Source organism: Saccostrea cucullata, unplaced genomic scaffold (genome assembly GCF_032062105.1).
Source record: "Saccostrea cucullata isolate Sc308-1 unplaced genomic scaffold, CSIRO_AGI_Scuc_v1 ctg674, whole genome shotgun sequence".
Taxonomy (NCBI): Eukaryota; Metazoa; Mollusca; class Bivalvia; order Ostreida; family Ostreidae; genus Saccostrea; species Saccostrea cuccullata.
This window is the reverse complement of record NW_026918952.1, coordinates 60,348-132,436: the sequence shown is the minus strand read 5'-3', so window position 1 is coordinate 132,436 and position 72,089 is coordinate 60,348. Positions and strand designations below refer to the sequence as shown.

General features: G+C 33.9%; 2 protein-coding genes and 1 pseudogene across 2 annotated transcripts in view; 2 read left to right on the top strand and 1 right to left on the bottom strand.

Moving 5' to 3' along the window:
* The window catches only part of LOC134276410 (uncharacterized protein DDB_G0290685-like), a 16,077-nt gene extending 596 nt beyond the window's left edge, over positions 1 to 15,481 (bottom strand). The window contains exons 1-5 of the mRNA XM_062758669.1: positions 15,477 to 15,481; positions 792 to 2,401; positions 437 to 649; positions 168 to 380; positions 1 to 51 (exon numbers count right to left, since the gene is read on the bottom strand). The exon at positions 1 to 51 is cut by the window's left edge and continues 596 nt beyond it. Coding sequence (XP_062614653.1) covers positions 1 to 51; positions 168 to 380; positions 437 to 649; positions 792 to 2,401; positions 15,477 to 15,481 — 2,092 coding nt within the window. The remainder of the gene's footprint in view (positions 52 to 167; positions 381 to 436; positions 650 to 791; positions 2,402 to 15,476) is intronic.
* A 25,413-nt stretch (positions 15,482 to 40,894) lies between these two features.
* On the top strand, positions 40,895 to 42,802 carry LOC134276398 (uncharacterized). Its single transcript, XM_062758660.1, has 3 exons — positions 40,895 to 41,138; positions 41,370 to 41,865; positions 41,954 to 42,802. Exons 1-3 carry the CDS (start codon positions 40,895 to 40,897, stop codon positions 42,792 to 42,794), a joined length of 1,581 nt encoding a protein of 526 aa, XP_062614644.1. The 3' UTR covers positions 42,795 to 42,802.
* A 4,286-nt stretch (positions 42,803 to 47,088) lies between these two features.
* Positions 47,089 to 54,259, top strand: LOC134276388 (uncharacterized; annotated as a pseudogene).
* Positions 54,260 to 72,089: the final 17,830 nt, after the last annotated feature.

The window sequence follows — 72,089 nt, the reverse complement described above, 5'->3', positions numbered from 1 at the left end:
CATCTTCTTTACAAGTCTTGTCATCGGACACTCTCTGTTCACCACCATATCCTCTACAAGACACACTGTCCGTTTACCCCCATCTTCTATACGAATCTTGTCACTGGACATTGTCTGTTTACTACCATCTTCTCTACAAGTCTTGTCACTGGACACTGTCCGTTAACCACCATCTTCTTCACGAGTTTTGTCACTGAAGAATGTCCCTTTACCACCACCTTCTTTACGAGTTTTGTAACTGAAGAATGTCCCTTTACCACCATCTTCTTTCAGAATCTTGTCACCGGACACTGTCCCTTTACCACCACCTTCTTTACAAGTTTTGTCACTGAAGAATGTCCCTTTACCACCATCTTCTTTCAGAATCTTGTCACCGGACACTGTCCGTTTACTACCATCTTCTCTACAACTCTGTCACTGGACACTGTCCGTTTACCACCATCTTCTTTACAAGTCTTGTCACCAGACACTCTCTGTTCACCACCATCTTCTCTACAAGTCTTGTCAACGGACACTGTGCGTATATCACCATCTTCTCTACAAGTCTTTTCACCGGACACTGTCCGTTTACCACCATCTTCTATACCAATCTTGTCACCGGACACCGTCTGTTTACCACCATCTTCTATACGAATCTTGTCACCGGACCCTGTCCGTTAACCATCTTCCTTACAAGTTTTGTCACTGAAGAATGTCCCTTTACCACCATCTTCTTTCAGAATCTTGTCACCGGACACTGTCTGTTTACCCCCATCTTCTATACAAATCTTGTTACCGGACCGTCTGTTTACCCACATCTTCTATACCAATCTTGTCACCGGACGCTGTCCGTTTACCACCATCTTCTCTACAAGTCTTGTCACCGGACACTGTCTGTTTACCATCATCTTCTTTACAAGTCTTGTCATCGGACACTTTCTGTTCACCACCATCTTCTCTACAAGTCTTGTCACCGGACACTGTGCGTTTACCACCATCTTCTCTACAAGTCTTGTCACCGGACACTGTCCGTTTACCACCATCTTCTATACGAATCTTGTCACCGGACACTGTCTGTTTACCCCCATCTTCTATACGAATCTTGTCACCGGACACTGTCCGTTTACTACCATCTTCTCTACAAGTCTTGTCACCGGACACTGTCCGTTTACCACCATCTTCTTTACAAGTCTTGTCACCGGACACTCTCTGCTCACCATCATCTTCTCTACAATTCTTGTCACCGGACACTGTCCGTTTACTACCATCTTCTCTACAAGTGTTGTCACCGGACAGTGTCCGTTTACCACCATCTTCTCTACACGTCTTTTCACCGGACACTGTCCGTTTACCACCACCTTCTATACGAATCTTGTCACCGGACACCGTCTGTTTACCCCCATCTTCTATACGAATCTTGTCACCGGACACTGTCCGTTTACCACCATCTTCTATACGAATCTTGTCACCGGACACTGTCCGTTTACAACCATCTTCTCTACAAGTGTTGTCACCGGACAGTGTCCGTTTACCACCATCTTCTCTACACGTCTTTTCACCGGACACTGTCCGTTTACCACCACCTTCTATACGAATCTTGTCACCGGACACTGTCTGTTTACCCCCATCTTCTATACGAATCTTGTCACCGGACACTGTCCCTTTACCACCATCTTCTTTACGAGTTTTGTCACTGAAGAATGTCCCTTTACCACCATCTTCTTTCAGAATCTTGTCACCGGACACTGTCCGTTTACTACCATCTTCTCTACATGTCTTGTCACCGGACACTGTCTGTTTACCATCATCTTCTTTACAAGTCTTGTCATCGGACACTCTCTGTTCACCACCATCTTCTCTACAAGTCTTGTCACTGGACACTGTGCGTTTACCACCATCTTCTCTACAAGTCTTTTCAGCGGACACTGTCCGTTTACCACCATCTTCTCTACATGTCTTAACACCGGACACTGTCTGTTTACCCCCATCTTCTATACGAATCTTGTCACCGGACACTGTCCGTTTACTACCATCTTCTCTACATGTCTTGTCACCGGACACTGTCCGTTCACCACCATCTTCTATACAAGTCTTGTCACCGGACACTGTCCGTTTACCACCATCTTCTTTCTGAATCTTGTCACCGGACACTCTCTGTTCACCACCATCTTCTATACGAATCTTGTCACCGGACATTGTCGGTTTACCACCATCTTCTCTACAAGTCTTGTCACCGGACACTGTCCGTTTACCACCATCTTCTTTACAAGTCTTGTCACCGGACACTGTCTGCTCACCACCATTTTCTCTACACGTCTTGTCACCGGACACTGTCGGTTTACCACCATCTTCTCTACAAGTCTTTTCACCGGACACTGTCTGTTTATCCCCATAGTTGTAAATGGTTGAGATAAAATCTTTGCTTTAGTAATGCATTACAAAATATTAACTGATTAAGAGTTATCGATTGAAGAATTTTTGGCCCCTTATTTGAGTACCCAGCCCCTTTTTCTTGATTTCATCTAAAAGCTCTTATGATTTTGAACACTTTTTGTTCAACAACTATTCAGAGATTCTTTTTCGTTTTCGAGTTATTTGCAAAAGAAATATTTAGGGGCCAACCCTTCAACTCCTTAATGGGGACGTTTAGCGAAAAATGAAAGGTTGCATATCGTTCAGAACATTATTTTGAACATCTTTTGTTCAATATTACTCATCAAAATATTTCCCACTCTCGAGATATAAAGCGTCGAAGATTTAGCATTCTGGCCCCGTGTGGCCCCTAATTATGTAGCATATGACATAAAAATCAATATATATAGTTGGAGATTGTTGAGATAAACATTTTTGCTTCAGTTATGTATAACAAAATATTGACTGCTAAAAAATTATTGAATAAAGACTTTTGGCCCCTTTCAGCCCTAAATGTGATGAATCAGCACTTTTTTCTTAATCTGAAAGATCTTGTAGTTCTGCACAAATATTGCTCAGTATGTTTTAACAAAATAATTATACTTTAAAAGATACAATGCAAAATGATTCATAAAATTAGTCATGACTCGTGTCCTAATTTTTGACCCCTACTGAGCTTCCATACTAGGCACTGCCGGAAAATATCCTGACCCAGGCGCAACATGGCAACATGTCTTCTATCATCCCTGAAAAAATCAGTTTTCTAGCTTTAACCGTTTTTGAGTAACATGACAGACAAATAGGTCCTCTCAATTTCGATCAAAGGGCGATAACTTCCGACCGGAAGTGAATTTTCAAAAATTTAATCACCGGTATAAACTCCAGATAGAAACACATAAACTCTTAAAATTGAATGAAATCGATCGAGCCATCTCTGAAAAATCTTCTGCACAAAGAATGACTGCACTTAAGGACGTCATTTGGAACATTTTCGGCAACCCATTTAAGCTTAACATTACAATATATTGCTAAATTAATCTACGATTAATGTGCAAGCATATGCTTTTGACATTTATTTCAATAATTTTTCGTCATACATATTTCAATAATTACATAAAACGCTATTGAAAAGAACATGTTTAACTCATAAATTCCGGAAAATTGAACTGGACCGCTTTCGATTTTAAGGTCGCAGCAAAGGGGCGGAGACATTTAAATCGCATGGAAATGGATCATAAGCGCATGGTTTTCCGTATTTGATTTATATTATATATATATATATATATATATATATATATATATATATATATATATATATATATATATATATATATATATATAAGACCGAGAACAGGGTTTTGTGTTCATTTTGTACAAAAAATAAATGATTTATAACCATGCATATAATTTCATTAATTTGTATCCACGTAAGTAAGTAGAGTAAGTAAGTAAAGAGCAGAAACAAAAAAATTCATAAAAATAAACACAATTGTGATTAATATATGTATGTATTTTGTACGCTTAGGTTGGTAGTGCCTGTTTTGAGAATTATTGGTAGATGAAAATGACACTGAAATACATTTTATTTTCTAAACATAATGGGCTGTTTTCGCATAAATGAAAAATAATTTGCAACCTGTCTATAGGATAATCTGAAATAAGTACAATCAGTAAATCCATATATATGACCTTGCCATTTGATTATTGGCAGAGTTAATTTTCAAAAAAAGTTTTGATCGGTATTCAGAGTACAAAGGACAATGCATTAAAAAAATGAATTTCGGCTTCTACATTATCAAGCACTGCATATTTTTCTCTATCTAACGTTCTTATAAAATTGGAATGCTTAAAATTTCACTGCTCATGTATTTTTTGCTGTCAAGCAGCGAATTAACTAAATCTTAAAATTATTAAGTGTTCGTACCTACAGTGTATTTAAAAAAAATGACATTTTCACTTTATCTTAATCGTATTGAATAATAATTGTGGACTTATTAGTAACGTAAAAATAAAATAAAAAAATAGTTTTTTTAATGATGACTGTGGGCTTCTACCCTGACCTAAAACTGGTTGGGCTCCCGTTTTCAAATTTCTGGATCCGCCACTGCTATATGTACAGCATGGTAATCAGCAAAATAATACCCTTTTCCTTTAAAATACCCCGAACAAAAACACTATAGTAAAAGAAATCAACGTAAACTTTAAAACGCTAATAAAATGTACGCAAAGATCTTCAATATTTTGAAGATGGAAGTACATGTAGATATGAAAAGAATTTTCCAACGACTGACACAATGAAAGCGTGTCGAACACTTGAATGTCACGTGAGAAAAAGTGATTATAATATCAAAGGGGTCACATGGGCTGAAACTCGTAACCTGCTAATTTAGTAGCTATCTCGAGCGAAGTTTGGTTACATTTTTTTAAAAATTAGATATGAGCCGCAACTTGACCAACATTGTCCTTCGGATATGTATAAGTTTTAGTTAAAATACACATTCTGTGCAAATGAGAAAAATGGTCAAGTTGCAGCTCGATGTAAACAATGTCGTTGAAAACTGGTATGCATATGAATAACAATAGAAATGAGACTAAACTGTTAGACCCCTGTTTCAAAAGCTAGTGTCGCTCGGCATTATTTAATACTTTCATGAAATATAATAAACCAAAACCTGTTCTTAAGATATTGTTTAATACCTATAAAACATAAATTTAATGAATTTTGGAATTTTATTTTGCGCAAATCATTGGGATCCAACTCTCATAGCTTAAGTGCAGTCATTCTTTTGTAAAGAAAAAAAAGAATAAATAATAACTAGACCTTATTTTTGTCGTTCAACAAAAACGGAGGGCTTTTCGACCCCTTAAAATAAGTAATCTTAAAAGAAAAATCAATATTTTACAATAAAAAAATCTTACAATACATTCTGGCAAAAGTTCTTTTGAGATCAATATTTGATTGGAAACACAACAATTCTATTTGTACATCAGTGTCTACTCAAAGAGACATAACTCTTTCGTGGTTATTAAACAGATTGGAAAATGTACTGTTTTTCAATCCACAAAAAACTCCTATAAAGGGTCAAAAAGTGACCCCACGGACATTAATTTTTAAGGTGTACTCCTTATGCTTGATGTTATTTCAAAATGAGTTTGAAGTTTGGTTGAGTATTAAACATGTTATGGAGAAAAGGTTGTTTTCTGTAATGATCCCTAAAATCCTTTGTATTTTAGGGATTCTTATTTTCATGACCTTTGCATCTTGAGACAATGCTAGAGTCAGTATTCATATGAAATTTCACAAGAATTGCTTGCCTATCTTTTGAGATAATGGAACAATCATGATTTCAAATTTAACATAAAAATCTCCATAGACAAATTAAAAGTACTTATAAAACCGGAAGTACACCTGATATGCATACAAAAATTTAAATATGGAGAGGATATAAGACTCCAAACAGGTTGACAAAGGTAGATAACTCTTGCACAATTATTTTTGAAAATACTTGAAAATACAATATTTTAGGTCTTTAAAAGTCCTTTAAAGGGTCAAATAGTGACCCCACGGACCATAGGTTTTAAATTACCCTTTTTATGTTTAACTCAAAACATAAATCAGTTTGAAGATCTATGGACAAATAAAAAAGTAATATACAAAAAACTAATTTCTCTACTGACCCCTAAAATCCCTTTTATTTTAGGAAATTTCATTTTCATGACCTAAGCACCGAAAGACAATGCTTAAGTAGTTTTTTATGTGAAATATTATGAGACTTGCTTGCTTCCCTTTGAAAATAATGGACATCGTATGATTTCAAATTTAACATAGTAATCTCCATAGGCAATTTTAAGGTTCTTATAAAACCGGAAGTACTCTACATATCAATACCAAAATTGAAACATAGAGAGCATATTAGACTCCAAATAGTTTAATAAAGGGAGATAACTCTTGCGCAATTATTTTTGAAAATACTTTAAAATACAAAATTTCAGGTCTCTAAAAGTCCTTTAAGGGGTCAAAAAGTGACCCCACGGACCATAATTTTTAAATTGTCCTTCTTATGCTGAACCCAAAACTGAAATCAGTTCGAAGATTGGTTGACAAATAAAAAAGTTACAGGCCAAAAACTGTTTTAAGGATTGACCCCTAAAACTCCCTAATTTTTAGAGATTTGATTTTCAAAAAATTTTCACCTGAAGAAAATTATAAATCAATTATTTCCTGTAATTATTACAATTATTGCTTGCTCCCCTTTTGAGATAATGGAACACAATTGAATTTTTTTCACTATAGAAACTCCCATAGACAATTTTCAAAGACTTATGGAACCGGAAGTTCTGCTTTGATGGACATGAAACTTACATTTCTGCCTTTAATTACTTCAGTTAACAATATAAAATCTTCAAAATAAATTTCCTACATTGTTTTCAAAATTTTAAATTTCAATCCCCCCTTTTCTTAACTTTGGAGCCTAATATTACAAAAATGAACCATAGGTGGAAAACACTAACTTTTTTGTAGATATAACTTTGAGGAATATACTCCTTAATTTTGAACGAAATTGCATGTAAAATAAGGAAAGTATTAGGGTTTAAAGAAATTTTAGTTTCTGACTGATAAATACCGGAAGTGACGTTTACGGAAGTACAAAACCTTACTTACGCGAGACTTTCCGATATGCTGTCTAATGGTAATGTTAAAAATTACATATCTCTAATGATGTTCTTTAAATCCTTGACATAAAAGTGTTAGGTATAATAATAATAAAACAACACGAAAACAATAGGGCTTTTCGCCTGAAAGCGAAAAGCCCTAATAATAAAGGTAAAAAAGAAACCGAAGAATAATAGAAGGGTCTTCCGCTGAAGACGGAAGACCCTAATGAAAATTTACACTGTATTGGATTTTATATTGTTTAACGCTGAGTCGGCATCCATACTACAGGACTTTGAGTCCTTACACCACATTAACAAGAGGCCCATGGGCCACATCGCTCACCTGAGCATTGTGGCTAGGAAAAGTAGAAAATGGTTTGATATTGAAAAGTTTCAATCAAAAAGTAGTCCCATGACCAATCATGGATTTGCTATTCGTGAGAAGATGATCTTTGAAGAATTTTCCTATATATTTCTATGGAAAACTTTGGTCGGCCATTTTGGCCCTGTCCTACCCCCAGGGGTCATGATTTGAACAAACTTGATTCTACATTACCTGAGGATGCTTCCATATAAACATGATGAATTATGGCTTTGTCATTCTTGAGAAGATTTTTAAAGAATTTTCCTATATATTTCTATGTTAAACTTTGGTCGGCCATTTTGGCCCCGCCATACCCATGGGGGTCATGATTTGAACAAATTTGAATCTACATTACCTGGGGATGCTTCTATAAATATGATGAAATATGGCTTGATTTGTCATTCTTGAGAAGAAGATTTTTTAAGAATTTTCCTATTTATTTCTATGTAAAATTTTGGTCGGCCCTTCTGGCCCCGCTGTTATATACATGCGTATAAATTCATATTTTTGATAAAGACAATTTGTTAGTTTCTTAGGTGTACGTATGATTTAGGTATTGTTTAAATATTATAATTGATGTACTGGGAATTTGTAATTGAAAATTAATTGTTTTATTTGATCTTCAGAAAGAGCACTGCTGCACGTGTTTGTAATTTCTCAAACTTGACATCTCTCTCTCTATCCCACGGTATCGATGCTATTAGCTCATAATTGTTATCAGGTTTATGGTCAGATCTTAGACTGGTGTTTCTTTGAATTTGTTATGCTTACTCAAATTGTTTCCTGTGTTATAAATTAATGTCATTGAGCTTTCCCCAAACTTTTCTACTGTCTTTTAACTTGTTTCATTGGTTCATTTATGAAATGTGGGAGGAGTTGTCAAAGATGAGACGTGCCTGAGTTTATTTGTAATTCACTCTCACTTTAGGAATTTTTGTGTAAAAATGTGAATTTTGATTTTGTACTTTTGGACTTGAATAAATTCTAAACTTTAACCAGGAATTATCATTTCAAAACAATATAATTATTACATGGTGGAGAATCTAAATTTTTTGGACGACGGTATCCTGTATAAAAACTTTGAACATTTTGGATTGTGTTCACTTTATTCAAATATTACTGAAAATTTCAGGAGACTTTGGAGATAAACCAACTCAACATCGTTCATCATCTTCATTGGATTATTCGATTCTCGGAGATTTTACCAATTTATAGTGGTGCCGAGATTCATGGGAAAGTTGTAAAATTCAGTTTTACAGAAGCGCTACAACCCGCATTTTCTGAACTTATCTGCTCAGTCATGTTCAGTATGTATGTCCCACTATCCACGTATTTTTCCTTTCGTCCCGTGGATGAGGATTCCCAACAGGATGATGTAAATGGACCAGGCCCCGACTTCGAAGCTTTCCCTGTTCTCAAAAATGACTGTCCAACCATTTGCTGAATTTCTGTGCTCAGTCGTGGTCGATATGCATGTCCCCGTATCCTCGCACTTTTCGTTTCGTTCCCTTGATGAGGATTTACCGCAGGATCGTGCAAATTGTACCAATGGATCCGGGACCGAAACGTTCCCCGTTCTTCAAAATGACTATCCATCCAACCATTTTCTAAACCTAATTATAAGAAACACGATGTTTGGAAATCGTTCGTTACCTACAGCACTTAATTCCTCTAATACCGAAGGTCGAGCCACAGGGAGTCAAGAGCTGGCCGTACCTGCAGAGGTTTGTTGCGTAAATTCACGCCATGCCAAAGTCAGTGAAGCTGTCCAATTGCTCTTTATTGACTGTTAAAGGTTTTTTTTTTGTTTAAAAGCAATGATTCTGAGATGTGCATATATGTTAATGCATGCGACAAGTTAGTTATTTTAGTACTTTTCACATAGACCTGTATATTCCTTACAGTTGCATTAAAGTAGTTTTTGTTGTTGTTTGTTACGATTTGCGATATCGATGTGCTATTGGTGTGTTTTGTTTTTAATATCATTATAATTATGCATTGGTACGAGTGTGTCTATTTTGCTTAAGTTTTTTTAACTGCAAGAGCTTAGTACACTTTTCTCGTAGTGCTAATTACTAATGGGTATTGGTCACAATTTGAGCTACCAATGTGAAGTAGCTGTTGTGAGAGATAGTTTGTATACTTCTGAGGCGTAATGATGCCTGGAGTTGATACGTTTTTTTATCATGATGTCATATATCGTTTCTTTTGCAACTTTGTTATAATGTACAGCTTGAAAGTAAGCGCCAGTACGGTAACAATGTTATGAGTGTTGCATAAAGCGATGACATGCTTGATATGAGGCATGATCCCTTTTTGTAAATATATGTGTTTAACTTTGTTTTATAATTTGTTGTTTACATTTTTTTTACTATGCATTGCAGCGCAAGTTATGACTTCTTATGATGCACTCTGATTTGAATATTATGTTCGTATAAATGTGCGAGTGTTTGATGGTACCAATGAATGGTGAATACATGCTTCAAAAACATTTTATTCACTTCTGATTTCATTACTAGAATGTATTTTTCTTGTTGTTGTACATGTATTATATTTTCTTCATTATCATTTTGTATAACATTTCTTTCGTGTGCGTATTTTATGATTGTCTTTATCGTTTAATGTTTAAAATTGTATGCCAATTTTTTTTTAGGGGGCGGATGTTATATACATGCGTATAAATTCATATTTTTGATAAAGACAATTTGTTAGTTTCTTAGGTGTACGTATGATTTAGGTATTGTTTAAATATTATAATTGATGTACTGGGAATTTGTAATTGAAAATTAATTGTTTTATTTGATCTTCAGAAAGAGCACTGCTGCACGTGTTTGTAATTTCTCAAACTTGACATCTCTCTCTCTATCCCACGGTATCGATGCTATTAGCTCATAATTGTTATCAGGTTTATGGTCAGATCTTAGACTGGTGTTTCTTTGAATTTGTTATGCTTACTCAAATTGTTTCCTGTGTTATAAATTAATGTCATTGAGCTTTCCCCAAACTTTTCTACTGTCTTTTAACTTGTTTCATTGGTTCATTTATGAAATGTGGGAGGAGTTGTCAAAGATGAGACGTGCCTGAGTTTATTTGTAATTCACTCTCACTTTAGGAATTTTTGTGTAAAAATGTGAATTTTGATTTTGTACTTTTGGACTTGAATAAATTCTAAACTTTAACCAGGAATTATCATTTCAAAACAATATAATTATTACATGGTGGAGAATCTAAATTTTTTGGACGACGGTATCCTGTATAAAAACTTTGAACATTTTGGATTGTGTTCACTTTATTCAAATATTACTGAAAATTTCAGGAAACTTTGGAGATAAACCAACTCAACATCGTTCATCATCTTCATTGGATTATTTAATTCTCGTCGATTTTACCAATTTATAGTGGTGCCGAGATTCATGGGAAAGTTGTAAAATTCAGTTTTACAGAAGCGCTACAACCCGCATTTTCTGAACTTATCTGCTCAGTCATGTTCAGTATGTATGTCCCACTATCCACGTATTTTTCCTTTCGTCCCGTGGATGAGGATTCCCAACAGGATGATGTAAATGGACCAGGCCCCGACTTCGAAGCTTTCCCTGTTCTCAAAAATGACTGTCCAACCATTTGCTGAATTTCTGTGCTCAGTCGTGGTCGATATGCATGTCCCCGTATCCTCGCACTTTTCGTTTCGTTCCCTTGATGAGGATTTACCGCAGGATCGTGCAAATTGTACCAATGGATCCGGGACCGAAACGTTCCCCGTTCTTCAAAATGACTATCCATCCAACCATTTTCTAAACCTAATTATAAGAAACACGATGTTTGGAAATCGTTCGTTACCTACAGCACTTAATTCCTCTAATACCGAAGGTCGAGCCACAGGGAGTCAAGAGCTGGCCGTACCTGCAGAGGTTTGTTGCGTAAATTCACGCCATGCCAAAGTCAGTGAAGCTGTCCAATTGCTCTTTATTGACTGTTAAAGGTTTTTTTTTTGTTTAAAAGCAATGATTCTGAGATGTGCATATATGTTAATGCATGCGACAAGTTAGTTATTTTAGTACTTTTCACATAGACCTGTATATTTCTTACAGTTGCATGAAAGTAGTTTTTGTTGTTGTTTGTTACGATTTGCGATATCGATGTGCTATTGGTGTGTTTTGTTTTTAATATCATTATAATTATGCATTGGTACGAGTGTGTCTATTTTGCTTAAGTTTTTTTAACTGCAAGAGCTTAGTACACTTTTCTCGTAGTGCTAATTACTAATGGGTATTGGTCACAATTTGAGCTACCAATGTGAAGTAGCTGTTGTGAGAGATAGTTTGTATACTTCTGAGGCGTAATGATGCCTGGAGTTGATACGTTTTTTTATCATGATGTCATATATCGTTTCTTTTGCAACTTTGTTATAATGTACAGCTTGAAAGTAAGCGCCAGTACGGTAACAATGTTATGAGTGTTGCATAAAGCGATGACATGCTTGATATGAGGCATGATCCCTTTTTGTAAATATATGTGTTTAACTTTGTTTTATAATTTGTTGTTTACATTTTTTTTACTATGCATTGCAGCGCAAGTTATGACTTCTTATGATGCACTCTGATTTGAATATTATGTTCGTATAAATGTGCGAGTGTTTGATGGTACCAATGAATGGTGAATACATGCTTCAAAAACATTTTATTCACTTCTGATTTCATTACTAGAATGTATTTTTCTTGTTGTTGTACATGTATTATATTTTCTTCATTATCATTTTGTATAACATTTCTTTCGTGTGCGTATTTTATGATTGTCTTTATCGTTTAATGTTTAAAATTGTATGCCAATTTTTTTTTAGGGGGCGGATGTTATATACATGCGTATAAATTCATATTTTTGATAAAGACAATTTGTTAGTTTCTTAGGTGTACGTATGATTTAGGTATTGTTTAAATATTATAATTGATGTACTGGGAATTTGTAATTGAAAATTAATTGTTTTATTTGATCTTCAGAAAGAGCACTGCTGCACGTGTTTGTAATTTCTCAAACTTGACATCTCTCTCTCCATCCCACGGTATCGATGCTATTAGCTCATAATTGTTATCAGGTTTATGGTCAGATCTTAGACTGGTGTTTCTTTGAATTTGTTATGCTTACTCAAATTGTTTCCTGTGTTATAAATTAATGTCATTGAGCTTTCCCCAAACTTTTCTACTGTCTTTTAACTTGTTTCATTGGTTCATTTATGAAATGTGGGAGGAGTTGTCAAAGATGAGACGTGCCTGAGTTTATTTGTAATTCACTCTCACTTTAGGAATTTTTGTGTAAAAATGTGAATTTTGATTTTGTACTTTTGGACTTGAATAAATTCTAAACTTTAACCAGGAATTATCATTTCAAAACAATATAATTATTACATGGTGGAGAATCTAAATTTTTTGGACGACGGTATCCTGTATAAAAACTTTGAACATTTTGGATTGTGTTCACTTTATTCAAATATTACTGAAAATTTCAGGAAACTTTGGAGATAAACCAACTCAACATCGTTCATCATCTTCATTGGATTATTTAATTCTCGTCGATTTTACCAATTTATAGTGGTGCCGAGATTCATGGGAAAGTTGTAAAATTCAGTTTTACAGAAGCGCTACAACCCGCATTTTCTGAACTTATCTGCTCAGTCATGTTCAGTATGTATGTCCCACTATCCACGTATTTTTCCTTTCGTCCCGTGGATGAGGATTCCCAACAGGATGATGTAAATGGACCAGGCCCCGACTTCGAAGCTTTCCCTGTTCTCAAAAATGACTGTCCAACCATTTGCTGAATTTCTGTGCTCAGTCGTGGTCGATATGCATGTCCCCGTATCCTCGCACTTTTCGTTTCGTTCCCTTGATGAGGATTTACCGCAGGATCGTGCAAATTGTACCAATGGATCCGGGACCGAAACGTTCCCCGTTCTTCAAAATGACTATCCATCCAACCATTTTCTAAACCTAATTATAAGAAACACGATGTTTGGAAATCGTTCGTTACCTACAGCACTTAATTCCTCTAATACCGAAGGTCGAGCCACAGGGAGTCAAGAGCTGGCCGTACCTGCAGAGGTTTGTTGCGTAAATTCACGCCATGCCAAAGTCAGTGAAGCTGTCCAATTGCTCTTTATTGACTGTTAAAGGGTTTTTTTTTGTTTAAAAGCAATGATTCTGAGATGTGCGAATATGTTAATGCATGCGACAAGTTAGTTATTTTAGTACTTTTCACATAGACCTGTATATTCCTTACAGTTGCATGAAAGTAGTTTTTGTTGTTGTTTGTTACGATTTGCGATATCGATGTGCTATTGGTGTGTTTTGTTTTTAATATCATTATAATTATGCATTGGTACGAGTGTGTCTATTTTGCTTAAGTTTTTTTAACTGCAAGAGCTTAGTACACTTTTCTCGTAGTGCTAATTACTAATGGGTATTGGTCACAATTTGAGCTACCAATGTGAAGTAGCTGTTGTGAGAGATAGTTTGTATACTTCTGAGGCGTAATGATGCCTGGAGTTGATACGTTTTTTTATCATGATGTCATATATCGTTTCTTTTGCAACTTTGTTATAATGTACAGCTTGAAAGTAAGCGCCAGTACGGTAACAATGTTATGAGTGTTGCATAAAGCGATGACATGCTTGATATGAGGCATGATCCCTTTTTGTAAATATATGTGTTTAACTTTGTTTTATAATTTTTTGTTTACATTTTTTTTACTATGCATTGCAGCGCAAGTTATGACTTCTTATGATGCACTCTGATTTGAATATTATGTTCGTATAAATGTGCGAGTGTTTGATGGTACCAACACTCTAAAAAAAGTTTTACTTGTTGTTTTTAAAACAAGATATTAGATTAAGAAAAACTAGAAATTATTAGTAATCCATTTAGTCAGAATAGCAAGTAAATGACTATCACTGTTAGTAATTGTAATCACGATAAGTATTTAGGATGAATTCATTTACTTAGAAAATGATTTACTAAGTATACTTAATGAATTATTACTAAGTAAATGAAATACTTGTTATTTATTCAAATCTAGTATATTATTTACTAGAAAGAATGCTAAAAATCTAGTATATTATTTACTAAAAAGAGTACTAAGTAAATGAAATACCAGTTATTAATTAAAATCTAGTATATCATTTACTAGAAAGAATACTAAGTAAATGAAATACCAGTTATTAATTAAAATCTAGTATATCATTTACTAGAAAGAATACTAAGTAAATGAAATACCAGTTATTTATCAAAATCTAGTATATCATTTACTAGAAAGAATACTAAGTAAATGAAATACCAGTTATTTATTAAAATCTAGTATATCATTTACTAGAAAGAATACTAAAAATCTAGTATGTTATTTACTCGAAAGAATACTAAGTAAATGAAATACTTGTTATTTATTAAAATCTAGTATATTATTTACTAGAAAGAATGCTAAAAATCTAGTATATTATTTACTAAGAAGAGTACTAAGTAAATGAAATACTTGTTATTTATTAAAATCTAGTATATTATTTACTAGAAAGAATACTGAGTAAATGAAATACTTATTTATTAACACTTCAGAATTATTTATATATTAATTTGTATTTTTACAAAAACTGAGTAATCAATACTGAAAATTTAGTTTCTTTTGTAATCCACAAATTAATGAATCATCAATCTGTTTCTTAGATATTGGAAAAATTATCATGCATGAAGAATAGTTTACAAGCATCTTCAAAAGCTTCTCTACTAGTGTACCTTTACAGTCAATGCCTGTCTCAATATGTTAAGTAGTAATTAGAAAGTGTACAAGAATGAATATATATATATATATATATGAAAAAAAAGAACTCAAATTGTCTGGGCTTTTTATTTTCGAGAAAATAAGAGACAAATCTGAAATAAGTACACAAGATTTAAAAAATTTATGTTCAAATCTTAAAAAAAATTATGCATCAATTTTAAAAAAAATTGCATTTATATTTCACAATAGAGTTCTTACAAGATTTTTAATACCCTTAAAGCTGAACATGACTCGTAAATAGGCATACGCCATTTTTGATAGCATTATCTACGATACATCAATACTAGGGTATACTCGTCGCTTTCTTTACACCTGACTGCTTTATTGTCAAAGGTATCAGCGTGGAATGGTGACCGTGTTCGTGCTGGTTATCTTGCATTACCTTTGTTTATATTTTATTGCAGTAACGTTTATCTGTGTTGTTTGTCTACTGCACAGACATATACAGCTATAAATGTAAATTTATTTGGTATTTCACTTTTCTGCATAAGACGAAGTATTACGTTATTATTCTCCCTACTGTATAGCATAAATCAGTCTTCACGAAAACTCACTGGTCCGAAGACAGGGGCCAGTGAATATTGGTGTCGGGTCAGTGAAAAATCAAAATTCGAGAAGTCCGATTGGCTTTTGATTATAAAATTCATACACAGTCAATAGAGAGGTTGAGATTTCAAACGTGTACGTGTACGTCTAGTAGGGGAATAACCTAAATTCTGTGTGTATTACGTCATCAATTTTAGTGACGTCAAGATTGCTACACGTTCGTAAAACTTGTAGAATGGAATCTACATGTAAGTGAAAACGTGTAGCTTTGATAATAAAAATTAGCCTATCTAAGTGTGAAAATGTGATTATTATACATTATATAGGATGTTTACTTTCACGAGCACTTATTTTCATCAAGTTTTGTTTACAAAATGACGATAAAAAACCTTCTAAATAGTTGAAAGAGATATACCGATCGCGGTGTACATGTACATGTTACACGTCATAAAAATCTCAACAGATAAATTAAAAACAACGTGTACGTGTACGTCAAAATATCTACAAGAACACGTACGCGTACAAGTTTAAAATCTCAACCTCTCTAATATATATCTTAACTGACTTGCTTGCATAAATTTCATTGATATATTATATAAAAAGAACAAGCCCGTGTTGTTGAATCGTATTATTGTAACCCTATTATATCATGGAAGTATTACATAACAAACGGAACTAGCTAGTAACTATTAACTAGTACGTAAAATGTGCGAATTTCCTACAAACAACTTACTGAAATGCGACAAATGACAAAAAATGGCGGCATTCAAAAGTTGAAGTACGTAAACATGTATAAATTTACAGTAATGAAAATGTATTTATTTTATTTTTTAATTATGGGGCCAGTAAAAATTTTGGTGGGCCAGTAAATTTTGAAAGTTAACTGGTCCGACTGGCCAGATAGTTTGAAAAGTTTTCATGAAGACTGATACACCCGTGTCAACTGATTAAGCTGAACAGTCTGTAATTCTTGCCCTATTTATAGGGGTCAACAGGGTAGCAACACTCTGGAACTAAAATGGCGGACACATTACTCTTACTAGTCGTGTTCAGCTTTAAGAACTGGGCTCATCATAAAATTTGCATAGGATGGATACATAACCAGGTAAAGAAAATTTAAATATACACTACGGAACACAAAAATTGGGACAAAAAAGAAAAACGATATAAATTATTTTAAAAAATAAATTCTAAAACATTTGCACAACTTATTAAAATACACGTAAAAACAAAAATAAATTTTAGTTACTGGATACATTTTCAATCAAAGGAAAATAAAAAATCAAAACAAGAGTAAATGAAAAAAAATATCAAACTAATTAATAATAAATATATATATAACATACTAAAAAAGACTAGCAAATGTGGTGGCACTTCAAAATAAAACTGTAGAATGGTTTTCAAAACAAATAAAACAAATTGTAAATAGCACAATAGTCACATATGCCTGGTTGTAGATTTACTCAGTCAATGCATAGAAGTTCTATATATATATTACTTGAGATGTGATCACTACAGCAAGTCAGAGAAGAACAATGATCCAGTACAAAAAATTGAACACTGAGTGTAGTTTCCACTAGTCCTTAAAGTAACTATGAGGTTAACAAATTATCTAAATAGGGTTAGAAACTCCCTAAAATTACAACTCGGTGAACTAGCAAAATAATATGAGAATTACAAACCTTTAAAGAATACAAATTCATATCTACATATTAATGGTGAACTAGCAAAATAATATGAGAATTACAAACCTTTAAAGAATAAAAATTCATATCTACATATTTTAACAAAGGGACAAGAATCACGCTTGTGTTGACTTAACCTGAACTTAGAATAAACTGTCCAGGGAATGACTTTCACTCCTCTCCTTGTAGGCAGTGAATTCTTTCATTGCCTTCTGTAGTGTTGGCAAATCTCCTGAGTGGATCTTGTCATCCAGAACAAGGTGCTGCAACAGTAATAGTGGGCCTGTTATCTGTGATGGGTATGGCAATGATCCTAAGTAGTATAACCCGAGCATAGCCAAAATAGCCTCCTCTGCATTTTTACATTTGAAGATAACATCTTCTCTCTCCATCAAAGTGGTGGACGTGTTTGATCCAATAGTATTGTGCAGGATCCAGGGCCCCGAAGTACCTTTGTGACTTTGTGCTACTTCTTTCCACATCTCAGAACTCTAAAATTTTATTGCATCATAAAAATTTCAGCGTTTGTTGTGCCAGAACTGAAATCATGGAGTTCTTACACATTTCACAAAATTACATGTCAAGTTAGCAAATAATGAAATGCTGAGAATAAAGTTTTTTAATAGTTTCTATCATCACATCCATCATTATTATTATTACCTCAAGTGACAAAAAGATCTCTCTAGTATCTACAATCTAATATGTTTAAACATTACTATCATTAAAATATTTGTACCAAAAATTAGTTAATAACTTAATGACTCACTTTGACGACATGAACCAAATGATGTCCTGGTTTCAATTTCCCTGCTGACTTATTCCCACAAAGACTTGGCAGATGAAATAATGCCAAAAAATACTTCTGATCTGAAAATAAACACATATTAATACACTCACTGGTGAACTTACAAAATATATGAATTATTTTCATTTTTTTTAACAGTACAAAGTACCTGTTGTTTTAATTGCTGATCGAGGGATATTAAGGATGTTTTTATCAAACAACAAATCAAGTGATGTTGTCATAAGGTCCTCTAGTTTCTGCTTCATATCAGGAAGCTCTACAGGCACTTGCATGTACATGTTGAAAATAACCTGTAAAGTAGATATATGTCTTCTTGCAATTAGTTTGAACTTTAAATTTCAATAGCACTACAAATTTTGAAGCATTGATAAACTTTTTTACCTAAATCTTTAACACAACACTTAACACAAGACACAAAAGCTAGGGATTTTATAACTTACTGTTTAAGACTTTAATTAGCGACTAATTTAGTTGCTATCGTGCCTAAAATATTCACTGGTGCCAAAAAATTATGTTGCCAAATTGGTGACCATTTTAAATCAAATTCCTTAATTACAGACATTTCAACTTTCTTTTAGTTTAAAAGATATGATAGCTTTATTTATTTTAAGTTAATCTGTTTTGGCATTTAGCTGACTTATATTTCTTGTTGATTTAGACCCTCCCCCTTCCTGAGACTAACCCAATGGGTTTGTATATTGACTAAATAAAAATGTTTGAAATTGGTGCCTAAGAAGAATTTGTCGACTAAAAAATTTGCATTGGTGACTGATTTTTTTTTTTTATAAGGAGCCAGCTTATCTTAAATTTTAGAGAGCTGACTTGAAAGTCTGTCTAAATTAATTATACTTAACAATGTAACCAGAAGTCTCTGTCGAGACTGTAGCTCTACTGGTTTGTACTTATCAAAAACCATTGCACTATTTTATGTATCTTTGTGTAGTCTACTTGTGTGCCAAGTTATATTGAAATCAGACCAAAACTGTAGAAGGAGTAGCATTTTTAAGGAATTTCACAGAAAATTCTATTTTTAATAACCATGGCAACACCGTTCATCGAAATTAAAAACCGATGCACTATTCTATGTATCTTAGTGTAGTCTACTTATGTCAGGGCTCTCACACCACTTTTTGGGACTGGGGCCGGGGCCATTCAAATTGGGAAAATTATTCTCATTTTGGGAAAAGTTGGATAACCAAGTCATTTAAAAAATCCTCAAATTTTGCTTTTCTAGCATTTTGTCATCAATTTAACTCTGGTTTTGAATAAACACTTAACAGTTAAACAGAACAAACATGGGTACGTAAGCTATTTAAGAAAGTACATAAGCTTTGTTATTACTATCTTTTAGTGTTGATAATTGCTTACATAAGCGTTATTACTATCTTTTAGTGTTGATAATTCCTGTTACATGTCTTTCTGAGTGACAGTTGTTAGTCAAGTACTCCCGAATTTCCTTGATCACATGGACAACTTTGCTTACCAAACAGCGCAAGACTGCACATGCCAAAGCGTGGGTTTGTTTCTAGGTGCAGCTTACTAATGTTTAAATGAAATGTCTATTTTTAAAACCAATATGATGTTTTTGTTGAAACTACATGACAAGATACTCTAGCTGCTCTCATAATTAGTTCATATTTCTGTAAAAACTATAACCTGGGTCCCCGAACCAGTTTTTAAATGCATTTGGCGCAAACTATTAAAATTGTAGTATAGTTTCACTTTCATTTGCAAGTTTGTCTGTTTCGTTTTGTTTTTTTGTGATTAAGTTTCGTGGAATTTTATTATTAAATTTTTATTTTGCTATGGAAATTGGGAAATTTACACATTTCTTTTGGGAAAAAGGTACCTTTTTTGCATTGGAAACGGGGCCGATATTCGGCCCCAGATATAGAGAATCAAGAGCCCTGTATGTGCCAAGTAATATTGAAATCAGACTAAAACTGTAGGAGGAGTAGCGTTTTGAAAAATTGTTTACAGACAGACGGACAGACAGACAGACAGACGGACGGACGCCGGACGCATAACTATCACATAAGCTCTTCTGGTCTCTGACCAGTAGAGCTAAAAATCATGTTATACCAAACCATTTTGTTAGCATTATTATCAATTCAGAAACAAATTTCAAACACTCACACTTTCAGGATAACTGAAAACTTTGTAAGTGTTCAGTGTATACTTTAAGCGTTCTTTAGCTGGGATTTTCTCTACTTCTTTCAGCCTTTCGGCAATTGTAAGCCTTATGAGCTGCTCACTTGTACTTGGTCTTGTGCTTTTTTTTAGTGCAGCAACTAGAGACTTGTCAGCAGGGGTATTTTGGTCTTTATTTTCTTCAAAAAAGAATTGAAACAGAAATAAAACAATAAGTTTAAATTAATGTGTCTTTGTATGCCTGTACTTTATGTAAATAAAAGAGAGAAATTCTTTAATGCGATCTAAAAAAGGGATAGATTTGATAAGGAAATAATGATTTACATTCATATAATAAGACAAAGAGTCAACCATGGACATTTAGTTCATTTCTTGACATACATTATACAATGTCTCTGTGTTTAAATATATATATACCAGTTTTTTCCTGCTCTTTGCTGGTGCACTCTCCCTGGACCAAATTCTTCTCGGAGTTCTCTTGACTTTTCTTTTCACCAATTTTTTCAGTCTCTCTTGTTACAGTTTTCTCTTTTATTTTCTCACCGCCAACAGCTACTTCTTTCTCCTTAACAGCTTCTTCAGCAGGAATTTCAGCAGGTTCTCTCTGTTCTCCTGTATTCTCCTGGTCAGTTGATTTGATGTTATTATTATGATCCTCATCATCCTTTCCCTGATAAAAGTTAGCATTATATGTACATAATTTCAGGGCTGCCCGACGCCCGGGACGACCAGTTTTGGTTGGTGGGCAAGTAATTTGATAACAGGTGCCTGTCCACGGACAAGTTCTTTTCCAATTAACAAACAAAAAAAACAAGAGGCCCAGGGGCCACAGCGCTCACCTAAGCACATCAGGCTTGAATTTCAAACCCCTCCCCCCCAAGGCGTTCATCATTTGAACAAACTAGAATCTACACTACCTGAGGATTATTCCATATAAATATCACTAATCATAGCTTTGAAGTACTTGAAAAGAAGATTTTAAAAGGTTTCCCTATATATCCCTATGTAAAACTTGAGTCAGCCATTTTGGCCCCACCCTAGCCCTGGGGGTCATGATTTGAACAAACTTGAATCTACACTACCTGAGGGTGACTCCACATGAGTTTCATCTTTCCTGGCCCTGTGGTTGTGGAGAAGAAGATTTTAAAAGATTTTTCCTATATATTCCTATCTAAAACTCGGGTCGGCCATTTTGGCCTTACTCTAGCCCCTGGGGTCATGACTTGAACAAATTTGAATCTACACTACTTAAGCATGCTTCCATATAAATATGATGAATTATGGCTTTGTCATTCTTGAGAAGAAGATTTTTAAAGAATTTTCCTATATATTTCTATGTAAAACCTTGCTCGGCCATTTTGGCCCCGCCCTACCCCCAGGGGTCATGATTTGAACAAATTTGAATTTACAATGCCTTAGCATGCTTCCCTATAAGTTTCATCTTTCCTGGCACAGTGGTTCTTGAGAAGAAGATTTCTCATTAATTCCCAATTATCTCCCCTTGAATGAGGGCGTGGCCCTTCATTTGAACAAACTTGAATCCCCTTTACCAAAGAATACCTTGTGGCAAGATTGGTTGAAATTGGCCCAAGAGAAGAAGTCTAAAATGTGAAAAGTTTACAGACAGACGGACAAAATGTGATCAGAAAAGCTCACTTGAGCTTTCAGCTCAGGTGAGCTTATGACAGAAAAATAAATAAATAAAAATGAAAACCCTTCAACAGATCATAATTAAGCTTGGCTTTTGAAGGTAGTATAAACACTGCTGGATATTTACCTTTGGCTTTGCATATCCTTTTTTCCTCCCTTTTGTGGAGACTGGAGGTGTTACATTATACATTCTTCGCCTCAAAAATCCTACTAGAGAATTCTGCAGCAATTAAAAAAATGAGTCATAAATATTTAAGACTGAATAAGATTTTCAACAAGTGTCAAATGCCTTCTTAAACGTTATGCAGACACAACAAAAAATACTGAACACAGGGTAAGTAACTTCATAAAATTACAACTCAGTGAACTAGCAAACAATTGCAAGTACGAAGAAAGTGAACTCGCAATTTCATAAGATTACTCGCAATTTTCATATAAAGTTAAATTTATATAAATTAATACTTAAAAAAAAAGTAGCTACTGTACTATACACAAAATACAGATACAGGGTGACTTTTATTAAAATTGTTGATTTATAATTTTGCTACAGTTTCAATGCAAAAAAAAAATCAACTCGCAAGTTTATGCAAGTTACCTTATTTGTAACTCTCAATTTTGGAATGCTAACTTGCATTTTATATAGTGAATTTTGCACCCTGGCACATATGATAATAACTTTCTCCTTCTCTAATGTATACTTACAAAATTATCTCTTAGACTTTCTAGTGGACGGTCCCGTAGACATGGGTATTGGCTTGCCATCATCCTTGCCAGATTTTGAATTTCAGATTCAGATGGGCGTCCATCATTTTGTCCAATAAGGTTGTCCATGGCCAACCTGACAACACGTCTTCTTTCAGTTTCCATGCTTTGTGGTGAATAATGGCTGTAATTTTCTAGAATTTCTGATTTTGGAATAAAACACTCTGACACATCGATAAGCTTTGCATTGAATGAAGTTGCTTTTTTAGTTGTTGGTCTTTGCAACACTGGCAGATCAGGTGAAGGAGATCTTTTTCTTTTTTTGAATTGAGGAGGTGTGTTACATGCATCAGAATCATCATCATTCTAAAATAAAATTTAAAAAATGTTTGTTTATACAGTGGACCTTCAGATATTCGGACGCCATATATCAGGATGCTTCAGTATCTGGACGATTTTTCATTGGAACGAAATTTTTAAATGCTATTTTGTCTTGTTTAACTGGTGATTCAGATATCTGGATGCTTCATATATCCGGACAACTTGACCGGGAACCAAAGCGTCCGGATAAATGAGGGTCCACTGTAGTACTGATTTGACTTGTAAAAATTTAAGATGATAGTCAAAGTGAACCAGTGAAAATTTTTTTTCCCTGGCCTTGTTGGTGGAAACAAAGTTTTTTTTTTCTTCGGCCCAAGGGGTCTGGAGGCTGACTCAGATCCCCAGCAGTTTCAAGACAAGCCCTTGTAGGCAGCCAAAAATTACAGTACAGTAAGTATTTTGAGCCATTTTTCGTGCCTCTCAAGCCCCCCTAAAAGTGTTGAATTGTTCCATTTTAATTTTTGGGTGAAATGTTATTCAAAATCTTTTTGAAAGGTTTGCTATGATTAGCTGTAGAACTGTAGCTCTTTACCAGTGCTCCAAGTCGCGACTAAAATGGTCGCATTTGCGACCAAAAAATTGATTTTGCGACTAGAAATGAAAACACACTCGCATTTTCGCGACTGAGAAAATTTGGGCTGGAAACGTCCATTTTTAAGATCGGGATCGAGATTTCATTTGTCAAGATTCTCTATCAAGAAAATGTTTGAAGACATATACTTAAATACACTTTACAAAGCGTCGCATAGACGTAGATCACGTAATGTCATGGCAGCATGCTGTATAAAGTTTGTTAGAACCAGAGACGTGTATAAATAATGTTCCTGATAGAATGGCATCCAAACTTCATAAACTTTCTAGGACCCGAACTTCTTATTGAAGCATTTGGTCAATTGCTTGCATATCACAATGAATCATGCTAATAAAGAGTGTTCTGGTGGCATTTATAATGACTGTGTAATGCCTAATGGGTTAGGTACGTTGTTGTAAATAAATATGACAAACAGCAGGCAAAGTCCTGTCTCAACAGTTGTCAAGCTTGTATTTTCATTTGATAAAATTTCATTTCTTTAATGATCAGATTACTTGTGTTCAGTTCTGTGTACATCTTTGAATTAATAAAGACATAATACATATCCTTATTTAAATTATCAAGTTTTATTCACAAAATGTATTTTTATGGCGAGTGAAATATTTGATTATGGCGACCAGAAATTCTGAAATGGCGACCAAAAAAAATTTTAGGTCGCCATTTTGCGACCTAAGAGCAAGTGTCACTTGGAGCACTGTTTACAAATAAATAAAATAATCTGCCATTTAAATTGCACCATTTTGGTTTACTGCTGTTAGTTTAAATGTTCACAAAATTTATTCAACATTTCACCCTTATATTCTAAAAATGCAGATACGAGACAATCAAGGTTGAAAATCACCACTCGCTACAAATTTTGAGCGTCTACTATTTTAACTCGCTTTTTAAAAAATCAAATCGAATTTTGCTAGTATTTCCGCTTATCTCTATCCCTGATTGAGATTGGAGTAAAATATATTGATAATTATTGAATACCAGGGTTCGACATTCGCTCTCATCACCTAGTCATTTCCACCCTGGTAATTATAACTTCCCCAAAAAAGGAACTGTCCCCAACCTGTTTCATTGTGCTGAGGGCTTGTACCGAGACACAGAACTCTGATTTCCAAGTCGATATTTAGGCCTATTACAAACAAATCTTTATAACTCTCTTACCAATTGTTCCAAAAATCTTCTGATTTCCTTCCTTACTTTGAATGAATTGGAGAGGTCTTTCAAATCTTCACCATTAAGATCAAGAAATGTTCTTCCATCAATTCCATTGTCTATCATGTAAGAAATTGAATTTATATTTAAAATACAACAGTTTCCTTCAAATTATTTCCTAAGGTTGCACAAGTTTATGAATTCATTTAAAACAGCTAAACATGCAATAATTGACCACAATTACGTACCTGCAACAACATTTATTACGTCTTCGGATGCTTTTTTTAATCTTAACCAATCGCACAATTTATTAACATCAAACTCTTCAAACCCTTCTGCGTCCTTCAATCCAGCCATATCGAAAATTGGCGGTAAACGGATATGGCGGTCGTCTGCAAATTAAATTATTAACTCGTACCCCCGATGAGTCGTTCAAATATTTAATTTTATCTTGTGACCTAGGTTGCATATTATATGATTATTTTAAGTCTTGAATTTGTCTGTCTCAAGCAAATTAAGTTCATTTCTTTCATTAACTTTTCATTTTTAAAAGATTGCAAATGCAATAGCTATTAATCCAAATAGATGTACAAGTTAACATAAAAGTAAACGAAACTGAAAGTAAGATGGCTTGGCGGTGTTTCATTTGTTTGGTTTTTGTTGCGGTTACGCTGCGTGTGCTTATGAGGCACATTTATTCAGAACATTCGCAAGCACCAAATTTTCGAATAGAGTGCAGTGTCGATAACTGCAAGGAGAAATATTGTAAATATAATTCTTTCTACCGGCACGTCATAAAACATCACCAAGAATTGCTGGATAGGTCTAATGAAATCCATGTCAATGCTCGAAATCTATCAAATAACCACGACCAGGAACAGGCTGATATAATACAGATGGTGAGTTCAGTTTGATTATGTCATTGTTTTTATTGAATAGGACTGCAGGGTTCGAAATTAACTCTTTTTAGCACTAGTCCGCACGGACTAGTGATTTTCCACTAGTCCGCAACCTATTCCACTAGTCCACCCTATGGTATGTAAAAAGAATAATACAAATCTTAAAATTTTATGAATTTAATTCAATGAAATATGTGTCCACACATCAGTTGGAGGCATGTGGTGAAAGAGAGGGTTTTTCAACTTTCAGAAATCTGTACACAATCATGTCTTTGTCTATTGATCACAATGTAGAAAACGCTTTATCTTGGTTGCGTTTCTCATTTATTTTCAAACATCTACGAGACTCGGAAATAAAATTAATAAAATGTGAACCATATCAAGACTTATATCTGGATTTGCACTAGTCTGTACGGACTAGTACCTTACAAAATCTGCTAGTCCGTCACAATTTTTAATAGTCTCGGACTTACGGACATGAGTTAATTTTGAACCCTGGACTGGTAAGGCCGGAATTAAAAATATCTTTGTTTCCCCTAACCTGACCCTAAATTTTCAAGTTTGGTCGGTAGGTAGGTAAACAATTTTATTTTGTGACAGCAGCTTTGAAAATGCATTCTAAAATTTAATGGAAAATTACATTTATAAATAAGAAAAGTACGAAAGAGTGATCTGTAAACAAAATGCTAAGTGTCATACATATGCCGTTTAAATCAAAATTTATGATTAATTTACAACTGTAATTTAGATGAACTTGTGAAATATCTCACGCCAGAGTACGTTTATATAAATCAAATAACAAAAGACAAGATTCTCAAATTCTCAAAGACTGGACATCGGAGTATATTTTTACAAACCTTCAATCATCCTCCAGTGCTTATAGACAGTCAGTGTACTTTTTTGAGGGCCATGAGATTTACAGTGGTTCTACATGTTCTAGAGCATTTTGGAGTTAAGACGTAAGTAGCTATACTTTAAATCGCAGGTTTAAATACCAATGAGGAACGGTGAGAACGGTCCTTCAAAAGGGACCATAAAAACTTGTCCAGTGTCGCAGAAGATGCTGGCTCAAAAAGATCCCACTGCTTAATGGCAAAAAAGTGCTAAGTACGTCTAAATTTTTGAGCAATGGGGAAATGTTCAAATGTCGTCCCAACAAATCTCAAAGGGATTAAAAGCAAAGAAACAACCAATCTTTAAGGGTCTAATTAAAGAAAATGACACTGGATGTCTCGAGAAGCTGAATTATTATTTCAAAACTATTTGAAAAGAGTATTTAAACAATATTTAAATTAACCAAACCGAATCTACAAATGATTAAAATGCTATATAAAACGATGTCATAGTCACGAAGTTTAACCCGTAAATGAAGGCCTGAAAAAGTACAACTGAATTATATTTCTCAGGATGAATATGCACACATAGATATCACAACTCATATGATTACATACCGGTAATGACATATTGTTAACAAGAAACGTAGATGAATTGTTTATTAGATCAAAACTCAAATTAAATAAAATGCAGTGAATCACATCTGGACGCTATTTTGTTGCCATCAAATGCTTGAAAATTACAGTAGAACAATGTCGGCTGTTCTGATAAAAAATTAAAAGCTGATTTTGATGAAATTTATTTTATAAAACTTGGTTGACAATAAAAATAATTTTTGAATCATGTTATTTAAAAAATCTTTCCAGTCGGCACGTTTTAGTTGGGTCGGTCGCGTTAGGGGAAACAAAGGTATTTTTTTTTTTGGCCTAAGCAAGTGTAATTGTACTGTCAATAATCAAATTCATGCACAGGATATTACCAGAACAAAAACAGAACATTTAATTTCTAATTTAGAGCCCATAACAGACAAGTATGAAATTGTTACAATGATAAGGAAAAGATAAACCAATGATTAGCAGATTACCAGATTACTGGTTTTATTTATTGTTAGGGGCTGACAAATTTTTATGCCCGTGCAGTTTAGCAAGTGCATTACTTGGTTCACTTTTTTTGCAACATTGTAAACTAATATATCGATGGTGCAATGCATTCTGGATCTCGAGGTAAGTACACAAAAAAAATTATTTTGATCAAAGTGTACATTCAGAATTTTCTCTGCACCCAGACATTGTATTAAGTGCTTGCAGTGTGAGTGGCCAATAGACGACTTTCACATTTACAAAAGTTATTCCCCTTTGCGGGGTCAATCTGGGGTCAACCGGCGTAAGACCCTGTTTTCCCTATTTAAACTTACCAAATTTATGGGTCAGTATCATAGAAATAAAATCTATATGAATATGCTCATTATGTTTTTCATGTTGCCCCATACTGTGGCAATACAGGTACAGATCGAAATTGTCATATAACGTTTAAATTTTAAAAATATGAACAGGTAACTTACAAAGGACAAAGAGGGAGAAATGAGCGTTACGCCGACAATGGGAGATAACTCTTAGGAATGTGAAATTCGTGCCAGTCACTGTAAATTTCAATAAGCGCTAGTAGGAAGACTAATAGATCGTGATAAGCCCCTGTTTTCTGCTGTGAAACAAAGACATGTTTTTTGCCCTCAGGCAAGCTGTTCATTAAAATTTAAATGTCCATTCTTTAAATTCACTAACACCGGACATAGGGCAATTGGATTTGTCAGCGCCATCTTTTATGATGTGATCTGTATCTTAAAATACTTTATCCTGTTGTAGGACACAGAGGAGGTTATGGAAATAGATACTGAAGATAATCCAAGAGAAGAAAATCCAAGAGAAGATAATCTAAGAGGAGATAATCTAAGAGGAGATAATATGGAAGTTGAACTTGACGATAGTGAAAGATATGATACAGGCAAAGCAGTTTCTTTTATTATGAATCTGAAAGAAATGCACAGGATACGGGAGGTATATACTTGTTTGCATCTTATGTTTTATTGAAAGATCTGTGCAAATACAAAATACAAATCTTGTATAATATTATGATGGACCAAATAATGAGGCCAAAATAAAAAAATATGTGTGGTTCCAGTTACCAGACCGTCCCTATTTTATACCCCCGACCCTAAACTTTTTTTGACAATTTTCAAATTTCCAGAATTTTCCCTGATTTCCCTCATTGGCTCCGGCAATAGTTTTAGTTTCAACAATGGTGGCCTTCTTTGACAACATCGTTTCAACACGCAGTACAAGTGTTTTGTCAGTTACAAATGTCATCACTTGAAAGAAAGCAAAAGTATTATTTCACCAATATCACCAATAGTTAATTAAAAAACAAACAAACAAAAAAAACTACCTACCCTAATTTGTTTGGAGGTGTAACCGGAACCACACATATTTTTTTATTTGGCCTGACATGATACTCCGAATACTCTTTGCAGAGCTGTTAAAGCCTGTTTGATCATAGTTGATCAGATACGAGTTATTCAAACCTGTCCAATATCTTTTGTATTAAACATGTTTAAGTAGAAATTGCTATTCAAGTACAAACTGTAATACATGTTTATTATTATAATTATGAATTTCAGACTACTGCAGAAGCCGTTGCAAATGGCATTAATGGTATAGTGCAGAAATACATTGACATGATGAGGAGTAAAGTCCATCAATATTTGCAGGGAACTGCTATTCCTGAACACATTAATGAGTTGAATAAAGTATTTGATGTTGAACTGCCATTTCAAGGTGTCGTTACATCACATGAAAGAAAGAAATTTATAAAGGAGAACTTCCTATATGTTGTACGTATAGTATATAACTTTATATATGTAATTTTGTTGTTGTTATGAATGCACAATTGTTGTTGGTTTTTTTTTTTAAATGTTAAAACGTCATTGAAGCAATGATATGGAAGCATAATCATTATCCGTGTTAAGTATGGAACAAAGTTCAGTTTTACATGTACTATTATATATACAATTTTCTTTCATAGGAACCAGAACTTGTTCAGGTTGGACAAAGACTGCGAGTCATTAGACGAAGGGGAGATGCCAACCTTGATGTAGTGAGAGATGCTTTCTATTATGTGCCTATTACACAAAGCATTGAACAGTTTCTCCAGAATGAAGAGATACTTGAACTTATTATGCAGGATTCTTTACCTTTTCAGGGCTTTTTTTCTGATATTAGAGCTGGCTCTGCATATAGACATAATGTTCTATTTCAACAGAACAGATTAAGTTTGTCAATTATTCTTTATTTTGATGATGTAGAAATTTGCAATCCCATTAATAAGCAGGCTGGAGTGCACAAAATTGGCATTTTCTACTACAGTCTTGCAAATCTTCCTGTAATTTATCGATCTCGATTACCAGCAATACGCTTATTGGCTGTTATTAAAAGAAATGTTATGAATAAGCATGGGATTAATGTTGTCCTCGATCGGCTTAAAACCGATTTAGAAGTACTTTCTAATGGCATAACATTATCCATTAATGGTAATGATTATGATATTGTAGGAAGTTGTCTTTGTTTCGTTGGTGACACCTTAGCTGCACATGAATTTGGAGGATTTAAATCAGGAGTGGGATTTGCATATCAAAAATGTAGGTCTTGTGAATGTACTTTTGATGAAATGCAAACAAATTTTGAGGAACATCTTTTTATCCAAAGAACATTAGAACGATATGATGATCAGTGCAATGAGCTTGCAATAGCACAAACAACAGCTATTAGAGATGCTATTTCTCGTTCTTACGGAATCAATTTTCGAAGCATTGCAAGAGATTTTCCCAATTTTAACTTGACTGAGCACATACCACATGATATAATGCATGTAATGTTTGAAGGTGTTGCAGTGTATGAGATAAAGTTAATATTAAAAGTTCTTCTAGATGTAAAACTTTTTTCATTAATAGAGCTCAATAATGTTATAGATAATTTTTGCTATGGATATGCAGATAGAAGTAGTAGACCAGTGACAATTCCTGCCAAAGTGTTTAGTGGGAATGAAACAACATTAAAGCAGTCTGCATCTAGCATGATAGTACTTATGAGGCTACTTCCTTTTTTCCTCATTGAAAAATTAAATTGTGATTTCAGCAATAGATACATAGCATTTTTGGTAGAATTGTGTGAAATTACACTGATTTTAATGTCTCCAATCATATCACATGAGTCTGTACAAATGCTGAAACTGATTATATCTAGTCATCTAAGAAAATTTACAAATTTATTCCCTGACAAAAATGTAATTCCAAAACAACACTATCTTATTCACCTACCCTCAACAATAGAGAAATTTGGATGTCTCAGTAATGTCTGGTCCATGAGGTTTGAATCAAAACACAATTTTATTAAGGAACGCATGACTGGCTGTCATAACTTCAAAAACATTGAAAAGTCCATTTCAGATAGATGTGTTATGTATGAATGTACATTAAATTTGTGTGATGAACATCCACTTTTTAACAATGACTGTATGTATGGCAAAACAAAGCCTGTGCAAAATATTAACTGGTGCAAAGAGAGGCTTTCAAGTTTTTTTGGAATAGATGAAAACCAAATTACATCTATTCATGAGGTGGGATGGATCATTTATAAGGGTAAAAAATTTGTATCAGATCAATGTGAAATTGCATTTGGTGTGGCAAATGGTATGCCTGAATTTGGAACTGTTAAGTCTATTTGGATTACCAAGGAACGTGTTGATGAATCTGACATTCAAAATATTTACTTCAATATTCAGATGTTTGAAACTTTGAATTTCAGTGAAGAAATATTATCATATCAGGTAAAGCAACCCGATCTACCACAAGGTAATGAACTGGTCTACATAGAAAACATGCTAATGCACTGTCCTCTCCATTTATATGAGGGTAAACAGCAAAACCTATTCATCCCAATTCCTTATGATTTAGTTGATGTGATACATAAAGTGTCAAACATGTAAACAAACTGACATAAATAGGTCTATATTTAATACATATTTTTTCATGTGGAAAATCATCACTACAGCACTACCTCAAAGAAAAACAGAATAGTCTTATTATGCCAAACTCTTTCTTACTGAAGACATAAGTGTCATATTATATGAATATTTCTATCTCGTTATATGATGTCAACAGTTTATTATATATGCGATGTGAAAATCTTTAGTTTAAAACTTTGACATCCTATCATAACATCATAACTATTTCCACTCCGTCTATCTATTATTTGATGAGTGGATTTAAGATTTAAGTACATCTGTACTTTCCATAAAAAATTGTGTTAAATTAAATTTAGTGTATCACAATTTAATGTATTATATGAATCAGATGTTGGTGTTTTTTTATTCAAAATATTGTATTTTGTTATTGTTAAAAATGCATTTGTTATTTGTTTGTTAATATAGTTTGCAAATATTTTTAAACAAGAAAACGGTTGCAATTATATATGAATGTGAAATGATGAAATAAATGATATACACATGTATAGACATTAAAATAAAATTCTTATATCTTAATTAATGTTTTTTTTTCATTGTATAGTATATATAGTAATAAGTCTACCAGATTTAAGTAATTTGTTCTGCAGCTGCTCTGAATCCTCCTTGATGCAGTAAATAATTTATTGTTTTAAGTAAAACAATTAAATTTAGCAATTTAAAAATATTTTAGTAATAGCTAGTAATTAGTGGTAAAATGTACGTAAAAACCAAGTAATATGTTATTACTTACATACCCAAATTTAAGTAAATATAAATTACTAAGTAAAACTTTTTTTAGAGTGAATGAATGGTGAATACATGCTTCAAAAACATTTTATTCACTTCTGATTTCATTACTAGAATGTATTTTTCTTGTTGTTGTACATGTATTATATTTTCTTCATTATCATTTTGTATAACATTTCTTTCGTGTGCGTATTTTATGATTGTCTTTATCGTTTAATGTTTAAAATTGTATGCCAATTTTTTTTTAGGGGGCGGATGTTATATACATGCGTATAAATTCATATTTTTGATAAAGACAATTTGTTAGTTTCTTAGGTGTACGTATGATTTAGGTATTGTTTAAATATTATAATTGATGTACTGGGAATTTGTAATTGAAAATTAATTGTTTTATTTGATCTTCAGAAAGAGCACTGCTGCACGTGTTTGTAATTTCTCAAACTTGACATCTCTCTCTCCATCCCACGGTATCGATGCTATTAGCTCATAATTGTTATCAGGTTTATGGTCAGATCTTAGACTGGTGTTTCTTTGAATTTGTTATGCTTACTCAAATTGTTTCCTGTGTTATAAATTAATGTCATTGAGCTTTCCCCAAACTTTTCTACTGTCTTTTAACTTGTTTCATTGGTTCATTTATGAAATGTGGGAGGAGTTGTCAAAGATGAGACGTGCCTGAGTTTATTTGTAATTCACTCTCACTTTAGGAATTTTTGTGTAAAAATGTGAATTTTGATTTTGTACTTTTGGACTTGAATAAATTCTAAACTTTAACCAGGAATTATCATTTCAAAACAATATAATTATTACATGGTGGAGAATCTAAATTTTTTGGACGACGGTATCCTGTATAAAAACTTTGAACATTTTGGATTGTGTTCACTTTATTCAAATATTACTGAAAATTTCAGGAAACTTTGGAGATAAACCAACTCAACATCGTTCATCATCTTCATTGGATTATTTAATTCTCGTCGATTTTACCAATTTATAGTGGTGCCGAGATTCATGGGAAAGTTGTAAAATTCAGTTTTACAGAAGCGCTACAACCCGCATTTTCTGAACTTATCTGCTCAGTCATGTTCAGTATGTATGTCCCACTATCCACGTATTTTTCCTTTCGTCCCGTGGATGAGGATTCCCAACAGGATGATGTAAATGGACCAGGCCCCGACTTCGAAGCTTTCCCTGTTCTCAAAAATGACTGTCCAACCATTTGCTGAATTTCTGTGCTCAGTCGTGGTCGATATGCATGTCCCCGTATCCTCGCACTTTTCGTTTCGTTCCCTTGATGAGGATTTACCGCAGGATCGTGCAAATTGTACCAATGGATCCGGGACCGAAACGTTCCCCATTCTTCAAAATGACTATCCATCCAACCATTTTCTAAACCTAATTATAAGAAACACGATGTTTGGAAATCGTTCGTTACCTACAGCACTTAATTCCTCTAATACCGAAGGTCGAGCCACAGGGAGTCAAGAGCTGGCCGTACCTGCAGAGGTTTGTTGCGTAAATTCACGCCATGCCAAAGTCAGTGAAGCTGTCCAATTGCTCTTTATTGACTGTTAAAGGTTTTTTTTTTGTTTAAAAGCAATAATTCTGAGATGTGCGAATATGTTAATGCATGCGACAAGTTAGTTATTTTAGTACTTTTCACATAGACCTGTATATTCCTTACAGTTGCATGAAAGTAGTTTTTGTTGTTGTTTGTTACGATTTGCGATATCGATGTGCTATTGGTGTGTTTTGTTTTTAATATCATTATAATTATGCATTGGTACGAGTGTGTCTATTTTGCTTAAGTTTTTTTAACTGCAAGAGCTTAGTACACTTTTCTCGTAGTGCTAATTACTAATGGGTATTGGTCACAATTTGAGCTACCAATGTGAAGTAGCTGTTGTGAGAGATAGTTTGTATACTTCTGAGGCGTAATGATGCCTGGAGTTGATACGTTTTTTTATCATGATGTCATATATCGTTTCTTTTGCAACTTTGTTATAATGTACAGCTTGAAAGTAAGCGCCAGTACGGTAACAATGTTATGAGTGTTGCATAAAGCGATGACATGCTTGATATGAGGCATGATCCCTTTTTGTAAATATATGTGTTTAACTTTGTTTTATAATTTGTTGTTTACATTTTTTTACTATGCATTGCAGCGCAAGTTATGACTTCTTATGATGCACTCTGATTTGAATATTATGTTCGTATAAATGTGCGAGTGTTTGATGGTACCAATGAATGGTGAATACATGCTTCAAAAACATTTTATTCACTTCTGATTTCATTACTAGAATGTATTTTTCTTGTTGTTGTACATGTATTATATTTTCTTCATTATCATTTTGTATAACATTTCTTTCGTGTGCGTATTTTATGATTGTCTTTATCGTTTAATGTTTAAAATTGTATGCCAATTTTTTTTTAGGGGGCGGATGTTATATACATGCGTATAAATTCATATTTTTGATAAAGACAATTTGTTAGTTTCTTAGGTGTACGTATGATTTAGGTATTGTTTAAATATTATAATTGATGTACTGGGAATTTGTAATTGAAAATTAATTGTTTTATTTGATCTTCAGAAAGAGCACTGCTGCACGTGTTTGTAATTTCTCAAACTTGACATCTCTCTCTCCATCCCACGGTATCGATGCTATTAGCTCATAATTGTTATCAGGTTTATGGTCAGATCTTAGACTGGTGTTTCTTTGAATTTGTTATGCTTACTCAAATTGTTTCCTGTGTTATAAATTAATGTCATTGAGCTTTCCCCAAACTTTTCTACTGTCTTTTAACTTGTTTCATTGGTTCATTTATGAAATGTGGGAGGAGTTGTCAAAGATGAGACGTGCCTGAGTTTATTTGTAATTCACTCTCACTTTAGGAATTTTTGTGTAAAAATGTGAATTTTGATTTTGTACTTTTGGACTTGAATAAATTCTAAACTTTAACCAGGAATTATCATTTCAAAACAATATAATTATTACATGGTGGAGAATCTAAATTTTTTGGACGACGGTATCCTGTATAAAAACTTTGAACATTTTGGATTGTGTTCACTTTATTCAAATATTACTGAAAATTTCAGGAAACTTTGGAGATAAACCAACTCAACATCGTTCATCATCTTCATTGGATTATTTAATTCTCGTCGATTTTACCAATTTATAGTGGTGCCGAGATTCATGGGAAAGTTGTAAAATTCAGTTTTACAGAAGCGCTACAACCCGCATTTTCTGAACTTATCTGCTCAGTCATGTTCAGTATGTATGTCCCACTATCCACGTATTTTTCCTTTCGTCCCGTGGATGAGGATTCCCAACAGGATGATGTAAATGGACCAGGCCCCGACTTCGAAGCTTTCCCTGTTCTCAAAAATGACTGTCCAACCATTTGCTGAATTTCTGTGCTCAGTCGTGGTCGATATGCATGTCCCCGTATCCTCGCACTTTTCGTTTCGTTCCCTTGATGAGGATTTACCGCAGGATCGTGCAAATTGTACCAATGGATCCGGGACCGAAACGTTCCCCGTTCTTCAAAATGACTATCCATCCAACCATTTTCTAAACCTAATTATAAGAAACACGATGTTTGGAAATCGTTCGTTACCTACAGCACTTAATTTCTCTAATACCGAAGGTCGAGCCACAGGGAGTCAAGAGCTGGCCGTACCTGCAGAGGTTTGTTGCGTAAATTCACGCCATGCCAAAGTCAGTGAAGCTGTCCAATTGCTCTTTATTGACTGTTAAAGGTTTTTTTTTTGTTTAAAAGCAATGATTCTGAGATGTGCGAATATGTTAATGCATGCGACAAGTTAGTTATTTTAGTACTTTTCACATAGACCTGTATATTCCTTACAGTTGCATGAAAGTAGTTTTTGTTGTTGTTTGTTACGATTTGCGATATCGATGTGCTATTGGTGTGTTTTGTTTTTAATATCATTATAATTATGCATTGGTACGAGTGTGTCTATTTTGCTTAAGTTTTTTTAACTGCAAGAGCTTAGTACACTTTTCTCGTAGTGCTAATTACTAATGGGTATTGGTCACAATTTGAGCTACCAATGTGAAGTAGCTGTTGTGAGAGATAGTTTGTATACTTCTGAGGCGTAATGATGCCTGGAGTTGATACGTTTTTTATCATGATGTCATATATCGTTTCTTTTGCAACTTTGTTATAATGTACAGCTTGAAAGTAAGCGCCAGTACGGTAACAATGTTATGAGTGTTGCATAAAGCTATGACATGCTTGATATGAGGCATGATCCCTTTTTGTAAATATATGTGTTTAACTTTGTTTTATAATTTTTTGTTTACATTTTTTTTACTATGCATTGCAGCGCAAGTTATGACTTCTTATGATGCACTCTGATTTGAATATTATGTTCGTATAAATGTGCGAGTGTTTGATGGTACCAATGAATGGTGAATACATGCTTCAAAAACATTTTATTCACTTCTGATTTCATTACTAGAATGTATTTTTCTTGTTGTTGTACATGTATTATATTTTCTTCATTATCATTTTGTATAACATTTCTTTCGTGTGCGTATTTTATGATTGTCTTTATCGTTTAATGTTTAAAATTGTATGCCAATTTTTTTTTAGGGGGCGGATGTTATATACATGCGTATAAATTCATATTTTTGATAAAGACAATTTGTTAGTTTCTTAGGTGTACGTATGATTTAGGTATTGTTTAAATATTATAATTGATGTACTGGGAATTTGTAATTGAAAATTAATTGTTTTATTTGATCTTCAGAAAGAGCACTGCTGCACGTGTTTGTAATTTCTCAAACTTGACATCTCTCTCTCCATCCCACGGTATCGATGCTATTAGCTCATAATTGTTATCGGGTTTATGGTCAGATCTTAGACTGGTGTTTCTTTGAATTTGTTATGCTTACTCAAATTGTTTCCTGTGTTATAAATTAATGTCATTGAGCTTTCCCCAAACTTTTCTACTGTCTTTTAACTTGTTTCATTGGTTCATTTATGAAATGTGGGAGGAGTTGTCAAAGATGAGACGTGCCTGAGTTTATTTGTAATTCACTCTCACTTTAGGAATTTTTGTGTAAAAATGTGAATTTTGATTTTGTACATTTGGACTTGAATAAATTCTAAACTTTAACTAGGAATTATTTTTTCAAAACAATATAATTATTACACCGCCTTACCCCCGGGTGTCATGATTTGAACAAATTTGAATCTACACTACCTGAGGATGCTTCCATATAAATATGATGAAATATGGCTTTGACATTCTTCAGAGGATTTTTAAAGAATTTTCCTATATACATGTATTTCTATGTAAAACTTTGGTCGGCCATTTTGGCCCCTCCCTACCCGGGGGTCATGAAATGAACAAATTTGAATCAACACTACCTGAGGATGCTTCCATATAAATATGATGAAATATGGCTTTGTCATTTTTGAGAAGAAGATTTTTAAAGAATTTTCCTATTTATTTCTATGTAAAACTTTGTTCGGCCATTTTGGCCCCGCCCTATCCCCGGGGGTCATGATTTGAACAAACTTGAATCTACGCTACATGGGGATGCTTCCATATAAAAATGATGAAATATGGCTTTGTCATTCTTGAGAAAAAGATTTTTAAAGAATTTTCCTATATTTTTGTATTTAAAACTTTGGTCGGCCATTTTGGCCCCGCCCTATCCCCGGGGGTCATGATTTGAACAAACTTGAATCTACATTACCCTAGGATGCTTCCACATAAGTTTCAGCTTTCCTGGCACAGTGGTTCTTGAGAAGAAGATTTTTAAAGTATACCACCAAATTTTCATTTATTCCAAATTATCTCCCCTTGAATGAGGGCTTGGCTCTTCATTTGAACAAACTTAAATCCCCTTTATCCAAGGATGCTTTATGGCAAGTTTTGTTGAAATTGGCCCAGCGGTTCTTGAAAAGAAGTCGAAAATGTGAACAGTTTACAGACGGACAGACGGACGCCGGACAAAATGTGATCAGAAAAGCTCACTTGAGCCTTCGGCTCAGGTGATCTAAAAATACTTATTTAAATTGTCGTTTTTTTTTAAGGAAAGAGCAGATTCGGTCTTTTTGGAAATCGGTGTATAACCAAAGAAGGAAAAATCCAAATCCCTTCCTTAATCACGCATTGCAATTACATTTATTAATCTAGTTCGAAACTTCTGAGCAAAATTATATCGGCTGTTGCATATAAGGTATTGCAGAAGACAGAACTGATGTGACGCGTAATTTTTTTTCTGGATTTTGCTGAAAAAGACTGTTCCTCTTTATGCAGTTACGGGTCAGAATAGGTTTCACTGGGGTAATGAGCAACAGTCGGCTTTTGAAAAAGTAAAACTGGCTTTTACTAGTGCTCTAGTTTTTACTTTACCAACTAAGGATGGATATTTCATCTTGAATACAGATGCAACTGAGATTGCCATCGGAGCAGAGCTTTCTCAAATTCAAGATTGTGAAGAGAGAACTATCGCCTATTCTAGTTTAGCGCTGTCATATGAGCAACGATGCTACTGTACAATGCGTAAGGAACTTCTTGCAGTGATAGTCTTTTCACGCTACTTTCGATACTACTTACTGGGAAGATGCTTTACCAAACGTACAGATCACAGCAGCTTTCAGTGGTTACTCAACTTTCGCTACCGAGAAGGCCAGCTCGGTCGTTGGATGGAAGAATTCAGTCAATACAACATGACTATCGACGCACCCTACATAAAATCATACACAGTATTAGACAGTTCGCACATAAGATAGTTCCACTACACAATACATGGAATCTCATGTCAACTTACCAAGTGCGTGCATCAAGTATCAAGAAAACAGAGAAAATCTTTGCCTCAGATAATGAAGAGGATGATGACCTTGAAGATGAGGAAGTTTCAGGCCCTGAGAAAAATATTTGTTCACCAAAGTAAGCATCAACAAAAAACTTCTGAAAAAGTATGGTGAATTGGGTTTGACAGACGCAACGTATAAAACGACAAAATATGCTCTGCCTTTATTCCTTCTTCTTGTGCGCACCAATGTCTCCTATGTACCTATAGAAGATTTCATAGTAGAGACAGAAAGAACAGAAAATATCTTGGAACCAAGATTTTTCATGATGGATTATTCTCATCAGGAATATCAAGCCATACATGAACTTTTCCCTGATGCAGCAAAATACCTCTGCACCTTTCATGTGGAGCAAGCTTGGATCCGATGGTGTAAACAGAATAAGACTCTATCATACTGGGGCATCGCGATGCTAATAACAGGAGTAGATATATTAATATCAAAATTATTAGCTCCTCACAGGTAGAAGATCATTCAATATTCAACGTCTACAGAAGCGTCTACAAAAGCGTTTGGGACTTCTTTACACTGTCACGCAACTTAGAAACAAAGGACTTTTACTTCTTAACCTGTTATGGTATACACTGCACATTGAAATAAAAAAAAAATATCCAATACATTTATTCCGTTATAATTAACCACAAAGAGAAAAATTACCCACTCAGATTAAAAATAAAGAAAATAGAACACCAAGCAATTAATAGCAGACCCAACCCCTTTCTCTGAACTTAAGACGGAATAAAGTGCATAATGAATTTACATAATTCTTGTTAATAGACATTCTGATAATTTTGTTTATAGATATTTATTCCGTGATACATTTATCTCAGCTGATTTATAACGGAACCAAGTACATATATTGAATTTCTACATTTTTTTTTTTATAAAGACATTAACTACATGTATATACATTTATCTCAACTGATTTATAACGGAATTAAGTGCATATTGAATTGTTATAGTTTTCATTTATGAAGACATTTATTCCGTTATACATTTATCTCAATTTATCTCTAACGGAATAAAGTACATATATCAGAATCCTGTTTAGGGAATATATGCATTTATTCCGTTCCAAATTTATTTTAGACAGCAAAAAAAAAAAAAAAACAATAACTAAAGAATGAATGGTGCATAAGAGGAATTAATAGCTGTTAAACGGAATAAAGCATAATACACAATAAACACGCACTTCGCAAAAGAAAATGGCGTCCAGACACAGAGCAATTCATGAAAAATGAATGTCTATACAAGATATAGTTAGACCAGCGAAGGAATGGCCGTTGTCAATCAGACGACTGTTTCGGACTCCATTCTTAATTCTCATTTGTAGACTTTTCTCCAACGGCAGGATTTATAATCTGTACGCCTGGAATGTCAGTGCGAGGCGCTATAAATACCTTGATGGTAGCGTAAGAAGATATGTACCAAGGCATTTGCATTGAAATATTACTTCCGGTAAGATGGCGATGGGCGCAATCAGAATGTAAAAGAAGATATTTGCTCATGTTTGGGATAATCAAGTAGAATTTTATAGATTTAATCTAACTCTCAGCTAAATACTTCACTCTAATACAAGAAAGAAAAGATCACTAATTGTTACAACTGCACAATTCAGTTAAAATGTCGTCTACGTACTATACACGTGGTGCGGCAGGCTCTAAACACCCGACCAAGATATTTGAAGATTGTGTTACTGGCGAGGAACTTGAGGAGGCTCTACAGCACGACCCTAAATTACACCAGCAGTGTGATGGAAGAATCAATAACATTACTTTCAATACAGATTCGACAGACATATGGAAAAAGGTAATAGTGGACTTTTTCGGAAGTGAAAATACAGAAAGCTTACCCAGCCAAAACAAAAGTAACAGCGGACTTAAAGTCACATATGAGAAAGACACTTGTGTAAAGTTTAACTTTTTTACGACAGGCAAGGTTAATATCCAAGGGGGTTCTTGTTCAGCATTTTACGATCTGTACTTTAAACAACTTGAAGATCTCGTAAATTCTGAAGCTGAAAGATTGGGCGATACTCATCCTTAAACTGTACATGGTTCTTCTGAACCCAAGATACAAAATTGTGAAACATATACAGGAGATACACTAGAGCTTCAACCAGATGATATAATCACAGATCAACCTCAAAATGATATGAACACTTGTGATTCCAGTGACACAGTTACTTCTTGTGATGCTAACAACAACAGAAACACAAGTCAGATAATAGACTCTGTAAAAGAGTCTGTGAACAAATTTGAACTTAGTGCAAGTCGTATAGAGAATGTCGTAGTGAAGGCTATCGGTGACCTCATAAAGAATAGTCAGAATGGCATTTATTGCCTAATCAAGCAAACAGAAGGCCAGATTGCAAAAACATTGAAAATATTAGTTGAAAATTCCAACAGCAACCAACCAAAACAAACACCTGACCAAGTGTTAGCCCTGAAAACAGAGCTTTCACAAGTAAAGGCAGAAAATCTTGTGTACAAGGAAGAAATTGATGGAATAAGGAAGAGACATGCCAGAGAGCTGAGAGAAATGGAGGCCAAATATACACAAATGATCAACTCGTGTGATAAAGAGAGAGAATGGTTCCAAAGAAGACTAACTGAAAGAAACAACACCATAGAAAACTTGGATGAAAAGATCAGTGAGTTGAAAACAAAACTTCATAACAAGGAAGAAGAAACATTGTCTCTCAAGTTACATATGCAGAATCAATTACAAGATCACACCACGGAAATGGTTCAAGTTGCATCAAAGAAACCCAACACTGACGAAAACGATGGAAAGCGTAAAGAAAATGGCAGAAAAACCTAAAGTACTTCTTATTGGGACTTCAAATGTTCACAAAATAAAGGAAGAAAAGTTGTCAACACAATTTGACACTATTAAGAGAATAGCATACACTCTGGAAGATACACATGACGAAATAAAGAAGTTCACAGAGACTCCAGACTGCATTGTTCTACACTCATTAACAAATGATGGAAAAACCAAGCATGCAGTACAATGCACACAACAGCTGGAGGAAATTATTAACTCCTGCAAATCAAAGTGGACTAATATTAAGGTTGTGCTTTCATTGGAAACTCCTAGACTTGATGATAAACATTTAGATGCTAAGATGCAGACCATCAATGCAGCAGTGGTCATGAAGTTCATGGAGGACCCTCATGTTACCCTATCACATAATACAAACTTAACAAACAATGGTATTCCACTTACAAATTTACTGGAACAGGATGGATATCATCTATCAAAGCAAGGCACTGCAAGACTGGCTGCAAACTTAAGGAACACAGTGTTTTCGGTACTAGAGATTCACCAGTTACCTTCACAGAGAAATAATGGCGCGAGGTTTGGCAAACGGAACACCAAATATTACGGTAATTACAGAAACGCGAACCAATGGAACACCAGTCACCACAACTTCAGATACAACCCTGGATACGACAATTTCCGTGACTATGGATGGAACAACTACCATGACAGGAGACAAGGCCAATGGAAATATTGACCCATCCCAAACATGGGCAGTTAATTATATCAGCTGTCTTACTGAAATATAAACAAAACAGTTAGAGTTGACTGTTTAGGAAGTCTTTTTAGTAGATCTAATTTGCTTAGTTTGATTTAGTTGTATATGCATGCTTAGTAAGCGTTTCTTTAGTGAAGTTAAATTTTGTTTTTGGAATATTGGGGGCCTAATTACCAGAGGGGAAAACAAACTGGAAGATGATTTTTTCTTGTCAGAACTATTTGGATACGATATAATATTTCTTGCGGAGACACATGTGGGTTATGATTTCAAAGCCGCACTAAATGGCTATAAATATTTTTCAGTATGTAGACCAATGTCAAAAAATGGAAGGCATTTTGGAGGGCTTGGTATATTTATAAAAACAACAATAAAACCTTATGTCTCTATATTACCAAACACAAACAATGATTTTCAGTGGGTTAAATTAGATAAATCTTTTTTTCATTTAGACAAAGATTTGTACATGTGCTTAGTATATTATCCACCATCCCAGTCACCTTATTTAAAAAACTTATCAATAGATATTTTACAGTCCTTAGAGAGTGAAATTACACATTTCAGTACTAAAGGGGATGTAACTCTTTGTGGTGACTTTAACAGTAGAATTGGAAACCTTTTAGATTTTATACCATGTGATACCATAGATCATCTTCCGGTTGGTGATGACTATTTGTCAGATTTAGATTCATACTGTAGACAAAGTAAAGACAATATCATAGATAACAGAGGCAAAGAGCTTATTGAAATTTGTATTGGTAATCAATTACGGGTTTTAAACGGAAGGGTTTTAGGAGACCTTTTAGGTAACTTTACCTGTTTTACAAGCAGTGGCAGTAGCATAGTTGATTATGTTCTTGTATCAGAACGCATTATAGATAAAATTATATATTTTCATGTATCACCATTTTTAGCAACTTTAAGTGATTGTCACTGTAAAATTACATGGAGTCTACTTGCAAAATTTGACAAACTTACAGACAAATCCCAAAACTCCCAAACACTGGAACAAAAACCATGTAAATTTATTTGGAATGAACAGTCTGCAAGTAGATTTCAACAGTATGTCAGTAATGATCTAGAATTTCAAAACAAAATTAACAGCTACAATTCTTCGAGTATTTTGGATGTTAACAAAGCTGCTCATAACTTGAATGAAATTTTTCTAGATGCAGCATCTAAAACTCTAAGAAAACCAAAATTCAATAAACAGAAGAAAACCAAAAAATCTGAACCATGGTTTGACAAAGATTTACATTGTTTACGTCGTAGACTAATATCATTTGGTACAGTCTTAAGTTTTTTCCCTAGAAACCCACAGGTACGTGGCAGGTATTACAGACTACAGAAAGAGTACTCTAAAGCTGTAAAATTTAAACGGAGGAAATTTAAATCAGATATGTTGAACAAAATAAGTGAACTTCATAAAAATAATCCAAAAGCTTATTGGGATATGCTATCAAAATTAAGAAAAGATAGAGACACTAAAGTCTCAGCTGACTTAATATCCCCGGATACATGGTTAGATCACTTTAATTCATTAAACAAAATTGATAATGCTTTTACTGATCGGATTGAAATCATCAAAAAGCAAGTTACAGATTTAGAAAAAATTAGGTGCTTTAATGAGTTAGATATGAAGATAACAGAAGGGGAATTATATAAAGCTATCAAAAAACTTAAAAATGATAAAGCAGTTGGTCTGGACCTTATCTGTAATGAAATGTTAAAATATGGGCAACATGTTTTTAATCCTTGTCTTCTAAAATTGTTTAATAATTGCCTTATTCATGGCATATACCCCAACTCTTGGACCAATGGGTATATAAGGATATGGAAATAACGAACAGTATTCAATCTCAACGTCCATTAAACAAATATACAAAACAAGAGCAGAGCAAACACGGACCTCCGAAACATCAGAGGTGGGATCAGGTGCCATGGAGGAGTGAGCATCCCCTGCTGACCGGTCACACCCGCCGTGTGCTCATTGTCATAATCAGGAAATAACGGAAAAAATCCGTAGTCAATTCAGTGTATAAATAATGGACTAACAATTGGTATGAAAAACGTCAGTCAGCATTTCATAGTACCCCTTCATAAAGGAGGTGATCCAAGTAATCCTTCAAACTATAGAGGAATCACAATCACAAGTAACATAGGTAAACTATTCAATTCTATCTTAAACTCCAGATTGGACAAATTTTTAAATTTTTAGAAGAAAACAATATTATTAGCAAATACCAAATTGGTTTCTCTAAAGCATGTAGAACATCTGATCATATGTTCATTTTGAAATCTCTTGTTGAGAAGTATTGTCATCAAGGAGGAAAGCTATATGCATGTTTTGTTGATTTCCGTAAAGCTTTTGACACTGTTTTACATGATGGTATAAAGTTAAAACTTCTACAAATGGGGGTTGGAAGTAATTTTTACAGTTTGATAAAAAATATGTATTCTAAAAACATGTCACATATTCAATTAGGAAATCATTTAACAAAACCCTTTTATACTAATCTGGGTGTAAGACAGGGGGACAATCTGAGCCCGAATTTATTCAAAATATTTATTAATGATTTACCAAGTATGTTATCCAGTACACCAGATCCTTGCACACTTAATAATTTAGAAGTACATTGTTTATTATATGCTGATGATGTTGTTCTGTTATCAACCTCAGACAATGGTCTTCAACAAAAGCTAAACACATTAAATGAATTTTGTCAAAAATGGTGTTTAAATGTAAATGTTGATGAAACAAAAGTCTTAATTTTTAATAAATGTGGTAAACTGTTGAAGAATAAATTTTTATTGAATAATAGTTTACTTGAAAATGTTACCAATTATTAATATCTTGGTGTTTATTTCACTGCATCTGGTACTTTTTCGCATGCTAAAGATGCATTGTATAAAAAGGGTCTAAAATGTTATTTTAAGTTATGTAAAGATATTTTAGCATTTCATCCATCTGTTAAAACTAGTCTTCATATTTTTGACCACACAATTAAGCCAATACTGTTATATGGCAGCGAGATATGGGGTGTGTTCAATCCTCACTCATCACGATTCAGAAATGGTATCTCAATCGACAATGTATATAATTTTTCAGAACCTGACAAGCTTCATTTGAAGTTTTGTAAATTTATACTGGGTGTTCATAAGAAAAGTGCAAATTTTGCAGTAATGTCAGAACTTGGAAGATATCCATATTATATTAATATCATAAAATCAATGTTATTATATTGGCATAGATTGGAAAATTCTGATAACAGTTCTCTCCTGTACAATGCTTTTATTAATTCTAAAACACTTAGTACAAATAGAGACACCTGGTTCTCTTGTATTCTTGAATTTTTGAAATTTTTAGAAATACCAAAAAATGCCTCCTCCTTAAGTCAATCTAAATTCAAATTTGTCATCAATAATCAAATTCGAAAAAAGTTTATTTGCTCTTGGCTGAAACTGAAAGAAAAAAATTCTGATGGAAAATTGGACTCTTATGTAAAGCTTAAAAGTAATTTCCAACGTGAGGAATATTTAACATTACTAAATAACTTTAACTTTAGAAGAGGTATAACAAGATTAAGAATATCTTCTCACAAACTCAAAATTGAAACTGGCAGATATATTGGACTTGAAAGAGATAAAAGAATATGTGAAAAATGTAATTTGAATGTAGTGGAAAATGAAATACATTTTACCATAGACTGTCCTTTTTACAAAGAAAGAAGAATCAAACTTCTAAATGAAGCACAGAAATATAATAAAAATTTTCATAGCTTAGATAGTTCTCAAAAATATTTTTGGATCATTACATGTGAAAATATCAATGTCTTACTTCAACTTGGAGAGTACCTGTCTAGTCATTTAATATAACATTTTAAAGCACAACAACAATATGATATGTATGTATTTATATTTTTTAACACAAATTACTGATTTTTTTTTTGTTTATCTACTTATTGATTGTCTTTGTCTACACATGTACCTTTCATGCCTCTCTGAGGGCCCTTAATTGGCAATAAAATATTGTCTATTGTCTATTGTACATTTGACAAAATAAATTATTACAAACATGTTTTTTATTCTTTCCTTTCTTTCTCTTTCACCAAGGATTTCAAGTCAGCTGTATTTCTGGCGTGAAGTCAAAACTCTGCCCCAAAACTATTCATATTCAATTATTTAATTCCACTGTATCTAGCCACCCCCTTCTGTTATAAAATGACCCTTCCTCAGAGTTGCCCTTAGTGTGCTCCAAGTCTTCACGTGCAGCATGTCAGAAACCAGGAAGAGTGGCGAGAGCTATCGCGAGAGACACACTGCGGACATACTTACCATTACCCCAGCAGAGTTTGTTAACCATGGAACTTTTTTCATCTATTTTCAAGGCCTGATAATCAAATTTATGAATGATGCAGGTAAAACAACCTGCTGCCAACGTCTTTTGCATGCAATATAGAAAAATGTCCTGGAAACATGACATTGCTTCTTTATAACGTGTTCCCCATTGAACTATTTTTCGATACTCCTTGAAAAGGGTCTACACCAGGTCTTCCAGAACCTATTCGTTTCTTGATAGAAGCAATCTGGTGTTGCAGGACATCTTTTTGTTTATAAAATGTTACTTTGAGAAAAACAGTGTAGTTCAGTTCCCGCTTTTCTGGCATGTCATACACAACAACTCCTGTAAATTTAGCGTCTTTTATTAGGGAAATATTTTGGGAGTATTTCCACAACACCCTCCGCTTTCGCAAATTTACGAGACCCTTTTCGGAAGGCGCGTCAAAAATTCACAAGGGCAACCCAAACGTGGTTTGAAGGCGAGTTAACTCCCTTTCAACTATACTCTTCAAAAAAAGAAACGCATCGTAGAATTTTAGTGACAGATTGAACATAAAGATTATTTAGTAAAATGATGCATTGATAAAACAGAAATGTGGTAAGCAACAGGAATACTATCTAAATGTCATAATTACTCAACAATTTTAAAATTATGGTCAGTTTAAGACTATTAAAGATCAATATCTGGTATGCCCTCCGCAGACACAAATGATAGCCACAAACGGCATGTAATTGAAGCAAATGCATGTAATAAAAACTGTATAGAAATACTCTCTCACTCTAAATGTAGAACTTTAGTCAGCTTTTGCTGAGTCTGGGGATGCGATTGTCTTTGGCAAATCATGTCAATCCATTTTGTCCAATGCTGCTTAATTTGGATTAAATCTAGCGATTTAGATGACTGTGACTGAAACAGGTTGTTGTTTCTTTGCAAGAATAGGTGTGTCAAACGGGCCATATGTGGCTGTGTATTGTGAGATTGCAATACGGCTCTAGGATGCTGCAAAATTGAATGGGTATGTGTAGGTAGAACATGGTAAGAGGACCTTTTTCCATCAAAGTCCATCGAATTCAAACCACATCAATCTTACTTTCTTATAATACCATTTTCCATATCATTACACTACCACCACCAACTTTTTTAACGTCCTGGAGGCAGTTATCAATCTAACCTTCATTAAAAAGCATTAGCACTCTTAAACTTAGAAGAGGCTTTCAGATAAACATTCTGGACTAGTAAGTTAACCAAAATGTTCAGAAGTGATGCTGTGGTCATACTCTATTCATCTGAGATCTTTGAAGTCGATATTAGGTGTGTTGTGGGGTCGGAACAATGGCATGAATAATCCTCTTGCAATAATTCGTAGTCATCTGAAAACGGTCTTGTTAGATGATCTGTGCAGTTCAGGGATTGCTAATGCTTTAGATGATGTCCTTACATTACATTCATGCAATTTGCGTAATCCTCGGAAGTGATGCTGTGCTGCTGATGTTACACGTAGTTTACCATATTTTTTGCGAACATTGGGTGTTCGATGTTAATGGTTTATGTTTAATAGGTTAGATATGGTCTATGAGTAACATTAAAACCTCTTGCAACTGTAGATTGCGGGTACCCCTGCTTCCAGTCGCCCACTTTCCTTTTTGTGTCACGCAACATTCAGATGCAGCAATTTTAGGAAGCGTCATTTTTCAGACAAAACCAGATTCAAAATATCGAGAACTCCCGCTTTTGATAGCCCCTTTTTACCTGAAGGAATTGCATCGGAATTCATCAAATGAAAATTGAGATCAAAATTTTTGGAAAAGTTTTGTGTGAGACTTTTAGAATAGCTGTAAAGTTAATAATTGCATTAAAAAATCATTCATTTCACTCGGATACATCGTATTCATACAAAAATAAAAGGTATGACAAAACTATCAAAAATTTTCAGGGCATTGTTCCTACTATGCGTTTCTTTTTTTAAAGAGTATATTTAATTCCAGCATTACCTTTTAAGTTCTTCAACTTGTAAAGTATGCATTTTCCAATCTAGGCCGACATTGTTACAGCAATAGTATTGTTATTTTTTTCAGATATGGATATTTGGCATGGTTGAACGGGAAACCAACAAAATTATCTTGTATCCTGTGTCAGACAGAAGTGAGGACACCCTCCTGCCAATAATCAACTATTTACAGTGACGGTTGGTCAGCATACCACCCTCTAAATGACATCGGGTACAAACATTTCACCGTGCTCCACAAATATTCATTTATAAAGATCTATGTAAACAAAGAAACAAACGAAGAGGTCCCAGTCCACACTAACAGAATAGAGGATCATGGAAGCACGAGAAGGACCATTTTAGACGGATGGCTGGAAGTAAAATAACGCAATGCAATGGTTATCTAGCCGAAATTATGTGGAGGGCAGATGTGAAATTAAACATCTACAATTGTTTCTTCGACGTATTCAAGTCTATCTTCACATTGGATGCAAAACCAAAATAAAATTACACTACACCAGTGTTTGACTCGTTGACAGGGTTGGCAGAGGCACCCGAATCACAAATCAATTCCTGGGAAATTAAGCCTGGTATGTTTTGCATAAATTGTAATACTAGTGAAAACGGAATGTTTCAGATATGCAGAAATATGCCTATAATAGGCATATTTCTGCATATCTGAAACATTCCGTTTTCACTATACCTTGCACCGTTTTTTTCTGGTTTTAGCTAACGCAGATGCAGAGACGGACTCATCTCAGAAGGAAGAAGTGCCCTCTGCAGTGCTGATTGGAAGTTCAGCCTCAGCCCCCTCTGACTTCATACCACCTAACAGGGAGCTGTATTAATTTGATGTAAGGGAGAGGCGTGCAATTAAACAGCTTCTATGCTCTTTTGTATGATATGTTTTCTGGTGATCTAGTTGAGAATTATCCAAACTCTGAAGTCTTTTCTTTAACACTGGAAGACAGGGGAAACTGACCAGTGGAAAGTTCCTGTGAAGCTCTTCTCGATTTCAAAGAGGCTTATTGCATCTATGTAGATAAACTGGAGGAATTGATTTACTGACAATGAGAGCAATGGCTCTTGGAGAGCATTTGTCCAAGAGGCCATTAACATTAACAATAACGGGTTTTATGAAGAAAATGAAACAGTACATCAAGTAATTCAAGACAGATTCATTTCCCAGCAGAAAAGAAACATTCTCAGATCTATCATACCACAATATGTAGACGTCATAGTTTAGAATTTGAAAGATAGATTTCAAGAAAGTGGATTTATTGAAATAATAAACATGTTACAGCCTCTTCGTATCACTTTACATCACAAAAAGGAGAGTTAGCAAAATGTAGAAATAAGAGTTTAGCTGTTTTGGCTAAAGATTTTGCTGTTCAAGGAATGTGACATTTAACTACTCTGGATTTACATATAGTCATGTACATATAGACCTTCTGGCGCTTTTTTCATTTTAAATGACTTTGATTACAAATAAGTTTGTACATATATTAAGGTGTAATTGATTTTCCTTCTAAAATTGCACTGAACTTGGATGTTGTTAAATGGTGTTCATCCCATCACTGCTCTTTAGTACTCCTACAAGTAAGAGCCTCGGTTAACGTCCCTACGCTCCTTATATACCTCGGACTCTTACATCCGAAGGCCATTTTCTAACGAGCTCGTTCCGCCTGAGATTTTGGGCGGAACGTATTATGCGTGAAATAAACTGTTAACAAGCAATTTTCAGGTACCTACGTGTTTGCATGGGGTATGAAAGTCACAAGAAATAATAAAATCCATTTTATTCAGTATGCATTATTGTTAATTATTGAAAAATGTCGTTATTCCAATTTGTCACCAGAAGTACTTTCGATTTGACTTCACATTAATTTTGCGGATTGCTTGTCAGAAAACGAAATTTTCGTTGCATTACACTGGTTTCGTTTCGTCAGATTTTCTGTATTCCATTTCCGAATTTTAAACAGATGACTTGTTTCAATTTCTGCTTCGATTTGAAAAATAATGGATTTATTGCTAATACGAGAGGTTAACAGTGTTTTATGCGTAAGTTTTATCGTAAATATTGAGTATTTTATTATTTCGTACCATTCGTTAATAAACAAAGCCTTATTTCTTAATAAAATAATTTTTTCCACTTGGGGTTTCAGCGGCGAGAATTTTTACAATGGATGCTAGAGGTTACGCGGCGCCAAGTCAAAAGTATCTCGCCGTGAACCTCTAGCATGCTGGAGTATGCTCTTTAGTTGTTTCCTGAATTTCAATAGTTTGAGTCATGTCTATCTTGAGTGAGCGTGGAAATTGTTTAAACTCATGATTGGTATGGTAAGTGCACATCTACGCAATTATCTTAACTGCCACATCCACTTGTGATTCGAAAAAACGATGCCTCAAATGAAATTAATCCTCATTATTTTTAAATAAAGGTCTATTTCTTTATTTAAAGCATTTTGATTTAATTTGAATTTTCATAATGATAAACTTAATACATGTACACATTAAAATATTTATTGATAATTGTTAGCTGCAGATCTGTAGCTCTCCGAAAAAAATATATTAATAGACCGGAGGTCTATCAATATATATTTTTTCCGGAGAGCTACAGAACTGCAGCTAGATAATTGTATGCCCAACTTCGAAGAAGGGAGGGAATATTTCTTTGCTGCTGTCTGTCGGTCCAAATAATTTCTTCACAAAATCTGCATACACTGAAATGAAATTTGGTATAGGCCTTTTTATGTATCAGATGACTCTCTAGGTAAAGTTCTGTTTTAGGTACGATTGTGCCATTTCGCGACCTCAGGTCTTTTTTTTTTGGGGGGGGGGGGTTGGTTCCTCATATGATGCTACATTCCAAGCTATTTTTAGCACTGTATTTAAGAATAAAAAATTAAGATGTGTTTTAGTAGAAACAAGGATTATAAACAAAATAGACAAACTCAATTTTAAAAAAAATGTACCGAAGTATAAATTACTTTGTGCTAAAATTTAAATACTCCGTTGATACTTTGATTAAGAAATTCTTTCATTTACGATTTTTTTATTTTGGCAGTAACAGTTACAGCCCTAACAAAATTTTATTGGCTAAAGAAACTTGTCAAGTTTTGGATCAATCCCTGCTGCCCAGCACTTAACATTTCTGATATGCATTTGCTGTCATCCTCATCATACACAACTTCAGCAGACACTTCTCAGCAAGCCCCCGCTCCTCAGCCGGGACAACAAATCCCGCTCCTCAGCCGGGACAACAAGCCCTCGCTCCTCAGCCGGGACAACAAGCCCCCGCTCCTCAGCTGGGACAACAACAGATGTTTGTAAAACACCTTTGCCCCCTCCCCCAATTGGAATTTTTCCAAGTCCAAAAGAGCAAACCTCTGTCAAAAATGGCACGATTGTACCCAACAGAATTTGACATAGATATACATATGATAAATCTGTATACAAAATTTCATTTCAGTATGTGCAACGGTTGCGAAGAAAATGATTGATTGGTTGTATATTGTTTAACGTCCCTCTCGAGAATTTTTCACGTATATGGAGACGTCACCGTATGCCAGTGAAGGGCTTCAAATTTTGACCTTTACTCGGCACTCAGGGCCATTGAGCAGTGAGGGATCTTAATCGTGCCAACGCCTGCCGCTGACACGGGGCCTCGGTTTTGAGGTCTCTTCTGAAGGACCCAGCAAAGAAAATAACTGAAACTGCAAATAATTGGAATTTTTCTATGTCTAAGGGGCATAACTTAGTCAAAAACGGGCCAATTTTACCTTAAACAAATTTTGACATAGATATTCATATGATGAATCTGTATACAAAATTTCATTTCAGTATATGCAACGGTTGCAAAGAAAATGAACAGAAACTGCAAATGATTGGAATTTTTCTAAGTCTAAGGGGCATTACTCTGTCAAAAATTGTGCGATCGTACCCACATAATAAAACATGACCTAGATTTTTTATGTGATATATCTGTATATAAAATTTCATTTCAGTACGTGCAATGGTTGCGAAGAAAATGAACGGAAACTAAGTGGACAGACAGACAGCAGAAAAGCAATATACCCTCCCTTCTTCGAAGCAGGGCATAACAAGCCCCCATTCCACAGCCAGGACAACAAGCCCAGTATTCTCCAACAACTACCAGAAGTAAAACAGCAAAAAAGAAACCAATGTTTGAAAGCAAGTCAAAGGTTTTCGTGCTTTTATTGATTGGATGATTTTTCTTGGTTCTTCTTTAAGATTTAATATTTTGATAAATGTGTAGTCTGTAGTTTTCTAAGGATAATTCTATGATGATTTGAAAAAATTCTATGAAAATTTTAAATTTTATTGACTTTGTATTAAGTAATTTTTTTTCTTTTCAATTGTACAAGTGTTGAATAAATTAAAATTTTTATGACAGTATAATCCTTATTTTGTTCTAGTTTATAGTGGTTTCCATTATCCTCATCAATAATTTAGTATCGAAAGCAGAGAAACAATTATGGATGATCAAGGAAACAACAAAAGATTACGCGATGACAACTGAAAAAAATATGAGAGGAAGAAAAGAAAATCAGGCACTGGTGAACAAATGAAAGCTAGGAATGAAAAGAGAAAGGGCCAAGAAAATCCACTTATATCAGGGTCTATTCGGTTCTATACGAAGTCAGATGCAGAGAGAGTAGCAGTCTAAAACAAAATGGACAAAATCAAAATGTGTCTAGCTGAGAGAGTTTCTTCATTGACTAATGATCAATTGCTGAATTCTGTGTTTGATTTTTTTATTCAAATGCATGGACTCGAAGAAAATGATCGGCAAAAGGCATTGTTGATTATCAACCGTATTTGCTCTGTGAAAAAAGATGTGTGTGAAGATGTGTTTATACCAGTTACTCGGGGATGCGGAATATATGTGCAGGGATTCAACGACATAGACAAAGCTGTGAGGAACTACCGGATGTGAAACGACAACAAAGATTTGGTCATACAGTGAAAGTTACATTTACCTGCAAAAAGAATCCTAGTGTGACAGCAGATTCATCCCAGCATCTACCCGGAGGAATGTTTTTAACCAATCTACGGATTATACATGCAGTAAATGCAACTGGACTCAGATAATACAGTCAGTATAAACGTCTTTGCGAATCTTCTCACCTGGGTCTAATACCTTAGAGTATGTTTGAAAATTATGAACTTTATTATTCAAAAACGGAAGAGCTTTCAAGGGAGTCAATTTTTGATGCCATAAACGAAGAAGTGGGACAAAATTAGACAAAGTAGCCTCCATCAAGACAAACACCTATCACGCTATGAAAAACTGCCAAGGATCTCCAGAAAAACTCGGACAATTACTGGACAATATTGTAGATCATTATAACAACAACCATGAAAACTGTCAAGCAGAGTCCAGATGTAAAACTGATCCGAATTATGAGCCATCTAAACTTATCATCAAAGACTCTGATGAATTATTTTGTGATCCAACTACTTTCATTGGAAAATTTCATTACATATATTCATCTTTTTGGAGAACAATACTTGACACAGTGAAACAACAAGAGCCTCTAATCCTAAGTATCCTTATACCCAAAATGCATCAACTGACAAAGTTTGATTATTCTAAGCCAATAAATAAAGTGCCCCGCCACAGCATGATACGCCCGTCAAATATTGTTCAATAATCATAAATTGGTTAGGATGCAAGAAAATCAGGTAGCCTTGATCAACAGATGGACAAGATTTCAATTATCTAAGAACCACGAACGATAGTATTGTTCTCCCGCCTAGCTCTAAGTCAATTTTCAAAAGTTAACATATTTGAATGATTTTCAGAATATCTATAGATATTTATATGAATTTTCATAAAACGTTACTTTTTTGGGATACCAAAGAAAGATAACTATAATTATGGTAAAACTTGAGTTTTTCACTATAGAAATCAATGGAAAACGGAAAATATTTTTAAAACATCTTTCACCCCTTGAAACAAAAATTCCTTTTTAAAGGTAATATAGACTGTCATTTTACAAATTTATGCCAAAGCTTTTTGTGTTTCACGGGGGGGAACATATGTTTATAGACAAAAAACGAAAAAAATGTTGATTTTTCACCAATTCTAAAGCTATTTACAACTAAATAATTGTATTTTAATAATTTATATATGTTTTATTTATTTGTGTACAGCATAAGAAAAGATATGAAATACATTTAATCATATTTAAGACTATTTAAAAATAAAGTGATTCTTGAAAGTTCGATTTCACTAGAAAATATCGTCTACCCCCCTTTTTTGAGAGCTGAAACTAATGATCATTAGCTATCTAGAGCTGGAATTAAAAGGAGTAATCAATTACCATAGAACTGTTCTTTGTACTAAACCAAGATTTAATGGCCAATTTGCCATTAAAATTGAATTTAAAGGGTGCAAAATGTAGGCGGGAATCAAGAGTTAGAGTACGTGGTTCTTTCCATTTCTTTGGCTCAGAAGAGCTCAAAATGCACTCCCCCCCCCCCCAATAAAAGAAAACCCAGACACTTTCAGGTCAGTATTTCATCATATTTAAAATGTACTTAATACCTGTTATTTATTACTATTTATAAGTTTCAATCATATTGAAAATGCTATGAAGAAAAAGCATTATGTAGATGAAATAAAAGGAAGAAACATAACAGAGTACTAGTGGTTAGACTATGATCAGCCTTAGGACCTCAAAAGAGAATATCCCATACCATTTACTTTTAAAATTAGATATAAAAAAATCACCAAATCCAAGATGATTCATTATGTGCCAAAATTTTTTTGGTAGACTTCAGATATTTTTCATGTATATTTGGCACAGTTCTTACATTTTTACTGTATGCTTAAATTTCTTACATTTAACAAGAGGCCCAGGGGCCTTATGGGTAACCTGAGCATCATGCAACAACTTCTCAATGATTGAAGTTTGAACTAGATGCCAAGGTATTGTCAATTTTGAAAGAGTATACCGATGCCGATTGTCTCAAAGTTGATGTGAACCCCTGCTCATGGCTATCGGACAAGAAAAGGATATCTTTCTGGCCTATGCGGAGGAATTCAGACAAGATCCATGCTGCTCTGAAGCGCTGTACAACACCAGGTGCAGATTATATATGTATCTGGATGTCAGGGTGCTGTATGATTCTGGTAAGTTATATGGTTTGTGCTTAAACGTTATAACGATTAACAAACTTATGTATTGAACATTATTTGTTTGACTTATTCAGTGCACATTTAATTTAATTTTAATTTATTAGTTAAGTATTAAAATGCTTAAATAATGTAATTTAAGAGTGTAACTAGTACATATCTTTTGTTTTATATTTAAGACAACTTTGACAAATCCAGGGGAAAACTATCAAATGCAGTATTAACATCAAATTTGGAAACGAGTGATGCAGAAAATAGAATAATTTTTAGAAAATGATATAGAGGAAATAAAACACTATGATTTTTTATTAGAGACTACATAATCCCAAGATTGGCAAATAATACACAAGAAATCCCATCTCAAGGATCGCGAGATAACGAGAAATCACTTCAATCGAATTTCAATACTTTGACAAAAGTACGACAATTGATTTAAGTTACAGTGGATCCATCAATACGATTGCCATTATGGAATGTAATGACTGGAAATGTACAAATTGTACAATATTCATATTGTAAGTGTTTATCTTCTGAATGTCGGTTGAAAGACATCAGCATAAAATAACTAGTTTATTATTTTTACAACAGTGATGATACATTTGATGAACTGTCAGACAGTCTATGTCACACTCCATTTCAGTAAGTGTTACAAGATATCATTAATAAAGGAATTAAAATATTCCCTCTAAATGCCATAACATTTAGTCCCTCTAAATGTTATAACACTTAGTACAGGTCGCGGTAGCCTAGTGGTAGAGCGTTCGCTTCGTGATCGGGAGGCCCGGGTTCGATTCTCGTTCGAGGCGCCGCGTCATACCAAAGACGTAAACAAAGGTAGTGACTGTTCCTTCGCCAAGCGATCGGCACTAGAAGTGAAAGTCACGGGTTTTTCGGATATGACCTTAAAAACGTAGGTCCCGTGTCACGGTAGGCGCTGGCACGATAAAGAACCCTCACTGCTCAAGGCCCTGAGTGCCGAGTATAGGTCTAAATTTGAAGCCCTTCTCCGGCATACGGTGACGTCTCCATATGAGTGAAAAATTCTCAAGAGGAACATGAAACAATATACAATCAATCAATATAACATTTAGTACGGAATAGTACTTCGTCCTTAAATGATTCGTTCTGTCATGTTAATTACTTTTTTATCATTAAACAAAAAAGCTTTTTTGCTATGGATGGGTATTACCAAAAATTTCGTATCGCGATGTATCACGATTTTTTTCCAATATATCACGATAATATCTTGATATTTTTCAAAGCAGATTTTACAATGATTTTTAATGACAAGTCATTGTTTATCAAATAAATATGCTAGAAAAACAAAATTTTTCTTTCTTGAAATTTTTATATATGTAAAATCAACAATGATTGGAGGCCGTAGGATGCCGTTCTTTTCACATTTTATTTTTTATACTTTCTGTTATTGTAATTTGAAAGATTGAACAAATAAATGAATAATTTTTTGTCTTTATATGTACTTAAAAACCGGTATTTAGGTCTCCGTATCAGGCCACCAAAAATCGCGATATTCCGAGAAAATCGCACATTTTTGCTGTTGTTAGTGAACCAGAGTAATTTTAGCATTGTTTTAAAAAAAATCTTTTTAATTTTAGTTTTCTTTATTTTTTATTTACACTTTTTTTTTTTACTAATTTATTTGTCTTTTATAAAAGACCCCCCTTTCCTCAAACAACGCCTTCCCAGATGCCTGCAACATCTACTTCAGTTGTCTCAAAGAGACCAGAACCTCTGTTTTAAAGATGCTGCTTTCGTCCACGTCCCTCTGTTTTAAATATCCTGCTCTCGTCCACGTCCCGCCCCGTGGGGATCGGGTTACAGACCTGTTTACTCTTACGATTTCGCCGTATTTTTTACGGATGTTTAGTCCTAAATACGTCTCACGTTTTGCTATCATGAAAATACGGAAATAAGAAATACACTTGTTGTTCTCCATTTATATATGTAAAATTGATGGAAAGTGAAATCTTACTAGCAAATGCCAAATCTCACGGACAAATCTAATAAAAAATACTGAGAGACAACGATATGGGTAAACAGGTCTGGGGTTAGAATAGGTCCTCAGTACCCCCTTGCTTGTCGTAAGAGGCGACTAAATGGGGCGGTCCTTCGGATGAGACCGTATAAACCGATGCCCCATGTCACAGCAGGTGTGGCACGAAATGCTGACGACTTTGTTGCACAATGACATGCTGGTGAGAGAATTATGTATTCAGTTCAGTTTTATTGAAGTCGAGAGACATACATCTCATAGACATAACACATGTAATAATGAATAAACATACATCTTAACACGTGTAAAATTGGAATAAACATACAACGTACATGTACAAAGCATATAATATTTCTAATACACGTCATCTATAAAATTGATAAAGATGCAGTTCTAGAGTCATTCGCTAATTGCAAAAATTTTCCTAAATTACATAATTCTTTTATATTCTGTGTACTGAGTAGCTGTACCAATTTGAAGACGCTTGGTCTTCGGGAGTAGTAGGATTTAATGTATTTTTGTCTTAATGTGTTGTAATGTGGACATTTTAACACAAAATGGAATTCATCTTCTATGTTTCCTAATTGACAGAGACTACATGTTCTGTTATTTCTCAAAGTTTTATTATATCTTCCTTGTTCAATCATTAAGTTTTGCGCAGATAGTCTTAATCTGGTAATTGTTACTCTATACTTTAGATGTATTGGTTTACATAAATAAAACTGAAGGGTAAAATTATCTACCAGGTGTTGATAAATGAGACATTTTGGTGATTTACCTAAATCTGACATAATGTTTTGGATAAATTCGTCACACATTCTCTGATATAAAATATCAATTGTTTTACTATTTATACAATTGCTATCGAATAGTTCTACTAAACCAAGCCTATAAAATTCATTCTTAATATTTACAATCCAGTCATCATTATTTTCTAACCTTTCTTGTAAACATGCTTGAAGAATGCAATTGTCACTATTTCTTAATTTTAACCAGTATTTAAAGATTTTCTTTTTCCTGACCAATTCAACAGGTCGAGGAAACTACCTTATATGGATATTGTTGTCATTGCGCACAAAGATGCTCACAGCAAACAATTGTTCAATCTAGTGAATGGGCCGAAAAGCATGATGGTCTACTACATGTTTATTTTTACTACAAACACGTGGGTTAAGGGAAATTTAGGATGCGATTTCAATTGACTGCTGGAAAGTCAATTTACAATTTTTTGAAATGTGTTTAAGAAAAAAACGAAGAATAGGTACTAATCAAGAATTCCCATGCTCACATTAACAAACAAAGTCAGTTTTCCTTGTTGAATAGTACTTTGAAAAACCGCTCACAATGTTTCCACAAGTAAGAAATAAACGACTCCAGTACTTGATAATCGTAAATTTGCTATGTAACTGGCTGAATTAGTTATTGCTCAGTTATTTGTTAGTAGAAATTTAAAGTTCATGCATTTACAAAGAGGACTTGAGTTGCACGTTTTTTTTTTTATTAATTTACCTCTATATTAATTCTCATGTGCATTGATCATAGAACGTGTATAGAGTAGCATAATGTATGTTTCGAAGTTGTATACGTTGTAAACATTGTCATACGTGGGCACACCTCGGAGGTTTTTTTTTTTACTGATGAATAGCCACTTGAAATTGACTTTTCACTGACAGTGGGAAAGCTGTAAACAAACAGACTTGTACAATGGAGTGGGGAATACCCCAATTTTTATCATTGTTAATCATTTGTATGTAAATGTGAGCATGGGGTTAGTAGATAATACTGTACATATTATATTAAGCGTGTAAAATGCTTGGAAAAGTGCATCACGTTTTTCCGAGAGCGATTTAAAAAAAATGCTTTTCGAAACACACATGTAGTATTTTTTGTAGTAGCCCATAATGCAACTCATTGAGCTGATTGGTCGATTAGTCAGTCACGTTGGTTCCTCACTTAACATGTAAATTTATTCCGACGTCACAGAAAATAGTTTCCTCGACCTGTTCAAGAGGCAATTTATCTAATTCACAATATACCATACTGTTATATGTATTCTGTCTAACTTTAAGTATTCTTTTACAAAATGAAAGATGTACTTTTTCTATATCTTTAGCTTTGTGCCATCCCCAAATTTCAGATGCATAACACAGTACAGGGCTAATATAAGTCTCAAACATATCTGATTGTGTTTTAACATTAAAATTCAAATCTTTCATTCTATTCAAAACACTATACATGGCTTTTCTTCCCTGTGATGCAAAATGTTGTTGTGTTTTTGCAAATTTACCATTAAAATTAAACAACATACCAAGATAATTAAACTCATTAACTACTTCTACAGTATTCCCATCATATTCCCAGTGTTCGTTAGCTCTAATATGTCCACTGTTTCTAAACACTAATATTTTTGTTTTTTCAACATTAACAGTTAAGTTCCACTCTAATGTATATGTATACAATGAATTTAACATATTTTGTAAACCCTCTGGTGTTTCTGACATAAATACTGTGTCATCAGCATACATAAGTAAAAATAAATTAATCATTTGTAGTTCTATTGATGGACAATTGGTAGATATAAAATGATTTTCAAAATCATTGACATACATTGAAAACAATAATGGTGACAAAATTTCACCTTGTAATACACCGGTTGTAATATTAAAATACTCTGACAGTGCTCCATTATGTTTTATACATGCTTTCACATTCTGATAAAGTGATTTAATTATACACATCATTTTTCCATCTATACCATAAAATTTAAGCTTCATCCACAGACTAGATCTATTAACATAATCAAAAGCTTTTTTATAGTCAACAAAACAACAATACAATCTTTTCTTATTTCTAAGCATCTTATTTACCAGAGTTTGTAAAACAAAAATTGCATCAATGGTACTTGCATTATGTTTAAAACCAAATTGTGCATCTGTCGTTATATTATATTCTTTGCCCCACTCCAACAATCTTTGATTTAAAATACTTGTAAATAATTTAGCTAAACAACTCACTAAAGTAATACCTCTATAATTGTTAGGATCATTTTTGTCACCTTTCTTAAAAATGGGCACAATACATCCTGTTGACCAATTTTCAGGGTAATGGCCAGAATTAAAAATCTTGTTAAATAATTTACATGTAATAGGTGTCATTATATCTTTACATTTAATAAAAAATTCATTAATTATGCCATCTTCTGCATTACTTTTATTGTTTTTCAATCTACTAATAGCTTTATCTACTTCGTTCTCAGTTATTTGATAATCTAATTCTTCGTATATTTGTTCTTGATTATTGGTTAGAGTGGGTTCTACTTCAATATCTGGTACTAAATCTTGTTGATACAAATTTTTAAAATGTTCAAAAAAGACTTCTGCTGATACAATTGATTCTGATTTGTTTCTTTTCTTATCAAAAAGTTTAAAAAATTGTTTAGGGTTGTGTTTTCTTAAATACTCCATATTGCTATTCGTATTCGTATTCAATAGTATCTGTCTGTAAATTATTGTCCTCACACACTGCTCATCGTAGCTATTGCCAGCGACATTGTTAAGGTCTATGTAAATATCTTCATCGCCTGCATACGGAGTGTATATATCTCGGTTAATTTAATACGCAAGAGCATGCTTAACGTATGAACAATTTCTTAATGAGGTAAATTATCGACAAGCAAGCTCATGAAACAAAATTATCATCAGTCATGTTTAAAGGCACCATTTCGTGTTTCAAGTTCTATAGTCGATACAATGACCTTGTCAGCAAGTACACTTGATCATTGAGACTAATGCTGACGGGCGTTTTTCATACTATAAATTGTTAGTCTATTATTTATACACTAAATTACGACGGATTTTCCCGTTATTTCTCAATTATGAAGAGGAGAACACAGCCTTCCTTCTCATTCAGATAGTTCAACACATCTTTTGCATTTTAAATAAAAATCAGACACTTGGTGCACAGCAGAAAATAGTGATTATTGTGACAGTTACTCAAACCTTAACCTAAATGCGGGTAATATGTCTTCACAGTTCAGCTCATCTCTGTCTGCCCTCTCCCGACAATGGTTGTGGGGATTGGGTATTGAAAGACACCAAGTTGAATAGTTGTCAAGAATTTCAAAGGCAACAAGAAAGGGATATTTCACACTGGAAGTCGGATGCTATTAAAATGAGGGCGGAAGTAGGTTACTATTTTAATAAAGTGCCACGCCACAGCATGATACGCCCGTCAAAAAATTACAATCAACTTAAAACAGTTTAGAGTGCAAGAAAATCATGTAAACCTTGATTCTAAAATTTCCATGATTTTTTCTATTCCTTAAAATATTTGTTTATCCATCCCCTGTGGTGTAGGCATTAATCATAACAAATAACATCATTGATAGATATCTATTCTGGTTGTATTAGACCTTGTCAAATGCCCATCATATTAAACAATATCAAATTAGTCTTAAGAACTTAATTTATACCAAATTAATTTTGAAAATAAAGGCTGGCCATCAAATAACATATGCTATATATATATTTAAACTGACCAGCAGTTCTTCTGTCTAATACCCAAAGGATACAGATAAAAAGATGATAGCTAGCCTGTCTAAATTGAACTCATTAATTAATCTTTGACTGGATGCTTGTCTATTAATAACTATAGATGAATGAAACTGCACTATCTACCATAAAATATTTTTAAATCATATAATTTAAAATACTAAATGATTTTTTTTTAACATTTAATAATGTCAGAAAGGTTTTCTATGGAAAATGGACATGCTGATTCCACCCCTATGAAATTAGTTTTTTTAATTAATAATATTTTAAATTAATAATATAATATATTATTAGATAAGTTTATTATGCAATATCAAATTAGTGCTAATTACTTTTCATCAAATTCATTTTAAAACAGGCTAGCCAACAAGAGCAATTTTTAATCCACCAGGCTTACCCATCTGCCCAATTCCCGAAGGGATATAGATAACACCTATGCTCTCCAATTAGCTCCTCACACTAAACTCTATTAATTTCTCTCTAATTTGACATGCAATTTTCTGTTATCAAAACTCTTGACCAGTGCTTGATAATTACACTCATGGGAGACATGGGATTTCTCTAACATACATTATATTTGTTATAGATTGCTGCCAAGTATATGCTGAAAAAATAAGTATTTTCTTGATTTAACACTTTTTTAATAAGGATACAATTAAATTTTTACATTTTTTAGGATTATGAAATTCAAAATTAAAAAGAAAAATTTCACTTCAAGGTCACAGTGACCTTGAAATAGGTCGCGAAACACCTTCTACCCAAGATGTATACATTTGCCAAGTTTGAAAGTTCTAGGTCTAATAGTTTACTAGTTATGAGCCGGACAAGATATTTCCATATTTGGCCATAGCATCTTAATTAAAGGCCAGAGCGACCTACTTTTTGCGCGCGACACACCGTCTACCCAAGAAGTATCAGTTGACAAAGTTTGATAATCCTAGGCCTAATAGTATTGAAGTTATGAGCCGGACACGAATGGACAGACAGACGGACGGACGGACGCACATGAAGCCTATAACATAATACGTCCCGTCTTAAGACGGGCGTATAAAAATTATCTGCTTTCTTTGTGAATGCACTTTGAGTATCTCTTGGTTTCATTTACATTTAATAAAATAATTGCACAAATATTGGTAAATGGTTATGTCATAAATATCAGACTGGAAGTATTCATAATAATTTTAAATTTTAAAGTACGATGCAAAAAAGATATATGAAATAATACTGTACACCCTCTCTTCTCTCTCCACATATTAGAAAATAAGACTTTCTTTTATTTGACACATTATTCTGCTAAGGCACCTCCATCCATCAGTCAGGATGACCACTTCCTTCCCAAGAAGTGGATCCTATGTTGGGTATCCGCGCCGGTTGTGATATGTTTCGATGTTGTGATAATGGTAGAGTCAATCAACCACTACGATTCATCGAAAGGTTTAAGTCTTAAAAAATGGAGTCTGTAGTGTGTTATTTTAAAATAAAAGACAGTCTGTGTTTAAAAGAAATTATATATCCTAAAGCTCTTCCATAAATCCTGATGGCACCTGACCCCATCTCTGATTTTTTGGGGGTCCGTGTTTGCTCTGTCCTTGTTTTGTATTGTTTTATGGACTTTGAAATTGAATACCATTTGCCATCTGCACAGATACACAATCACTAATAGATAATGATATCTCCCAGTCTGAAATTTTAAATGCTTTGAAAAATATGAAAAATAACAAGACAAGGTCTTGTCAGAAAGACTGTTGACAACGGCCGGCAAAATTACAGTAGTAAAGTCAATCATTTTTCCTAAAATTACCCACCTGTTAATTTCTCCTTGCCGAATCCTCCCCTTAAATTTTTACAGGATCTTGAGAAAATGTTTTTTAATTTTATTTGGAGCAATAAACCTCCTAAGGTACAAAGAATTGTATAATACAGTGCTATGAAAAAGGTGGCTTAAGAATGATAAGTGTTAAAGATTTTTGTAAGGGTTTAAAAATTACATGGATTCGTAGATTGTTTAGCAATGTTAATGTTTATGCATGGAAAACTCTACTTTATAGTACAACACCAGAAGTAGAATTCCTTCCTGTTATGGTAACAGTTTTACAAGATTTATTTCTAATATAATTTCAAATCATTTTTGGAAAGATGTTTTTGATGCTTTTTACGAATTAAGAAATATAATCGAGTCTGACAGCTTGTCTATGCTAGATCCTCTTTGGTACAATGACAATATTAAGACATCTAACAACTGTATATACTTTAAACATTGGGCTGAAAAAGGTGTAAAGTACATAAAAGATTTGTTTTTTCCTGATGGCCAGCCTATGAGTTTTGAAGAATTCTGTGAGGTGTATAATTTGTCAACCCCTTTTACACTATTTCATGGTATCATACAAAATGTCAGAAAATTGAATTTAACTTATACTGTTAAGGATGTTCTTTATAACTCTCCCTATTATCCCAGTTTTTTCAAAACAATTTTCAAGAGTCAAAAGGGATCAAGAGATTTTTATGATATATTAATTTCATCTAGATGGAATAAACCTAAATATGAAAGTAAATGGGAAAATGCTTTAGATTTGAATGTAAACCAAACATGGTGGAAAACTCATAATAAGATTATTTTTAGTATCACTGAAGATGTGCAACTTAGATGGTTTCATTATCGAATTGTTCATAGAATTTTGAGCACCAATGTTTATTTAAAAAAAAATAGGAATTGTAAATTCTGATCTCTGTACTTTTTGTGGTATGCATCCTGAATCGATCACCCACCTGTTTTGGGAATGTTTATATGTTGATATACTGTGGAAGAATCTAGTAGAATGGATAAATGATAAAACTGACCAGAACATTGAAATAAACCTTATAGATGTTATACTTGGTAGAGATGGTAAATATCATATTATACTGAACCTTTTAATATGTATAGTAAAAAGACATATTTATAAGAAAAGACTTTGTAAGACATTACCAACCATTGATGGAGCTAAAAAAGAAATTAGTTATTACTATAAAATTGAAAGATTTAAGTATAAAAAAGAAATAATGATTTGCCTATATTTAAAAAGAGATGGGGTGTTTTTTCCTCATTGTTTTCTAATGGTTAAAATTGTACTTGTACATGCTTATAATAATTACGTACTTGTTTAAAATCACTATGCTATCCGTTTTTTGTTTGTTATCTGTTGATACATACACATAATGTATGAATGTGGTGTGAAAGGATTTGTTAGTTGTCTTTTTTTTTCATTGAAAAATTGTCCTGGTCGAATTTAAAGTGTTCATATTAAAAGCTGTTCACTTACAAATAATATTGCCATGTACCCGTATATCATAGAGATGTTAATGTCATTTCCTGGAAATATTTTTCATCTTAAAAGTATGAATACAATGTACATCATAAGATTTCATAATTTCTTCTTTATATTTTATGTATATGTACTATGCACTATAATGTCTTTAAATTCCTCTGTTTGTCAGTTTGGTGAATCCAGGGCTCCCCAACCTTGGCGCCATACATGTAATCATATACTGCTGGGGCAATAAAAAAAAAGTTTATATTTGATGGCCAGCCTTTTATTTCCAAAATTAATTAGGTATTGATTAAGTTGTGTAATTTGATATTGTTTAATATGATAGGCATTTGGCAAGGTGTAGAAATCTATGAATGATGCAATATTTGTTATAATTAATGCATACACCACAGGAGATGGATAAACAAATTTTTTTAAGGTGTGTAAAAATCATTGAAATCTTAAAATCAAGGTTGACATGATTTTCCTGCACTTTAACTGTTTAAGATACATTATAATTGTAATTTTTTGACGGGCGTATCATGCTGTGGCGTGGCACTTTATTTTAAAACAAAGTATAACATGTGATATTTCTTACAAGGTATTTGATTATATTTTTTAAAGTTTAACATCATGTTAAAGTTTAACACATGTTAAAAATTAAAATCTAAATGCTGGAATTCTTGAATTTTTTCTGAAATTACTTATAACAACATTTAAGAAATTATATTTTTACTTACAATAAGTCAGAGAAATCCGCCATGTTAACTACTTGGTGATTAGCTGCTTTCAGAAAACCGAGTGGTAAATTTCTCTGAACAAATCTAGAATTTATACCCTGCAAATTAAGCAAATGGCACGCATTAAACCGATTTTTTGCGACTTTCTTTTTTATGGGGCTGGGGTGTACCCTCCAAAGGTAAAAAAAATCTTGAGGATATTAAAATTAGAGGATGAGGTTAAACATCTACAGGAAATCATGTTTTCTGTGTCAATTAAAAGAGTGCCACCTGATTATGGTAATTAATCATCATTGTATCCCCTGTACTATTTCATATAAATTAACCCTGTAATTTTATTCTCATTCAAAAATCCCCGCCCGGTCATGACATACTTGTACCTGCGCAAAAAAAAAAACGAACCTGTAACGGGATGACACTCGTAATTAATCATTCAAGCAGTTGTGTATCAAAATAGCATAATGATTAAAATAAGGAATTTTTCTATATGTGTGTAATTATGTTGTTAAAAATAAGTTTTAATTTAATAGGTGTGCTTGCATGGGCAGTCGTGTCTACCATACTAATTATCCTGATCCTGATAAAAAGATGGTTATTAGAAAAATGCCAATTCCCACAAGCACCCACTCCCAATGATCAGTCAACACCTGCTTCACAACCACCACCCGCTGAAAACATTGAGCTGTACACCCCACAATCACATGACACAACCCCCATCACCCCTGAAACAACAGCAACCGTTACCTCAGTGATACCGCTTTTAACTCCAAAGGAGGAGGCAGTTGCCGACAATACCAGGTCGAAGACTGCAAAGAAGCAGCTGAAGTTGTATCTTAGCAGTACATGTTAATTTCAGTCTCGGGGGGGGGGGGGGGGCGAACAAACTGTATATATGCTAAGGAAGGATGGTAGTTTTGAATGCTAATTGTTTTTAGCTCTTCTGAGCCAAAGGCTCAAAGAGCTAATGCTATGGCCATTTGTGCGGTGTGCGTTAACTTTTTAGAATATGGGCCATAACTCAAGAACCCCTTGGCCAATCAGTGTCAAATTTGTCACAGGGTATCCTTGGCCCAAGGGCTACCATTTATACTAAAATAAGGGTTGGGACCCTAAAACAAGGGGAGATAATCAGGAAAACAAAACCAAAAGTACTGGTTGCTAAAAAATCTTCTTCTCCAGAACCACCAGGCAGATTTTCACCAAACTTACATACAAGGATCAGGTTATGTTGAAGATTAAAAATTGTTCAAGGCATGACCCTGGGGCAAAGGGCGTGGTCTCAAGGTCACTTAAAAGTTGACGTAAATTTACAAATAATAAAAATGTTTGTATTTTGCTTACTATAAGGACTAGAATAATCAAATCTTGTAAGTTGATGCATCTTAGGACTTCACATCATGTTAACTCAAAAGTAGGTCACCGTGACCTACTTTTTTAATTTTGCGGGCATTTGTTTTCAAATTGATTTGAAGGCATTTTTTGGACACTTTAAGGCCTATGATCATCAAACTTAGTCAGTTGATGCATTTTGGGTCCTTGAATAACGTCAACTTAAAAGTAGGTCACCGTGACCTACTTTTTGAACTTTATGACTTATCCTTTTTAAAACATTTAATCCCATTATTTCAGGCATTGAAAGGGTTAGAATCATCAAATCTTGTAAGTTACTGCATCTTGGGACCTTAAAACATATTTAAGAAAAAGTAGGTGACTGTGACCTACTTTTAGAATTTTGCAAGCATATGTTTTCAAAATGTTTAAAAGGCATATTTTGATTACCTTCAGACCTACGATCATCAAACTTGGTCAGCAGATGCATCTTGGGACTCTGAAAAATGTCGACCAAAATGTAGGTCATCGTGACCTACTTTTGACATATTATGGCTATATTTAAGTATCTTAGGTATTTATTGGCTTAGAATAATCAAACTTTGTGAGTTGATGCATCTTGGGTTTTCGAAGAGTGACGACCAAAAAGTAGGTCATGGTGACCTACTTTTGACATTTTATGGCTATATTTATGTATCTCTAGTACTTATCGGTTTAGAATCATCAAACTTTGTCAGTTGATGCATCTGGGGTTTTCGGAGAATGTCGAACAAAAAGTAGGTCACAGTGACCTACTTTTGAATATCTCAGGTATTTATTGGCTTAGAATTATCAAACTTGGTCAGCAGATGTATCTTAGGACTCTAAAAAATGTCAACCAAAATGTAGGTCACGATGACCTACTTTCGACATTTTATGGCTATATTTAAGTATCTTAGGTATTTATTGGCTTAGAATAATCAAACTTTGTCAGTTGATGCATTTTGGGTTTTCCAAGAATGTAGACCAAAAAGTAGTCCTAATTGGCTAAGAATCATCAAACTTTGTCAGGTGATGCAACTTGGGTCTTAAAATACTTAGGGTTTATGAATTTATAAGGAAAAGCTAAATGGTAAAAATCTGCCTATGTGATATTGCTTATTTTTTGTCATTTTGATCTTCCTCTTAAAATTCACCTGGCTTGGTATATTTTTCTAAGGTTTATATTACACTTTTAGCGCCAAGATAACATATTCTGAAATTTATTTTCACCTGTAAACCTTTACTGAATGTGTTTTGTCTATATTGGTTTTTTTTTAAAAAATATTACTAATATTTTCAAAGTCTATTTCATTTCCCAGTTGTTCGGAGCAAAAATTCTAAGAACCATCCACTTTTTTAAACTTGTGACATGATATTTAATCTTTTTCAAAGAAAAAAACTGTTTGTATCATCTGTCCTTAAGTGGATGAGAGTACGGTTTATTTCCCTTGTCCTTTCTGTCTGGTTTCACTGTAACTATGAGGACAGACTTTAGAATCCTACTTTGTGGGAACGAACGTATCCACTGATGCCACACACATTTTATTATGCTAGAATGTTTATTTCTAGCATTTTTAACGATATCTCCCCTTCAAATAGTATGTTATCTCAATGGTAACGAAGTGAGAGGTACAGCTTCGCAGCTAGGATAAGGCTGTCCGTAAAATATCAAACTGTGCAGCCTATAGTAACTTCTCTGAACTACCTAGATCTGACGTCATAATAGAATATGACGTCAAGTCACTGCATACTTGAGCTAACATGACGGGGAAAGTGTCATAATGTTTAATCACATGTAGATTTATTTTGGGGCCTTGTTAAGTGTTAGGTTTGTTTTTCAGCTCTAGTTTGCTGTTATGAAGTTGAACATTTAAAATTTAAATATTCCTATTCCTTTAGCTTGTCCGATATGGATATATTCAACCAATAGAGAAAAATTATGCGTGAAACTCTCCCCTTACACGTTCGTGGACAGAGTTTGAACTTAACAATCGTGTTTATATTGGACTGGCACAAGTGATAAACAAGCATAGATGGAAGATATTCTGTGTAAATCTACAAGAGAAGTTTGTCCTCTAACTGAAATTTGCTGGGGAATTGTGTGTAGTTCATCCATTTTTGTATAAATCGCAATAAATAGTGGAAAATACCCCCTCTTGTGTTGGTAAGTTGAATTTTTCGTAAAATATTTTCTTAACGAGTAAAAATTAAACCTTCCCCCAGCACTTTCTAGGTACCAGAGATCACGATGAATTGATCTATGTAAAAAACTTTGCTTTGCACTTGTGCCGACGTGATTTTTGTGCAACATTTAGGAATATCATAAATCTCCGTCACGTGATCAATACAGTCACGTGATATCACAAAAATGCGTTATTTTAATACCTGATTAAACTATCATGTCAAGTTGACTGCAATTTCAACAAGAAATACATATTGAAATTAAAATCTAGCTCAGATAAAATGTGTATTTTTAAGGCATTTTGAGCCTTCGGACAGCCTTATCATAACTGTGTTATTGGGACTTTGGTCTCTCTGATGTCCTCACACAATGTGGGTACTCAAAAGTGAGAGTATCCATAGTGGACATATTTACAATTTATTCCCCCCCCCCCTGCCCTGGTACGTTGTTGTAGCATGTACATTCTCTTGATGCACAGTGCACTCAGAATTTTTACTCATTCAAAGGTAGTTTTGTAATGCAATGAGCAGCTGATTTGTAAGCAATTATATCCTAATTCCCCTTTATTCTCTTACAGAATTAGCTGCAATTATGTAACCCTCCTCCATTTTTTGTTGGGGGGGGGGGGTTATTGTCACATGCAATCTGTTTAGTTGGAGCAAAATTTTCAAACATGATAGAAGGCAACAATAAATTATGCCTCTTAAGGAGCATGGGACACTTCCATATTTGGATGTATTTTCTTTAGAAATAAACAATAAAGTTAACTATATTATATTTTTATCTTTCTCATTCTTGATGCTCTTCAGCGTGACGCTATAGGTCTAACTCTTACCTATGGGTCTTCAAGTCATGAATTCGTAACCCGCTGGGAATGTTATAAATTTTACCTTTTCAAGAATTTTTAAAATATCGTAAAATTTGAAGAAAAAAAAATTATTATGCATTTTTCTCAAGGTGTCCCATACCACCTTAATTTATTCATTAAATACAAATTATACAAGACTGATCATATAGCTCCGAGACTACTATCAAAAACAAAATTAGTTAGAGCATCAAGTCATTTCAAGCAAAACACTTTTATCAAAAGCTTAAATTTCAATGTAGGGAACTTACACATTTTTCAATTGAAGAGATATACATGTTGAAGTATTCAAGCTTATGTGTCTGTCAATGCATAAAAGAAAAACTAAATCGCAAATTTTCAGACACAGCTTGTGTAGTATCATATTTGTTGAACTAGCATCAGACCTTTAATATGTACACTAAATAAAATCCATAAAATAAAACAAGACAGTAATATATCTGAATTGGTAAAAGCAAATTCAAAACAAAAAGACATGAAAAAATTATGATATATCCTCATCAGAAGTACTCTTTTTTCTTCCTCTGAAAGTATAAACTCTTAATCCAAATCATATTACCAATCCAATCATGATCTTGATCACTGCTAAAATTGACGTATTCCATGTGGTCATTTAGTTAGGAAGACTCTAGGGACTGTTCACCAGTGACTAACACAGTGGGACTGGGCAGTCGATCTAGGTTTACTGTTGAATGCCTCCACTGAATTTAAATTAATTTCCAAAAGAAATACCAAACAAAAATAAAACTAATTTCATTCTTACCTTAACATCCAATTTTCCTTTTGTCTGCT

Bases quoted from the DNA above. Each gene is read 5' to 3' on its own strand.
- LOC134276398 (XM_062758660.1), top strand. From the start codon at position 40,895: ATGTCGTCTACGTACTATACACGTGGTGCGGCAGGCTCTAAACACCCG. The intron at 41,139-41,369 runs GTAACAGCGGAC...AAACATATACAG, and splicing joins CTTACCCAGCCAAAACAAAA to GAGATACACTAGAGCTTCAA. The intron at 41,866-41,953 runs GTTCCAAAGAAG...CTTCATAACAAG, and splicing joins TGTGATAAAGAGAGAGAATG to GAAGAAGAAACATTGTCTCT.